The sequence below is a fragment of the Brachyhypopomus gauderio genome, chromosome 7 (genome assembly GCF_052324685.1).
Source record: "Brachyhypopomus gauderio isolate BG-103 chromosome 7, BGAUD_0.2, whole genome shotgun sequence".
NCBI classification, from domain to species: Eukaryota; Metazoa; Chordata; class Actinopteri; order Gymnotiformes; family Hypopomidae; genus Brachyhypopomus; species Brachyhypopomus gauderio.
This window is the reverse complement of record NC_135217.1, coordinates 19059810-19131898: the sequence shown is the minus strand read 5'-3', so window position 1 is coordinate 19131898 and position 72089 is coordinate 19059810. Positions and strand designations below refer to the sequence as shown.

Here is a 72089-nt window from a genome sequence, read left to right as displayed (position 1 = left end):
AGCAGAGAGCCCATGAAAGGAATGTACAAAGTGGAGAATTTGTCATCAGTAAGAAGGTCGTCTTTAGCTACATGACGAGGTCTGAGTCAGATACACGCTGAATATAATAGTGATTAGGTAAGAGGAAAGATCTATACAGACCGCGGTAACTGAGATCGTGTTAAGTGTTTACATCAAATGAGCAATGCCCCTAGGTAGAAATACAGAGAGAGGGAGGTCACCTGAGGTGGTTCAAAGTGAGGAGGTTACCTGAGGTGGTACAGGAGTGCGGAGGTTACCTGAGGTGGTCTCTCTGGGATTGGCTCGTTCCGCAGCGCCTGAAGGGCTTTCATGGCGGCGTTGTGTCGGGCAGCCTGCCGTGTGCGACCCTCGCCGATAAACTCGTTGTGCCCAACTGTCAACTGCACATAAAATACCTTAGGCACTGGGTAATGGTACCTAGTGTGGGAAAAGAGCCAAGATGGAGAGAGAAAAAAAGAGGGAATAGCGAGAGAAGGAAGAAAGGAGAGGCAGGAGGGAAAAAAAGGCCTTTGATTCATAAGAGGATTAGCTTATCGAAACCTGGCAGTTTTATCACCGTGCAAATGCCTGACTTGATGCGGTAGGCACAACAAAAGCGCCATAAGCCTGCAAGAAGCACACTAAACCCGTCTGCTGCTAATTGGGAGAGATGAGGAAAGAAAACACAACTTAAGTTATGCTAAAAACATTACAGCAAAACAAGATCGAGAGGGCGCACAGCCCTAATCTCAATGATTCACTTGTTCCCAGTGTGAGTGCTACTTAGTGTCTGAGCTCCAGTGGAGAAGGGACTAAAGACACAATGGCACAGGGGAGTGGTGGACAAAGACTTAAAACAACTTGCAAAAGGACAGATTTATATCTGAGGCAGAACCTGAACAATATTGGTGAAGTAAAAAATGGTAAAATTAGAAGGCCCTTCTTCCACAGGGTCAATGACACTATGAGGTCCTGAAATGATGGCTCCCTGCTGGCGCCCAGCAGAGGATCTCAAAACAAAAGCTGCTTCACATATATCCAGCTTTCTTTATCTCAACTTTGGCTCACCCATGCAGGGCTGTCAGACCGCTGTTCAGTGGCCAGATTTAAGGGCCTCTTTAAACTCTCAGGCCTTTATGAGTGCCACTGACTGACCCAGCATCAGAACCCCCCTCCAAGTACTCTCTCTCTCTCTCTCTCTCTCTCTCTCTCTCACACACACACGGTTGCATGCCCGCCCACACACACACACACACACACACACACACACACACACACACACACACACACACACACACACACACACACACACACACACACACACCCAGCTTTGGAGAACCCGTTCACACTCCTCTACACAGGCTAGGGAGTGAGACCTAACGAACCTTTGCTACCACTTTCCTGCTTTGAGCACCTAGTGGTGTTTATTCAAAACATCTCCCACATTGTCATGCAATAGGACCAAACCCATGTATGAAATTTTATGCATAACCTGCAGTGTTACAAAAGGCAATGCAGGTAAATAAAAGAAGTATTCAAATGGCCAGGTACAGACAAATAGCTTGACTGAGTCTCAACATTAGTTTGTTTCATAACCATCCCAGCTATTTAGTTTCGAGTTGTTAGAAAACTTCCGTTTCATTGTGTTATTGGACTAGTGATATCAGATTTGACACTGAGAGATGTAATCTGGGCAAAGTTCAGGGTCTAAGTAAAAAGAATTAGACAGAATTACACACTAGCTAGTAAATGGCAGGAAACAACTTCGGCACAGTAAAACAAAAGCACTTTTTGTTCAAAGTGTCCTCATTTTAGGCGAGTATCAGAACAAAAGAACATAACCTATATAAAGTGATATTCCTGGCTGCATATCCATTGCAGAAAATAGTTCACCTGAATGGCATCACGAATTCTACTTTTGGCTCTGAATGTTTTTGTACTTGGTAGTTTTAAACCAGCACGACAACTTGAGACTTGTCTGTGAAAGAGAAGCATGTAATCTGTACCCATCTCACAAAAAGCCAGTAAAAGACAACACACCCCCATAACATGCACTGCTCATTAGCCAAAGCTGTAGAAAGAATTACTGTAGTTTGCACCTGCTCCTGTTAAAACTAAACTAATGCTACTAACAAGTAATACTGTAAAAAGTAATGACAAAGCACCTTTCACACACTCAAGGTTCTAATATAGAGAAAACAAAGGAAAAAAAATTCAACATTTATGAAACAACTATCAGTAATCCTGAAGCAGCCAATAACCTCTATGGACATTTTGATTTACATATTTTCTCTGAAGGCCGAAAAGTCGTGAGTGCCCCAGTGAAGTGGGAGTCAGCCATTTGGAATGAGACCATGCCTAAGTTAATAAAGTTCCTTAATTGACCTTTATTTAAACCATACACACAAAAATGAAATGGGCAAACCAAGCTCAAAGCTCTGTCTTTTGCAATTTGTAGAACACACTGCAAATCTAAACAGATCATAAATCTTATGTAGAGAAATTGGCCCTATGGTTTAAATAAATAAACTAACAAAGCCACTTTAACACACTAGAGATGGCATCAATATGATATCATGTATCAGAATTGGCAGATATCTGCAAAAATGCTGGATCAGATATTGATGAATAAATGTTCAAGGACACACCTACCATCACACTGAAAATAGCACAGCAGCACTTTGTAGCAGCGCAGCTACTTAGCAGGTCACATGGTAACAGCTGGGCTAGTCTGAGCATATTTTAAACACCTGTAGAGTTTAACTACACCGTTTTCTTCAGATAACGATGTTCAAATGAAAATATCCACACCCTCACGCACAGGATTTCCAGGACTTCCTACCTTCTAGAGCCAAAACAACGTTTTAGTAGTGTTCACAGCTATATCCACTATTATTATTCTGTTTTTTAAAGAGTAACCATTATCATCCGATTACATTTCTTTTGGTTTTATCAGAGCTTGAGGGAAGAAAGACTTGTAGTACTGGTAGTCTCTTTCTGACGGATCACTTAGTGCCTGGGGTGCGTTTGGGGTGTGTATGTATGTGTGTATGTGTGTATGTATGTATGTGTGTATGTGTGTATGTATGTGTGTATGTATGTGTGTATGTATGTGTGTATGTGTGTATGTATGTGTGTATGTATGTATGTGTGTATGTATGTGTGTATGTATGTATGTATGTGTGTATGTATGTGTGTATGTGTGTATGTATGTGTGTATGTATGTGTGTATGTATGTGTGTATGTGTGTATGTATGTGTGTATGTATGTGTGTATGTGTGTATGTATGTGTGTATGTGTGTATGTATGTGTGTATGTGTAGTACAGCGATTTTCCACTGAAATTCACAACTCTTTCGACTGCTTGCATCACATGTTCGTTGGGTTCAGAACAGCAAGATTTTGGGGACAGAACAGAACTGTTCGGTATTATGACACTAGCATGGTACCATGCTGGTGGAAAAGGAAAGAGAGAGAGAGAGAGAGAGAGAGAGAGAGAGAGAGAGAGAGAGAGAGAGAGAGAGAGAGAGAGCGAGAGAGCTGAGGATTACTATAAAGCCGAGAGCCAAGCTGGTGATGATCAAGGCAGTAAAGATCATCTCAATATGAGAGACATTTAAAACAATGGAACACATTTAATTTCTTTAGTCTCATAAACAAGGTTTTATATATTTTTATAATTTTTGTAATTTCATTTATTTTTATCTCTAATCTGTTAAAGATTTAGAGGTCATGCAATTCTCCCAAAAAAGAGCTGAACAGCTTCACTGTGGCTTTTAATGCCAAAATATCGATATAAAGCAACACATTCAAATGCAAATATGATATTAGGATCGCAATGATACCAGAAAAACTTGTACCATGCCTTCTCTATTGCACACATAACAGAAACTGAAACTGGCTTAGACTATGTAACCTCTAGTTAAAACCAGTAAAGTACAGAGAATGGACCACAGAGTGTAGCCCACGGGATAAGACCCACAGGGCACAGAGTACAGCACACAGGGTGTGTGCGTGTAAATGTGAATGAATCATTTCACCATTCAGGCCCAAAATCCAGAGTAAGCCCCTAACCAGAGGCCCTTATAGGACATTATCAGCAAACTTCCTCCATGTGTACACTGTTGCAACATTAACAAACTCAATATAAACCTTTTACCCAACCAATTTAATGAAAAGTTGTAACATGAATTATATTAACAAATCATTTCTCTAATAACATGTCACTTTTTAAAACTCATTTCGGCATGATATACTAGCAATAAATCCGCAGGAGATCCTTTCTGCAAAATAAAGCATAAGTACAACAAATTGATGAGCTCATGTTCCAGGATTAAGCAGTCCACCCCAGAGCACGGTGCTCCGGCCAGAACAGTTCTGTGCACAAGAGCAGGGGGCCAGAAGGGTAGAAGCCAGATACCCATTTAAAATGCCTTCGTGGCCAACAGCCCAATCACCTCTGAAACAGTTACAGTTTAAATGACAGCACAGAACTTTTAAATACGTTTGACGAAATTAACATCCCTGTGCAAGTCTTACCCATTTGTGCTGGATTCATCCTACGGCTTTTTTATTCAGCCTTTCCCCTGCCTTTCCCACTCCCACTCCTACCCCCCCCCCCCCCCCCCCCTTAAAAAAAACCCCCCTCCCACACTCCTTCCCCATATACACCCCCCCTACACACCCTCCCACACTCCTTCCCCATATACACCCCCCTACACACCCCCCTCCCACACTCCTTCCCCATATACACCCCCCCTACACACCCTCCCACACTCCTTCCCCATATACACCCCCCCTACACACCCCCTCCCACACTCCTTCCCCATATACACCCCCCCTACACACCCCCCTCCCACACTCCTTCCCCATATACACCCCCCCTACACACCCTCCCACACTCCTTCCCCATATACACCCCCCCTACACACCCCCCTCCCACACTCCTTCCCCATATACACCCCCCTCCCACACTCCTTCCCCATATACACCCCCCCTACACACCCTCCCACACTCCTTCCCCATATACACCCCCCCTACACACCCCCCTCCCACACTCCTTCCCCATATACACCCCCCTACACACCCCCCTCCCACACTCCTTCCCCATATACACCCCCCCTACACACCCCCCTCCCACACTCCTTCCCCATATACACCCCCCCTACACACCCCCCTCCCACACTCCTTCCCCATATACACCCCCCCTACACACCCCCCTCCCACACTCCTTCCCCATATACACCCCCCCCTACACACCCTCCCACACTCCTTCCCCATATACACCCCCCTACACACCCCCCTCCCACACTCCTTCCCCATATACACCCCCCCTACACACCCCCCTCCCACACTCCTTCCCCATATACACCCCCCCTACACACCCCCCCCCCCACACTCCTTCCCCATATACACCCCCCTACACACCCCCCCTCCCACACTCCTTCCCCATATACACCCCCCCTACACACCCCCCCTCCCACACTCCTTCCCCATATACACCCCCCCTCCCACACTCCTTCCCCATATACACCCCCCCTCCCACACTCCTTCCCCATATGCACCCCCCCTACACACCCTCCCACACTCCTTCCCCATATACACCCCCCCTACACACCCTCCCACACTCCTTCCCCATATACACCCCCCCTACACACCCCCTCCCACACTCCTTCCCCATATACACCCCCCCTACACACCCCCCTCCCACACTCCTTCCCCATATACACCCCCCCTACACACCCTCCCACACTCCTTCCCCATATACACCCCCCCTACACACCCCCCTCCCACACTCCTTCCCCATATACACCCCCCTCCCACACTCCTTCCCCATATACACCCCCCCTACACACCCTCCCACACTCCTTCCCCATATACACCCCCCCTACACACCCCCCTCCCACACTCCTTCCCCATATACACCCCCCTACACACCCCCCTCCCACACTCCTTCCCCATATACACCCCCCCTACACACCCCCCTCCCACACTCCTTCCCCATATACACCCCCCTACACACCCCCCTCCCACACTCCTTCCCCATATACACCCCCCCTACACACCCCCCTCCCACACTCCTTCCCCATATACACCCCCCCTACACACCCCCCCCACACTCCTTCCCCATATACACCCCCCTACACACCCCCCCTCCCACACTCCTTCCCCATATACACCCCCCCTACACACCCCCCTCCCACACTCCTTCCCCATATACACCCCCCCTACACACCCCCCTCCCACACTCCTTCCCCATATACACCCCCCCTCCCACACTCCTTCCCCATATACACCCCCCCTCCCACACTCCTTCCCCATATGCACCCCCCCTACACACCCCCCTCCCACACTCCTTCCCCATATACACCCCCCCTCCCACACTCCTTCCCCATATACACCCCCCCTCCCACACTCCTTCCCCATATACACCCCCCTACACACCCCCCTCCCACACTCCTTCCCCATATACACCCCCCTACACACCCCCCTCCCACACTCCTTCCCCATATACACCCCCCCTACACACCCTCCCACACTCCTTCCCCATATACACCCCCCCTACACACCCCCCCTCCCACACTCCTTCCCCATATACACCCCCCTACACACCCCCCTCCCACACTCCTTCCCCATATACACCCCCCTACACACCCCCCTCCCACACTCCTTCCCCATATACACCCCCCCTACACACCCTCCCACACTCCTTCCCCATATACACCCCCCCTACACACCCTCCCACACTCCTTCCCCATATACACCCCCCCTACACACACCCCTCCCACACTCCTTCCCCATATACACCCCCCCTACACACCCCCCTCCCACACTCCTTCCCCATATACACCCCCCCTACACACCCCCCTCCCACACTCCTTCCCCATATACACCCCCCCTACACACCCCCCTCCCACACTCCTTCCCCATATACACCCCCCTACACACCCCCCTCCCACACTCCTTCCCCATATACACCCCCCCTACACACCCCCCTCCCACACTCCTTCCCCATATACACCCCAACTACACACCCTCCCACACTCCTTCCCCATATACACCCCCCTACACACCCCCCTCCCACACTCCTTCCCCATATACACCCCCCTACACACCCCCCTCCCACACTCCTTCCCCATATACACCCCCCCTACACACCCTCCCACACTCCTTCCCCATATACACCCCCCTACACACCCCCCTCCCACACTCCTTCCCCATATACACCCCCCTACACACCCCCCTCCCACACTCCTTCCCCATATACACCCCCCTTACACACCCCCCTCCCACACTCCTTCCCCATATACACCCCCCTACACACCCCCCTCCCACACTCCTTCCCCATATACACCCCCCCTACACACCCCCCTCCCACACTCCTTCCCCATATACACCCCCCTACACACCCCCCTCCCACACTCCTTCCCCATATACACCCCCCCTACACACCCCCCTCCCACACTCCTTCCCCATATACACCCCAACTACACACCCTCCCACACTCCTTCCACATATACACCCCCCTACACACCCTCCCACACTCCTTCCCCATATACACCCCCCCTACACACCCCCCTCCCACACTCCTTCCCCATATACACCCCCCCTACACACCCCCTCCCACACTCCTTCCCCATATACACCCCCCTACACACCCCCCTCCCACACTCCTTCCCCATATACACCCCCCTACACACCCCCCTCCCACACTCCTTCCCCATATACACCCCCCTACACACCCCCCTCCCACACTCCTTCCCCATATACACCCCCCTCCCACACTCCTTCCCCATATACACCCCCCCTACACACCCTCCCACACTCCTTCCCCATATACACCCCCCCTACACACCCCCCTCCCACACTCCTTCCCATATACACCCCCCTACACACCCTCCCACACTCCTTCCCCATATACACCCCCCCTACACACCCCCCTCCCACACTCCTTCCCCATATACACCCCCCCTACACACCCTCCCACACTCCTTCCCCATATACACCCCCCTACACACCCCCCTCCCACACTCCTTCCCCATATACACCCCCCCTACACACCCCCCTCCCACACTCCTTCCCCATATACACCCCCCCTACACACCCTCCCACACTCCCAAAATGACTTGATGCAACCCTCCCCAGTGCATCACTCATAATGATGTGCTACGCTCTATTTCCACAACGTTCTGCATTCATTCGGATCGAGGACGTTAAGAACATGTGATGGGAAGGCTGTGTCTAGTCCTGGAATGAGCCCTGCCCACATACACAGTCTCAGCAGGAGGGAATCCAGCCCATTGGCTGCTAACCAGTGTTAATTTTGACAGCAATTTTGGATTTAGTTTTAGTCTTAGTCTTTTGACTAAAATGTAATTTAGTTTTAGTCATAATTTAGTCATTGATTTGTTTTTAGTCTTAGTCTAGTTTTAGTCGACTAATTATCATTGGAATTTAGTCGAATAATATCAAAATAATTTAGTTGACTAAAATATAAATGGTGTAGTAGTCATTATATACACTTGCACAAAATGAAACATTTATTAACCAGTTACAGAATATTATTTTTTGTATGTGCAATATATACAAAAACAAATTTCCAAACAACTCTATTGACCTGAACTTATAGTTATTGAGCATTATTGAGTTTATGAACAATGCATATTACATTCTATATAAAACTGGGCGCCGTAAAACAATGCCATAGCCCGCAGATGTCGTTTCATTTGTCGTATTTGTCCCGACATCATCATTCCTCATGGTTTACACAGCATCTTGTTTTTCTCAAAGTCAAAGGAGAAATGTGTCCATATATCGCCGCTCATCTTTCTCCCTGCTGACATTGTCGAGTTAACTTCGAGTTTAATTTCATGAGTGACCACAGTTCACGCGCTGGTTTTGTCCTAACGGGTTCTGCGCGATGTGAAGACGTTAGTTCTGATTGGATGGTTACCCGGTTTGTCCCGCCTCTCCGTGTACGCTAAAGTAGTTACGGTTGGATCTCTTCTTAACTTATCCCTACCTTTCACAAAACTAAATCAGGTCTGATTGAATGTCGTCGCTGGACAATATTTTCGTCTCGTTTTTATTCGTTGACGAAAATGTCCTTTAATTTCGTCATCGTTTTTATCCCTTCGTATAGTTTTAATTTAGTTATCGTCTCGTTTTCGTCATGAAAAAAGGTTCGTTGACGAAAACTATGACGAAAATTATTCGTCAACGAAATTAACACTGCTGCTAACAAACTCACTTTGGCATCACAACACCGGGTGAGCCGTCCCTCTAAGCTGCACCCGTTCATTTACAGGAGCTCTGTGCACGACTGTTGTCATTAGGTGTAACTGCACACATTTACAGGAGCTCTGTGCACGACTGTTGTCATTAGGTGTAACTGCACACATTTACAGTCGTTTGCTCTTCTGTTCATCTTGCTTGCGTTGCAGGCAAGTGAAACGTAATCAACAGAGACTAAAGGCGGACCACGTCTGGGCTACTCCGGTCCTCTGCTGGTTTTAGAGGAGCATCAGAAAAGCATGACTAACTTCCAAGCACAGTGATGTCACGACTGCAAACTCATCCTATCTGAGCGTGTGCAGGAGAGCAGTGTGGCTGAACGCTCGCCAAGCCGACTTCCACCCATGTGTTTGCAACAGGCTGCTCTCCCATCCTTTCCTGGAAGCTGTTGTCTGTTACACTCTTTAATTAAACAAACAAGATAAGAAGTGGAGAGAGGCTGTGGGATCTACAGGGGGAGGGCAGCCAGCCAGCGACCTTCACTCGGAATGTGAGGAAGATGTGGGCTGACTCACAACAGCCCACGGTCAGAGAGTCGGACGCAGCAGCTGGGCCGTGCCTTAGAATGAAGAAATTAACCCGCCACTCCTCAGGCTGCTGGAAAATCTACACTATGACCTTCATCGCTTGTTATGAGAAGCATTTCATCAGAGGCAACGTGCTTCTGCTGCTGACACACGATCAACGGAAGAAGAAGGATTCAAGAGTCTCATTTCTCACAAAGACAGAACAGCTCACCGGTCTCCCACGTAACAATGGGTCACTGGGAATATATCTGACCAATGGGATTAAGTGTAGATTCACTTTACAGTATGTCGGTATGTCATCAAAGAGTCCAAGAAAAGCAAGGCCAAGCAAATCCAACCTTGTACACAGTTCGCTGGTTTGTTCAAGACTCAAGAAAAGACCCAGAGAACAACACAGTGCCCCCCCCCCCCCCCCACTTTCTTTACTGTTCACGACTAACACTACAGGTGCAGCACACAAACATATTCGTCTTGTGTCATCCTACTCAGTTAAAGAACTGTGCCATTTAAACTCGTTGTTCTTAACACTACATACTGTAGATCCTCCTTAGCCCACTGCTCAGGAATAAAATAACATAATATGCTTAATATAGTAAAGCATGAACTACTGTGTATTTTATATGAAAAGATTTTGAATATTCTGAATATTAAGATCTTAAAAACAGTCCTAAAAGCCTTTTAAACAGTGGTCTTTGGAGAAAGGCCTGCAGTCAACACAAACAGACGTGAAAAAAGTCGACCAAGTTAAAAGGTTCATTTGCCTGTATGAACAATACAAGCACCTACAGGAAATCACGTGAGGAATCACATTCCCATACACAGATAATGACATATGGACATTGAACAGCAATATAAATCCATTTCCTGCTATGTAAATCTATGTATGCAAATAATTCATACATTTCAGAGATTGCAAAAAATTCCCACTGACCCCTGGAGGCTAAGCCAATGTTCCCATGAGCTGCCTAGTGCCCACTGATGAACTGTGCAGACCTAAATGTTCTTTTTACCCATCAGGCTGCAGTAACGTTACTTTTAAGAGTGATCTATTGTGGTTTAGATTAACCCACCTGAAATAAATCAAGGGGAAACAGAGAAAGACACTTCCCCACTTTCTAAACGGCACAGGGGTTTTAGGCTCTATATCAGTGCCCTTAAAGACACAGGGTTGTATATAGATATAGCCTTATACAAACAAAATGAACTGAAATTAACTGAATGGAGCCTTCTTGGCAATTTGTGCACTTTTTTCCATTAAAACATTCTGTAGTGACTGTGTAATATCAATTTCTTTCTGGTTGATTACCTAACTTAGGTTTGGACCCACTAATTCAGGGCAAACTATAATTCAGCTAAGAGAACAGGTCATTAGTCCTCAAAGTCTCCTTAGGGATATGCCATTTAAGTGTCAAGCCACTATCTACATTAATTCTGAACATTGCAGTTGTGCACAAACAACACATTTGGTTAGTGGGGGTAAAAAAGGGGGGGGGGGTGGGAGTTAAGGTTTTCTGAACACATTTTGAATTCCTAAGAAAGCCATTTCCTCCTCAGTGTTTCAACCCTGCCTCTTACAAATGATTAATTCTAAAGACCTCTCTTACATCAGAACTTTGCATACAGGCTTAAGAAATTCAGGCCTTTCTTTTTCTCTTTTGTGAATAAGCTATGCAGACATTTTTTTTTCCCTGAACATTCTACAGCGGAAGTGATCACTCTTCAGACATGACCAGGGCGTTCTTAAGCAAATAGCCTTTTATCAGAACATGACAGTCACTACTAATGACAAAACCAACGTCACTGCGTAGAAATCTGAAAAGACAGGCGAGTTTCAGCTTCCAGACATCTGGTTCAAAGTCAGGATGGATGAGCTTCTCCTGAATCTTGAGGTGGATCAATCATATACTCAGTTCACATGAATTCAGAGACGCGGGTTTATGTTCAGAAATATTCTCACCTCAGTGTACACTAGTAAATAAACCCAGTCTGACTGGGTCTCATGTTAATGAAAACACAGTCTCATCTTTAATGAGATGAGAACAAAGAAATAGATGAACTAACTTCAGACAAACTTCAGTTTTGTTCATCAAAGCAATGCATTGTACTAACAAGGTTTTAGTGTGAGCATTACAGAATTAAATTACCACATTCTACATCGTCAAAACCTCCAGAACATACAGTGATGTTTGAGAGCTTTCTGTGCTTAGATTTTATAATCCTGTTATTTTCATTTCATGATGCATCACAGAAGAAAGATGATTAACAGCTGATTAAAAACAAACAGTTCAACACTGGAATATTGTATCTATAATATAATCTATCTATAATACTTAGGACTCATTCTTACGCTGTTTGCTGCATTGCAATTTTAATCAATGTTATTTCCATCTTCTCAGCAAACTCTCACAAGGTTACTATCACACTAGCATCAGTACCATAGGGATTAAGGGAAAAAAGTAGTTATCTGGACAGTTCTTGCATTGATTCATGAACTGAGATTTGTCTGCTAGTGTTCATGTTATCACGATCAAAATAAACCAACGCACTATACTTCCAGAATGACGCAAATTTCCAGCTTCTCCGTGTCGGCACCTTTTAGCCAACCGTGTTCCGCAGAATTTCCTGCCTTTCCAAATCCATCTCAATATCAGACCAGGAAATATCACCAAGCAACAGTCAGAGCGGTTATGATCATCATTCCTTCGGCCGAGCAGGCGGACCCTGATGTAATGTTACTGTCATACCCAAATGAGCTCTGAAGGTGAGGCCCTCCCGGAAAAAGTCCATCCAAATTCCGACTCGGACGGAATGCAGGCGCTCCCGAAGGGGATTGGGGGAGGTGAAGCAGGAGGTGATGTTAAAAATGTGTCCAGGACAAAACAGTATCTACAACTGGTGATGATGGCTGAGACTTGTACATCCACCAAACAACTGCATGAGAAACACTTGACTACTTTAGAAGATTAGCTGCAGGTTTGAAGGTACCTGAACACTGACACCCTGCCGAAGCCATTACGGGCAGCGTGCTTTTAAGCCCTCAGAGAGTCATAAACCAACCCGGCTGTCCCTGAGCTATGGGAGGGAGACGCCTGATTCAGCCCTGGTAATGAGACGCTATGATGCGCACAGATCATAATGACATTGAATCACCTTATAAATCAGAACACATTTTTACCAATCAATACCAATCATGGTTAAGGCATACACGGAAGGTTTCATTTAGGCATGCCCAAAAAGGTTTTCGATCACACAGCACACCAGACACTAGTCTTTACCATTAGACCTTTCTATGGGCACATCATCAATAATGCTTCTAATAAAGTCGCCCCCTGCACAGTGGCGATCGATCATCTGTACTAGTTAATATGGCAAAAGCAATCTGTATGTTGATAAGGGAACAAAGAAGGCTCAAAAGGGTCATGTCCCCTGCCCTCTACGTCTGCCACCAACCCCTCTGCCTATGTCTCTCTGTCTCCAAGTCTCTGTGTCTTTGTCTCCTTCGGTCTCTGTCTCTCTCCCTCCCGGGTTGCACGGAAGTCTCTGCACCAGAATGATGTCACCACTGAAAGGGATCAGATTTGCTTTGGCTCCCGAGTGTCTTAGTATTTCAAAGGCTTTATGCCAGGGATGACTTTGGACTGACAGTTGAAAAAGAAATATGCATGTTATAAAAAAAAAAAAAAAAAAGAAAGAAAAATGGGTAAAAGAAACAACAAACAACTTCATGGCGAAGGTCTGTTCTGTGTTCTGTGATTGGATGAGACCATCGCTCCTTTCCCGGGTTGTTCTCATAGCCCCCACTGCTTACAAACTGAAATAGTGAGTCCAGACATTTAAACATTTGCATATTTTATATGACTTATGTCTGTGTAGTCTTTAAAATATGTAAAACTATCTTAGTATAACAAACATTAAGTATAACAAAGTCAAAATGTACTATAAAGAAATAACACAAAACAATTACTTGTGAAAAGATATTTCTAAGCTTTTAGTATTTACTTGGGGGGTGTGGGGGTGGGCCAGTAACCAGTTTAGATAGACAGAGAGAATGTAGTACTGGGGCGAATTGGTCTCTGCACCTGACCAAGACTCACCAGGTAAAACTAAGCTAAAACTACCAAAAGACATAAAAATGGACATAAAAATAGAGATGATTGAATTAGTTTATGGAATTTTCTTTTTTTTTAAACTATCGGAGCAGCTGATTATATATGGAGCAATACTGCCTCCTAGTGGTAATTAATAGAAATTTGCTATTAAATAAAATTAATAAAACAAATGTTCAAATAATACTATGCTGAAATAAAGCAGGCTGTTTTATTCCTGCATGCTGTGGAATAAAAGCTAAAGCCTTGCCAAAACAAAATAATCTTGTGATTGTGATTCACCACTGGCACTACAATGTAGTGCGGGACTAGTCTTAATCCTTGTCCGGGAAACAGGCACTGTGTTTCTGATTTAAACCACATGCCAAAACAGAGCAGAACAATAAAGAGCAATCACGTTTTTTGGGAAACCGTGCCATAAGACAATCGCGACGAAGGGCTGCAGTAATACATCTCCATGGCGACCACAGCTCCAAACACAAGCAGCGGAGAAGTGGGTCCTACCCAACCAAGGGAAGGTGCCCATAAACACCCACCCTGGGCTCACAGCCCAACAACGGCTAGTCTGTCCACGTTTCCCCTGTCCAACGGCCTTGGTTTCAACGGCACACTCCAGGTACGAGGTGTCTTGCTGCAGATGGACTTACAGGCTGCAAACGTCTCCGGCAGGACGTCCCGAGCGGGCGTGCGGGACACGGCACGCAGCGGTGGTGAGGAGAGACAGGGCTGCTTTACTGCCCCGCTCAGACACTGCACAGCCACTGCCCGCCCTGGTCTTTAACAGCAGCTTCACACAGTGGAGCCTCAAACCACACACTCCTTCCAGACTCTCAAACCACACACACACCACTGAACTCTTGCTCTACACACCAGGAATGTGAGAAAGAAAATGTAAGTGCATTTTAGGTGCGTCTGAAAAAATATGTCTGCAAATTGTAGCAATGGAAGGCAAAAAATAAGCAAACCCTATGGATCTTGTTTCCGGCGGATGTTGTAATGTCGAACTTTGTCTCGTTTTTACAGCACAGTGAGACAGATTCACTGGCAGCCCTGCCCAAGACCCAGGTCAGCTTAACAATTAAAGTACTGAACAAACGTTTTGTTGTGCTAAGAGTGCTAATAACTGAAGTGGGGAAATTTCTGGAAGAACGTCTAACAGTTTGACTCCACTTTACAGCTAGATTTAATATTTTGAACAGGAAAACCAAGTCAAAACTTGTAGAATAGTTACACATTCTAACCAAGAATCAAGTGGTGCATGAACCTAAAAAAAACTGTATCACTTTGGTTTCTCTTCCACTGTTATAAAATCTTCAGATGTTCAGAGTTCAGTCACTGAATATTTTAGAGATACCACAAATCCATTTCAGACGGCGCGACCCCACCTGGATTACAGCGTCTGATCAGATGATTTCAGGTAAGCCACCTGAGGAAGATGCTGGGAACATCTACCTCACGATGCCTTACAACAGCTTCATCTCCACTGGGCTAAAGGTTGGCAAAAGCCAGGAAGGCCAGAGGCACGTCCAGACCCTGAACGTCTGCACCCGTGCGGGTTGGAAGACACGGCGTGTGCTCACCTCTGGTTGAACATTCCTCTGAAGTTGTAGTTGGCTCTGTAATTGGGGATGGGTTTGGGCTCCAGAGGTCTGTAGACGGCAGGCTCCCCTCTCTTCATGGCCAGGCCGTTGAGCTCCACCGTAGGGGTGATGCTGCCTGTAAAACAGCCCCCCTTTAGCTCAACCTCCTCACTTTCATTTCAACGTCAGCATTATTGTTCTCTGTTCCAGGAACATCAGCATATACCGCACGGAGGTCGTTGGCTGCACTCCGGACCTCAATCGCACCAGCAAAGCTTTTAGAAACACATGCACACCATTGAAATTCTTACAAGCCTCAAATGAGTTCACAATGTCAATATAACCAGTGCATAGCATACCAACATAATACCATACCCACAGAACAATACCACACTAATATGCCATTACATTTCATCCAACTTCCAGTGAACTATAATGCCCTAAATATGAAGACACAATTGTTCACATTAATTAGCTGACTGTCCATTGCATCTGATGCAAATCTTGCTTTACTCCTTTCATGAAGGACCCACTGATAACAACAGAGGAGGTGTCTTGTGTTTGCCTAAGTATTCATACCGTTAATCCGCTAATTTATGATTTTTTTTTGCATGCAATCAACATAGAACTTTGAAATACATATAAGTAATGAAGGTGAATTAAACTAGTGTGAGGCAGAATCTATGCTGCATAATTAAATAATGAACGTTCATGAAAAGTTGCAGCCTGTTTTCGACAGTTTTCGACAGCGCCCTCTGGTGGTGCTGTCACAGACCAACCAATGCATACTTGCACTTACAGGAAGTCCTGCTTTTACCTTTTTATATTAGGACAATGGGTACAACTGGACCTGTGCAATGTCTGGTGGTATAATTAAAGGTGCACACATATGCACCTGGAATCCCCGGTCACTGCTTAGACTTTTGACTTTAGATATTGGTCTGTTCTGCAGCATAAACAAGCAATGAAGTTCTAAATAGTGGTCGAATTCTTCAGCAATGGTACGAACGTCCTCACAGAGGTGTGGGATCACACAATGCTGGACTGTTTATGCAGGTATACATGGTCATCGTGACCATCCTTGTGGAGAAGGAGTATAAACAGAAGGGGAGGGGTGGGAAGGCAGAAAGATCAAAGGGGAGATTTTCTTTCCTCAGAACATGAATGGATCAATTTCATCAGCCTTCCTCATGGTCAATGTGATATGGCAATGATGAGCGCTGTCAGCAACAGCTTCACAGGTCTACTTGCATCTACTTGTCCACATAACTTGTGTCTGTATCTGTTTACAGATTGTGTTTCTATTACTGCTGCTGGAGATAATATGCAGTCTTTGCAGGCTTTGAATAATTAAAATAATAATAATAAACACAATTGTGGCATGAAGATGCAACCCAATAAACTGCAGAACAACCGTAGCCATCTGCCTATGCACCTGATTAAGGCTTCCCTGCTCAGCTACTATGGCACTGTTTTCAGTAGTTTGACTTTCTAGCACAAGAGTCTCTGCTCATCTTTTTGGTCAAGATGTTGGGAGCGGCACTGAAAGCTTTTTGTCTGTGCGTGCTTGTGTGAGCTGCATCAAGGCTGAGCTCATACTGTCCTGTGGAATGGAGTACGGTTCAATGTCAAATAAGATTAGGGGTTTCTGCTTCCCCCATGATGTTAGTTTTACAAACCTTTCAAGTAGCTCTAATCAACTCCGAGTCTGATACTGTTAAAACTCTTATACTAGCCAGGTTTCCTTTCTTAAAGTAAAAGTAAAATTTTGCTCACATATTATGCACCATTAATCAGCTTTCAGGATTAACTAAATATGTTGACAGATTGCAAGTATAGTTTATTACTGGACTGCCTAATTTGATTCAGAAACACAAATGACTAATCTCCACAGTGTAAGCAGGTGAACCCATCCTCTTCATCAGTATCTATATTAGACCTCTATGACCCATGAGTAGCCATACTAAATCACTATGACCTATGAGTAGCCATACTAAATAACTATGACCTACGAGTAGCCATACTAAATCACTATGACCTACGAGTAGCCATAAATCACTACGACCCAGGAGTAGCCACACTAAATTACTATGATCTATGAGTAGCCACACTAAATTACTATGACCTACGAGTAGCCACACTAAATTACTATGACCTACGAGTAGCCATACTAAATAACTATGACCTACGAGTAGCCATAAATCACTACGACCCAGGAGTAGCCACACTAAATTACTATGATCTATGAGTAGCCACACTTAATCACTATGACTAAAGAGTAGCCACACTAAATTACTATGACCTACGAGGAGCCATACTAAATAACTATGACCTTTGACTAGCCATACTAAATCACTATGACACAGGAGTAGCCATAATAAATAACAATGATCTTTGAGTATCCATACTAAATCACTATGACACAGGAGTAGCCACACTAAATTACTATGATCTTTGAGTAGCCATACTAAATCACTATGACACAGGAGTAGCCACACTAAATTACTATGATCTTTGAGTAGCCATACTAAATCACTATGACACAGGAGTAGCCACACTAAATTACTATGATCTTTGAGTAGCCATACTAAATCACTATGACACAGGAGTAGCTACACTAAATTACTATGATCTTTGAGTAGCCATACTAAATCACTATGACACAGGAGTAGCCACACTAAATTACTATGATCTTTGAGTAGCCACACACTATATCACTATATCACTATTTTTTTGTAGAATCTCGACTAGCTGGCAGCTCCACATGCACAGTGACTTCAGGTCAGATCTACAAGAGCTCTTCTTCTGTACAATTACATCATGATCTTCCATCACGTCCTTTCCTAAAAATCCAGATCTCACCTTCTTGTCAGACGTGCCGGCCCTTACCTGGGTTGCTGTTGGTGTCTGCCTTCGGGGAGCGGGGCGGGGGTCTGGGCAGCGTGCTCTCTGCCAGCGCCTTGGTGGCTGTGGAGTGCTGAGCTTTCTTGATGCTGGTGCCTTCTGCCTCCCAAAGCTGATCTCCCAGACACAGCTGCACGGTGAAGATCTGAACACAGACAAGCCATATGGCCAGAAAGAGAGAAGGTCGGCGGGCAGACTCAAACTGGTATCACTGGTCAGTTCAGCATTAAAATAACATGGAAATAGTTTACAAGGGACATCCAGAGATTCCCTGTTTTAGTTCGTAGCTAGTTTCACCATACTATTCTAAAGTTAAGGTACAATATGAATTATGCATGCACATTCTTGAGCAATTATTCTAATTCTGCCTCAAATGCCAAAGCTCTAAATCACTGCCATACATATTTCACAAATCTTTCTTACAAAGAGTTATCCTTAAATTATGCACACTCAAGCAGACAGACGGGTAAGTCCAAATTAGGAATAAACTACATAAACACTCTCTGGAATTGGTGTATTGTAACAGTACGGATTGTTGAACACTCCATAGTGTGTTGAGTTCAATGATCCCTGAGAGTTCTAGAGCCAAGTGTTTTTTGTATGATGTAATGCACCTTAGCATGGGCAGGCCCCCTCTCTGTCACCAACTTGTACTGTGGTTGAATTCTGTTGAAACGGGCTAACTCATTCAGCAGACACATGGGAGTTTTCTCTTTAGGGTTTGCCATGTTATCCTGGGGAGGTCCTGAAAAAAAAAGTTTATAATGAAAAAAAGTTTAGAATGCCAATACATCAACAAAAAAGGAAAACACATGATTCAATCCATCAAATCAGTCAATTTAAGAACATTTATCAATTTACCCATTCACACCCAGACATGTAGAAAGCTACATAGACAAAATAAACATTTATCTGCTTCCAAAATGTAGGTGGACAGAGGAAGAATAAGTGCGTTTCCAAGACTCAAACCTGAGGGTGCACTCTGAACGGCCAAAGGCCTATAAATCATACATACCACTCACTAGAAATGACTTATAGATCAGCAATGCCCAACTTAATTAGTGCTATGAGCATGCAGCAGTAAAATGCTCCCCGGCATGATGTAAGTGTACATGCATTCTGGTCTTGATCAGTTACACCAAGGTACACATAATTGCACAAATATCAGGTCGATATTTTGACAGCATATTAAAACTATGCAAAATATTATTCCCTGTGGAAGCCTATGCAAGAGGTCCCCCCCCCCCCAATCTTACTGCTGGAACACAGATATCTTTTAAACAAACTAACAAAGAAAGTAGGCCTATTATTCAGTTCCTGGTTGGTCTGTACGAGATTTCTGCTACCACTCTTTTAAAGTAATAAAGAACTGTGTCATAATCATGAATAAAATAACACCCCCAAATGACATATGCAGCTTATTCTGAAGCTTTTGAATTATTCATGACTCAGCTTGGGTAAGCCTCCTGTGGCATATTCACACACAGAGCAGACACGCACCTGGAGGGGTGGCAGGTACAGTGGAGTCCACAAAGCCAGCGGCAGGACCGGGGCAGGCGGGCGTCGTGGCTGGCACTGTACCATTGATGGTGGGCTGCAGACCCAGAGCTCCTGGGCTGGGCAGGGCCACAGGGGGCACCACGGGAGACAGGCCGGGCCCAGGCAGGGGGGCTGAAGTCTGTGCTTTCACTTGAGCCATGCTCTCTAGCTGAGCAAAGGTAGGAGGCAGCATGAATAGTAAAAGGGCACTTTAAATATTGCACGTGGACTAACTGAGTGCAGACGCCTCCTTCTCACCAAAAAATAAAAAGGCAGACAATATTTAACAAACACTTTCTGCAAACAATGCATATTTGCAATGCAGTCTAAAGTACTATGGTGGAATTACAGTCAAAGTCACCGAAGGCAGACTATAACCCAAGGTGTAGGAATGTTTCCTAGACCAGATTTTCAAGCAACGATATCAGTTAGACCAGAAAGACGGCTTTGCAGTGCAATCTTTCAATTGTAGAAGGCAGAGTATATTTCAAATAAAAACCTCTGGTAAATGACCACAAAGACATGTCTAAGATAGATATGTTTTTCGAACTAGTAGTAACAATTGAAACTACTGTCATTTTAAAGAACACACCAAAATAACCCTATATCCTGCATCTTACACTATTTGATGTTGCATGCACTGCACGATTGTACATCAGTGTCCAGACAGTGTCAGTTGCCTCCTCTTCCGTACACCTGGCCATACCTACTGCACACTCAGTTTTCCCCCCTCACAAATTCACCAGTCCAGATTTCATACTCATAGCTGAATGCAAGTCAAATGACTGGGGTAGTGTTCATAATCAGTATGCTCCTGACCCACTTGTGAGGAGCAAACGACCGTCCACAGGTAAGCACCTTAAACAATAGCTCGTCTTGCTTGGAAACACCTTTTTACTAAAAAACTTGGATTGCACGCACATGAAAAGAGATTAATTTTACTGATCATATAAATCAGTGTCCTTTAAATAAATGTGTTCATTAGGCTGCAGACCCCACACCCGTCGAAAATCATGCATGCAGCTAGAGGTAAAAAAAAAAAAAAAGACAGAAAATGTAATTATGTTCTATTTAAAACAAGTGATGTCATTTGCAGGTCTGCCGGCTGGTTGGTCATCTCGCGCGCTCTCACTCATCTTTCTTGTGATTCTGTTGACAGCGCAAACCGTTTGGTTTAAATGAACTCCGCTTTCGGCTGTCTATTACCGAGCAAACGAACAGCTTTAAGAGATATACATGTCACTGTCAGAACACGACAGATTTTTTTTTACTTCAAGCTATCAAGTTAGCTGTACTGTTAGCTCACCCGGTTTTGAACTCGACTGGGGTTATGTGCAGACATCATGGCTGAACGAATAAACACCCCCTTCGCATCAGAACGAAGGACTCCTCCACACAACTACGGGAGCTTAGTGCCGCCACGTAGCTGTCAACGCAGTTGTGACTTTGTTTGCAAAACAAAACCTAACTCCACCATTAAATAATTTATAGTTTAACTCTAATTATTTACCTTAGTCCAGGGCCCGACCCCAGTTACACCTCCAACATTGGCAAACACTAAAGAGAACTGATGATATTAGGACGAAACCATTACGTGAATACCCTGCTTTTGCGTATTACACATCGGTAGATTACAAAGTCGATAGATTAATATGTAACAAGTTCAATGTTCAATGTATGCAAATTTACTACGAATGCGAAGACATTACGCTTCAGGTAAGGTGTCATATATGTACAGTATAATACACATGCACCCCTTCTGTTTGACATCCGATGGAACAGTCCATCTTCCTGCTACGGACCTACGGACCGCTGCTTAGAGCTTAAGAGCTTTTCCTTGACTGTAGTGACATCTAAAGAATCTCCAGCGCTTGATATGACTTCACTATAAACCTTGTGTACTTCACTGAAATTTATATATATATATACAGATATACAGTATACTGCAGAACTTCGCTGGGGAAAAGTGCGTGAATATACACTGAAGGGCCAGTTTATGATAAAGTTTATCAGATACCTGCCCTTCCACGATTATAGCTTCCCATTATAGAAAGTAGCCACGTGATCCCGAAGTGTAGCATAAAATGAGGTGAGCAAGTGCAAGTTTTCCGTGGATCGGTTTCAGTGCGATCATTGCTGAAGTATTTAAAAAACCGCCAACCTTGTGGGGTTATCTCGCACAGCGGTGTTGAGAAGATATAAATAAGGGTGTGATGGTGGGCAGAAACCGGGGATCCTGTGCACGTAATGCCCGCGTTGATGAAAGGGGCAGAGAAGAGTTCTCAGGTCGATGATTGTTAAAACAGGCGGTGCACAGACACACTGCAGCTGAATACAACACGGATGCTGCCACTAATGTATCCGAACGCACAACTTCGTTCGTTTGGCTACAGAAGACGACCGGTTCAAGTGCCTTTACTGTCTTTGTATGCATTTTACACATTTGGCCTTCAGCTCTGCAGCAATTCGTCGTGGCAGAAATTTCTCTAGGTGTTGAAGTCATGCAGACAAGATTGCTTCTCACTGTTGTTGCAAATTAGACGGAGGCACCGACATGTTCTGAATAGCCTGTTATACCTTGTGTTGGAGATGTAGGAAACTACTAGATGAGTGTGTCAAAATCTTGCTGTTCATCAGTGCTTTGTAATTATCTCGATCTGACTGGCCCCTGAATTGTGACCTGATTGTCTCACGTAGGATATTTAAATGTATATTTATTTAATAAACATGACATTTTATACTCCAATGTGCTGTGCTATACTGCTGAGCTGTCCTTTACAGTGCTTTGGTTTGTTTAAGTTCTAGTATATTCATGTATATTATTTTTCAGATAATCTGAGGTCAGGGCCCTTTATCTCACAATAGCTACTGTGTTGTTAATTTACTACTGTTTTGGTCTTGATCATAATGCATCCTGCAAACATCTTGAATTTTAGATCACAGACATAAAGACATTTGGCTCGGGAATTTCCTTGACCAGTTTGGAATTCATTGGTCCCTCAATGACTGCAGGTCATTCAGGACCTGAAGTATCAACAGAGTCACATTGCACCCCCTCCACCATGTGTCACAGCTTGAGTGTGCTCTACTGCTCTGGTAACCTTCCAGTGCATCACAGTAATGTTTCCCTTATCAACTACTGACTACACAGATAAGACTCATCTTTAAAAAGGTTTGGTCCGCATGGCTAGAGAATGGTATAGTCTTCAGACGATCTAACAAAGCTCTTTATGGCCACACAGTTACAGACCACATCTGCACCATCAACAAAAAAGAAGAAGAAAATGGTTTAATATCATATTCAATGGTATATAACAGAGCAACAAAAAGCCTATTACCTGTAAATAAAACGGAATGCCATATTTTCAATGAAATAAATGTCTTAGATATCTAAGATAGATATCTATGTTTCTTAGATATCTAGAAAAAAACTTAGAAGCACTTGAATTGGCTACTAAAATGAAGCAAATGTTTAGGGTTTTCATCATTATTGCATAATACATACAGACATTCAAATGTCAGCATAGACTTTAAAATATATTAACACAAAGGCCCAGTCCAAAAAAAAAGAGACAAAACTGTGACGATGGGGTCGTGGTGAAGGATGAGACACAGAATCCCTCTTGAACGACGTCACTTTTAGTTTATTGGACAACGATTGCGCAATAGCGCACGACACGGATATCCACAGACGCAGACAAAGTACGTGGACTACGTATACACACGCCCAAAAGGGAGGGGCCGGGGTCCTCAACGTGACAGACGCCCCCTCCAAGGGCACTACCCGTCCCGGGGTGCCAACAGGACCGAGTGCCCCGAAACCACGACGATGGGCGGATCCGACGCGCTCAGTCCTGCGTCTGGGAGGTGATTGCCCTTGGCGAAGCGTCCGTCCCGAATCGCCTAGCACACCTCCCCCTGGGAAGACCGGGGAAAAAACATTTGACACATTAAACGGAACGGACACGAATACACACACGGGCACATTAACACACAGAGGAACGAGAGGGAAAAAGGGGTTTGGTAAACATACGGGTAGACTTACAAACACTGGAACAAATAAACACGTAACAGGCGCCAGACTACGCGCCAGGAGGAGAGCTAGGAGTGGAGAGAGACCGGGAGCTGCAGGCGCTGCAGGGGACGTTCCTCCTCCAGCCTTCGCTGCGGACCCTCCGCTGGGTGCAGCGCGGCTGGCGGACCTGCCCGGTGCAGCGCGGCTGGCGGACGTGCCCGGTGCAGCGTGGCTGTTGTACGCGCCAGGCGCAGCGCGAGGGAGCTCCTCTGCCGTGTCCATCAGCTCCTCCTCACCCTCCAGGACCCCCTCCATGGACTCAGCCGGGGTCTCACCCCGGGAATAGTCCATGGGGCTGGCCCCGGAAGGTCCGGAGGACGCGGTCTCTCCAGGAGTCCTCCTCCCTTTCACCGTTCCCACGGAGGAGGGAAGGCTCTCCTCCTCGTCCTCCGTGTAGGGGTAGCTTTCAGATACTCCCGAGCCCACGGATGGGGAGTATTCTTCCGCGCCATAGTCCACGGTGGACGCATCGTCCTCCAAAGCTTACTGGGGCGCTGACTCTTTTTTGGCCGAGTCGTGTAGCCTGTCATCTTCCTGGTGTCTCTTGTCGGCTCGTCGTTATATGACGATGGGGTCGTGGTGAAGGATGAGACACAGGATCCCTCTTGAACGACGTCACTTTTAGTTTATTGGACAACGATTGCGCAATAGCGCACGACAAACATCCAAACACGCACACAGAAACGTGTAGACTTAGACAACGACGAGCACAGGACACTGCGCGAGCGCACATTAAATAGACAAACCACATTAGCCCCACGTGATTACGAGACAAGTCACAGGTGAGATTTATTAATCACACGACATAACCCTCACCACGAATATCCACAGACGCAGACAAAGCACGTGGACTACGTAAACACACGCCCAAAAGGGAGGGGCCGGGGTCCTCAACGTGACAAAAAAAAGACTAAGGAAAAACAAACAAAATGTCATAAATTGCATTACTAAAATTCTGCAGGACAGGGCAGATCACAATGACTTAATCAAATCAACCCAGCATGACGAACAACAATGAATGCAAGTAGAATGATTCAATGTAAAGGAAACTACTGGACCATAAAAGTCTAGCACTGTTTATATGATTATGAGAAACTCATTAGGAAAGGCAACAGTCAAAGCTCAGAGCACTGGTTATGTGCCCGACAACCCTTGGGGACACTTAAACGCAGCCTAACTCAGAGGTGCTGTGACTAAAAGCAGGAGTGGCTGAGTCTGTATGACCCTCACCTTTCCTTTGCAGCCTGACAGCATGCTGAGATTACAAAGAGCGACACACTGCACCCAGAGTGTCCGGACCAGGCCGCTGTTAACACAGACATTCACAGCACGGTGACAGGTATGTTGTCTCCCGTGAGCCTGGTGAAGCACAGACAGACGGGAGCACAGCAGAGTTGTTTACATTTCTTCTGCGACAATCGTGAAATTTGCAGTGGATGATAAAGCAAGCGGAGAAAGCGGACATCTTTAGCAGCTTGAACATCGCACATTAACAGAAGGAGAAACACGAGACCTGAAGTGTTCAGCATGTCCACATGTCCGGTTCCCTCTAATTCTCAGGACATCTGGCACTGTCTCAAACACTACAATAAAAAAAATGACAAAAGAACACTTGTGTTGAATAATTTTTCACAAAAATGTATATTCTTTAAACCATTACAATAGCAAAACAGTTTATTTACTAAGATCCTAATGTTATTGATTGATAATAATAGCGACCAGCTTCAGCCGTTGTAAGACCATGACTTACATGTAAAACACAACTGTTGACCTACGAGGACGTAGGTCAACTACCCTTATTTCACCTGGGACAAACCTCTTCTTCTGTTTTGTCCCCTCAGCCTTACATCAGTCTTACCCCTCTACACCACACAGTCTTACGCCTCTTCTTGGCTGTTCACCCTGTACATGGCCTTGTCTTTCCATTATGAGACTTTGTGATACTGTAGTGTTTAGCGTCAATAAATGTTTGCCAATTATAGTAAAGGTTCATGATATGCACCTCTGACCTATGGTTGAGACCACTGGTTGATTCCCTTTTATACTATATCTATGGGCAGTCATGGTCCTGTGGTAGGGAACTGGTCTTGTGTCCGGAGGGTCGTGGGTTCGATTCCCAGGCCTGAGGCCATGACTGAGGTGCCCTTGAGCAAGGCACCTAACCCCAACTGCTCCCCGGGTGCTGGGCTAGGGTTGCCCACCGCTCTGGGCACGTGTGATCCACAGCCCCCTAGTAATCACTAGTGTGTGTGTGTGTTCTAACTGCACAGATAGGTAAAAGCGGAGGAGAAATTTAGATTGCGGTGAAAAAAATCACAATTGACAAATATGGCACATTTATTTAATTTTTTTTATAACTGAATGTTCACCTGTGAACAGTTTTATCAAGTTCGGATAAATTACCAAAATGTAATAAAAATGTAAAAAGAAATGTAAAATGATGCCTGAGAGATTCAGCACGTTCTGCATGTAATAACCTAGACAATAACCTAAAGCCTTAATGTTTTGGAGGGTAAGAAAATTCAACAGACAAACCATAGAACACATTTTGATGAACATGACATAAGAAATTGATAATGCAAAAATCAACAGACCAACAGACGATTGTCCATGCCCATTTGCAAAATGTCAAACACAATGAGAAATGCAATTATGATGTGCACAAGTGACAAGGAGATGTAGAGATTGAATGAACCAGTTTGGAGAATTTCAATTCTGATCTGAGAAATGTACCAAATCGACTGAGAAAAACTGTAACATATATGACTTTTTTAACATACCTACATAAGTCTGTCCTTACTGATTTATGATTTCTGCTTTTAATTTAAATTTGTGGAACGTTCAAGTTGAATGCATGCTTTGTGGTGTATTTTTTCCACCATCTTTTCCTTCTACTTTGAATACTTCCATCTCAAACTGAAGGTTACAAGAACATCACACTAAGAGCTCCATCCATCCATTATCTGAACCGCTTAATCCCACTAGTCGGGGTCACGGGGGGGCTGGAGCCAATCCCAGCATCTCCGGGCGAAGGCAGGGTACACCATGGGCAGGTCGCCAGTCCACCGCATGGCCAACACACACGCACGCACTCACACCTACGGGCAATTTAGAGGGATCAACCTAACACGCATGTCTTTGGACTGCGGGAGGAAACCGGAGCAAACCCACGCAGGCACAGGGAGAACATGCAAACTCCACACAGAGCAGCCCAGACCGAGAATCGAACCCAGACCGCCTTGCTGTGAGGCGACAGTGCTAACCACCACACCACCGTGCCGCCCACACTAAGAGCTGATGAACAATATTATGGTTCATTTTCTGGCATGGCAAAAATAGCTGAAAGTGACCATCTGTCTTAGTCAGATGATTTTTACTAGTAAACTAGTAAGAACAAATATAAACACAACAGACATGAAGTGCAACACTTCATTTTTGACATTCCTTCTACATATACAAAAATAATTTTCAGCTCGTTTTGTGTATGGGTGTACATGAGTTTATTAATTTGTTTACACAAACCCAGATTTCTTCTGATTTTATTCAAAGTCTGTTCCAACCAGTGACTGGATCTTCTCGTCACATGAGGCCTAAAACACATTTTGACCATGGCACACTTAACTAATCATCTAGTCTTTCCAGTGCAGGAGAGCACCATGACAGCAGGGATAGAGGAGGAACTAAGGCTGAAAACGCTCATGAACTCTGGGGCTTGGATGCCCACTGCATTTTTGGTCCCTGTAATAAGACACAACCTTCTTTGTGTTCCTGTTTGCTCTCTGTGATATCAATACAATGTCGCAAAGCAAAACAGAAGCCTAATGATTCACATCCAGCATCCATCCAGGATTGTTAGTGTTCAACGGTTATTACTCAATACTTTTAGGGTGTAAATGGTAAAGGTATAAAAATCAGCAAAACAAATTATTACCTTGCTATGCTACTAGCGTAAAAAAGGAGCACTCTGTTGCTCTTCAGTTTAGGAACATTTTTGAATAGGTGTGACGGGCGGGGGTGAGCAACAAAAAGGAAGCGATCACGCCAAGTCTCAGGGAAAAAGGATGGTTTAATAGAAAGTGTGCAAACCTAAAACCCGTGCAATATCTCCAAATTAAGGATATAATGACCAGCGGTCAACTGGTACAAAGACAAGACATATATAGGCAAACAAACGACCCTCAGGTGAGACGGATCACGGGCTTCGCTCACCTGAGGGACGCACATGATGTCACCAAACAACAACAACAACAACAACAGCCGCTGTGGACAGAGGCGGCCGGTAGGGGGCCGCCTCACCGTGACAATAGGTATTTTAAAAGACCTTTTAATATTACCTGACTATTTAATTATTTAAAATTATGATATCAATAATCCCTTAATAAGAAATAAATATTAGTGTTTTCATATTTTTCTCAAGGCCTACAATTTATTCAAAACACTTGTGAATACATAACCTCAATACAACCAATAACACTTACTGTTAGTGTTCTGCACACTTTGCTCATTCAATGTCATTCCTGTCATTCCAGATTAGGCCAGATAGGCCTGGGCAACAAAATGTAAATTTTCATAATGGATCAACACATTTAACATGTCTCCCAAAAAAAATTACCTTACACAAATGTTTACTTTGTGATAGGCTCAAAACAGAATCATACACACCTACTGAGCATGTTCATAAGGTAGAAGGTGGCATGCAACATGTTACGGCTGACTGCACACAGAGTTGAACTCTGCACATACTAAACCAACAGAAACACAAACCTGAGCCAACCTGTAGCGTAAAAGAAAACGTGACTGCAAAAACACACCAAACACAAACAGCACGTCAAATAAAATTAACAACCTCACCTATAAAACACCAGACAGAAGAGTTAGCAAGATGGACATGTATTTTCTGGGAGTCATATTTACATGCCTGTGGCCCTTCAATAAAGGTTACAATTATATGTAATAGCTTTAAAATATATTAGCTGGAATATACAGTCGCTCCTATATTTAACGTAATGAACAATGGGCATGCATACCAATTCAAATATGGTAATAGACTATTCCCAGTAAAAAAAAGAAGATGCAGAACATTCAAGACCTTTAAAAATGATGTCTACCTTGTTCAAAGGCTTTCATTAAAAACAACTATTCAATGACAGCAAAAGGCATTGAGTTGAGTGCTGTGCTACACAAAATGAAGAGCGCCAAGCCTGATATCTTCACTGAACCTACAGTTCAAGTTCAGCGGGTTTCTTGCCTGGAGATATGTAATGAAATGCTTGTACAACACGGCAACTCCCAAGCCGCAGGATTTCTATTGTCAAGAAAATTTACAAAATCTAAGGCATATAAAAAAAAAACAAAAAACGGTTGTCAGCGTAACAAATTGATGACATACATTGAAAAACAATAGCTAAAGTGTACTAATGAAAAATAATGTATGATTTGTATTCCTACATTTCTGGGTCATCAGAGAGCATAGCACGTTAACATCTCAAGACAAGACAACTTACTTAACTGACAATTTCCTAAAATTTGGGCCATAGCCCGAATGCAGTAATTAACAGAGGTGTCAATTCCAGGTTCAGAAAGTAAAAGTCCTCACCAGGATTTTGCTCAAGCTTGCTAGATTTTCTAATTAGTGCAATCCAGGTAAAATTAGTGGAATCAACACAATCCAGGAAGCCTGAGCAAAATCCTGGTGAGGACTTTTACTTTCTGAACCTGGAATTGACACGTCTGTTAATTACTGCATTCGGGCTATGACACCTCGGTTAATTAAGTATCTATCCATCTTATCTATCCACATCAAACATTTATTTGTCATTGACAAGTATATGTTAAAAATAAGGCTGAGTGATTTGCTGATGGTAAACAATACTTTAAGTTTTTGTTTAATGTGTTAAGTGTGTGGATAAATTTCATACTACTGAAAACGCATTTAAAAGATGTGATGCATCATCTTAGCTGACACAGTTCAGACATCGATGTTTTTTCTGTGGTTACAATTCTAAACTCGAAAATTACATTTCCTTAGAGTTGAGAAAAACCGGCAGTCTAAATTGCGAAGTTATGCTATGCTAAGTTAAATAACACTTGTGAATAGCTGAAGAAATACCCTGTATTATCCTATACTTGGAGCTCCAAAGCTGATACTACATATTGTATATAATATTCTTTTATTGTTTTTATTTTAGTATGACGTAGTGTTAGTCCTGTCCGATCTGACCCACATGCCTTTTCACTTGTACTTTTACATTAAAGCTCCGTAAATATCCCAGAACTCAAAAACGTGGCTTCTCAAAACTCAAAGTCAAAGTCAAACTCAAACTGGAACTCAAACGTGCTCTCGCGGTGACAGGTCACGTGACATGTAGCTAGCGAGCAGCGACTCAACATCGTAAACAACATGGCGCGTCACGGACGCGCATATAGTTGGTCTTGAAAACATTTTTGTTAAAAGTACAGAGCGTACAGCGTCAACAATAATATATATTTTTTAAATAGCCGGTGACATCGCAGTAGTTTGAACGTTCACCTTGGAGTGCGGAAAAAAAGCAGATTACCAAGACAGCTGTCAAAAAGCCTACAGCATATACAACATATCGGTAGGTAGCCATCGGAACACTGACTTGTTAGCGTTAGCATACAGCGCAGTGGGGAGCTAGCTAGCTAGCTATGCGGGCTAACAAAGTGGAAAATAATGGTAACCGTTAGCTAGCAAGAAAGCAGGGGCCAATGGCTCTGATTTGATCTGTTAAAAATAATATTTTATGCGTAAGTTTATTATATCATTTGCATTTCGTTAATGTCTAGTTCACATCAGTCTTTCGGTCCTTCATTACATCACAGTTTCGGTATAATTTTTTCATTTCAGACGATTTAAATACACTGAATGTCTCAGAGCGACCTCGGTATGTTCATAAATGTTCATGTTCATAAACTACCTTTGCCTCATGAGTGCTTGAGTATACACAAAAGCAGTTTTGTCGTTGTGTTTATCTGTTTATTTTGAGGTTGAGGTCGTCTCCTGCTTCATCCTGTCCACACCGACGCTGGGATCCAGTGACGGACAGAACTGACTGAATGTTTTCATAAATCCTGCTGGAAGAATATATCCATTATAGACCTATTTCTCTGCTAGGTGCTCAGTCTATGGGCTCTCAGTCCAGTTCTGGGATGTCCGGTCGGGGCTCCAGCGGCAACCCAGACCAGTCAGAACCAGAATCAAACCAGAACTCAAACCACAGGGGCCGCAGGCAGAGTGACGGAGCATCCACATCTGAAGAGGACGTTGACCTAGCACAAGTACTGGCGTACCTACTGAGAGGGTACACTACAACTGTCACTGCTGTCATTTCAGCAATGTTCAGATATATATATATATATATATATATTATACATTGCCCATATATTTATATATATCAAGCAGTTGCCTTGCATGGGGTTTAGTGTATGTTTGTGATGGTTCTTGGTGGTAGGGGCCAGGTGAGACTGGTCCATGGGAGCGGAGCAACAGGGCTGCAGCTTGTCCAGTCGGTTTCAGACTCGGACGAGGACAGTGATGGTGCCTGGGAGGGCCGTTTAGGACATCGCTATGATCCACCTGGTAATCACACACATATGGTCCTGGTTCTGACAGCTTCAGGTTTTATGTTCCGTAACAGCTGAACAGCGCATTTGTTGTGTTCGAAAAGAATGTTGCACTGGCATTTTTCTCTTATTTGGTGAGTTTTTTTTTTGCTGATATTCCTGATCTTTTATAGTGGACTCCCACCCAGACACCCAGGAAGTGGATCGCAGTGAGATCCATACTCAGATCCTGTTGGCCACTGCCTCCTCAGGCCTGAAGGGCAGACACAGCTTCACACACATGCTGGCAGAGGTGAGGGACCTCAACTCATCATGCTTGCGTGTTCCAAACACTCTGTGCCTCGAGCCCCTGTTTGCCTCGTCTTTCAAGATTCAGTTTTGTGCAGGGTTGGACAGGTCATATGCAGGATTTAGTTATCGGATTTGATTCATTTGTTTAATTTACAAAATGACAAGATCTACAATATTGCGTGGCTTGATAAACACTTGGTAAAGTGTGACTGTGTTTATAACTGTTATGTGTTGTCTGGACCAGCGGGAACAGGGCCGCTGTCGAGGATCCAGTTTCTCTCATGGGGAGTGCAGTCGTATTCGCTCACAGTGAGTTTATTTGCAGTTGCACTCACACATATTCATATACACACAGAGTATAACCAGCCACTAATTATAGGCATTTGACCGATAGGTCATTAAAGTCTTCACTGCTGGTGGCGAAAGATCAGATTGAAGCTAATCTTGCCCTGAGAACAGAGTGGTTGGAAATTCAGTATTATAGGTTCTTGCAGGTCCTTTCAAGGCATCACAGGTATACTGTTACTACACATTGCTTATTCACACAATTTTGGGTCTGTTCATCAGCTTCCTGCCCAACCAGGTGGTACACAAAGACACATACCAGCAGAAAGCCTTCTGTGGAGTCTTCAGTGACGATGGAAATTTGTTCCTCTCTGCATGCCAAGGTAATTAAAAAGAGCTAAGCTGTAATAATGCTGTTTTATAAAGACCTTCCATTTAGTGTGCATTTTCACTACAGTTGTCCAAGTGCTACAAATAGTATATACCATGGTACACACCTTTATTCCTGTTATTATACTATATAACGTTACTTTCTGACAACTAAAGGTTAACAGTAAAGGACCCGTCACACAGTAGTCTATTGAATCTGCTTCCTAACTGATTGCCGTATTTATTTATTTTATTTATCCAGATCAGAACATTCGTCTGTATGACACCAGGAGAGGGGGCTTTGCTCTTAAGCGGGTGGTAAAGGCCAGGGATGTGGGCTGGAGCGTGCTGGATGTGTGCTTCACCCCAGACTCCCGCTCTCTCCTCTACTCCAGCTGGTCTGATTACAGTAAGATCACACACACACACACACACACACACGCTCGCATGCACACGGTTAATGCATCCGTTTGGCTTTAGAAGTGAGACGGGGACAATACAATGCGTTACTTGCAGAAGGCGTTTACAGCACGGAGCGTCCAAGACATGCAGGACTTCCTGTATTAAGGGAGGTTGTACAATCCAGCGTAGTTCTTATGGGACGTATTACCACCAGTAGCGTCATAAGTTTTGGAGGTTGTGACGGCAGTAGTGACAGGCCATCGTTAGTGTGTCAGGTGGTCTGATCTTGTGTTAGCTCCTCCCATTATGGCACATGCACATAGGCATGCGCACTTGCAGACGTAAGGACACACAGACACTTACGCACAAGCATCCATGTACATGCACCGTGTAGAGCTACACTCCTTCCCCATCACCGTGCTGGTGGGAAACAGAAGCGTTAGAGCCTGGTGTGCCCATCCTCACTGCCAGGGGGACATGCTGTTGGGGACGTAGGTATGACTGCTTTTGTCTTTCTCCATTTTGTATTTTGTCCTTGTAGTCCATGTCTGCAGTATAGATGGAGAAGGTGAATCGCACAGCGCTCTGGACCTCAAGTTAGTGTTTCCCTCATAGTACATTATAGCATTAAGATCCAGGTAATCACCTGCACAGAACCCCTTTCCTGTGGATGAGTGACAGTAGCACACATGACCATGAGAAACATGCACCATTACATTCATCACATGACTGTGAGCGAGCGCATCTAAACACCTGCTGGCAAAGTGGTATGTCTGATGATAAAGGTTGATATTTCAGTGAGTGCCAGTGAACGATATTAATGCAGATCTGGTCAAATTCACCAGAAAATAGACAGGTAGAAAAGAACCCTCCTTTGTCATCGATATTTCATACACCGGTACATGTATAAAGCATTTTTATAGTTTTTCTGATTATTATTCTGGTTAATGTGTAAGTACAGGGTTTATATGCAGTATGTCCCAATATTGTGCAATAAAAAGTATATTATATTATAATTATATTCAGTATATTGGATAAAGTTAGCCTCTGATATTCCATCTAAAAACTTCCATTAGTAAACTTGAATAGATTCTCTCAAATGGCTTTACACTATTAAACCTGAATTTTAAACAGTGTGGTTAGGGTTAGCGTTTGTGTGTAAATATCAGTTAATCTAAATTTCTAGCCCTTGGCAACCATGAGCAAGAAGCATCACTGTTTAATGTTTTTGTCATCTCTATGAGTGTAGCCTAAAATCAAGGGTAAATTGTCAAAGTAAAAATCATCATATCATTATGAAGACACTGTTGTTTTTGTCAAGAAACAGTGGGAACAGTCCCCGTCTTGAAATGAGCAATAAGAACAATGTTTCGTTACTTATTGTATAGCGTGTCTTTCTGATACAGTGTGAGTACATATATGTCTAGGAAACTTGCAGTGAACTTTGCCAGCATGTTGTTGCCTGTCAGACCCCGTCAAATGCTATATAACCAATGAACATCCTTTATCACTCCATCTGGTATTAAGATGAAGCTTCATCCTTGTCTCATCTTCATCAAGTTGGGGGATCAGCAGTGCTTTACCTTTGTAAAACTGGGTTGAGATGATGATGATGATGATGATGATTATTGACTATGTTCACAGTTTATGGAACTGGTTGATGATATGATGTGGTGTTGATGATTTCATCATTGACAGGACTAGATGGGGTTGGTAGTCATTAAGGGCACTAGATGGGGTTGGTGGTCATTAAGGGGACTAGATAGAGTTGGTAGTCATTAAGGGGACTAGATGGGGTTGGTAGTCATTAAGGGGACTAGATGGGGTTGGTAGTTATTAAGGGGACTAGATAGTGTTGGTAGTCATTAAGGGGACTAGATAGTGTTGGTAGTCATTAAGGGGACTAGATGGGGTTGGTGGTTATTAAGGGGACTAGATGGGGTTGGTGGTCATTAAGGGGACTAGATGGGGTTGGTGGTCATTAAGGGGACTAGATGTGGTTGGTGGTCATTAAGGGGACTAGATGTGGTTGATGGTCATTAAGGGGACTAGATGGGGTTGGTGGTCATTAAGGGGACTAGATGGGGTTGGTGGTCATTAAGGGGACTAGATGTGGTTGGTGGTCATTAAGGGGACTAGATGTGGTTGATGGTCATTAAGGGGACTAGATGGGGTTGGTGGTCATTAAGGGGACTAGATGGGGTTGGTGGTCATTAAGGGGACTAGATGGGGTTGGTAGTCATTAAGGGGACTAGATGGGGTTGATGGTCATTAAGGGGACTAGATGGGGTTGATGGTCATTAAGGGGACTAGATGGGGTTGGTAGTCATTAAGGGGACTAGATAGTGTTGGTAGTCATTAAGGGGACTAGATGGGGTTGGTGGTCATTAAGGGGACTAGATGGGGTTGATGGTCATTAAGGGGACTAGATGGGGTTGGTAGTCATTAAGGGGACTAGATGTAGTTGGTGGTCATTAAGGGGACTAGATAGTGTTGGTAGTCATTAAGGGGACTAGATGTGGTTGGTGGTCATTAAGGGGACTAGATGGGGTTGGTAGTCATTAAGGGGACTAGATGGGGTTGGTGGTCATTAAGGGGACTAGATGAGGTTGGTGGTCATTAAGGGGACTAGATGGGGTTGGTAGTTATTAAGGGGACTAGATGGGGTTGGTGGTCATTAAGGGGACTAGATGGGGTTGGTGGTCATTAAGGGGACTAGATGGGGTTGGTAGTTATTAAGGGGACTAGATGGGGTTGATGGTCATTAAGGGGACTAGATGGGGTTGATGGTCATTAAGGGGACTAGATGGGGTTGGTGGTCATTAAGGGGACTAGATGGGGTTGATGGTCATTAAGGGGACTAGATGGGGTTGATGGTCATTAAGGGGACTAGATGGGGTTGGTAGTTATTAAGGGGACTAGATGATATTGTCTTGCTTGTGATACCTGATGATGCTAATGATACGTAGACCTGAAGACAATGATAATACTTCAGACCAAGACATCAGAATCAGAATGAAATAATGCTATGTAAATGTAACTGAACAGAAAAGTTCATTTTGAATGTCTCAGTGCTTGTTTCACTGATTTGTCTCGTTGACTTTCAGTCTATCTGCTTTATGTACTGATGCCTCTCTTCACAAATGTAACTGCTGTGTGTTGTCATCTCTCAGCCCAGATGAAAGAAGGTTCTGTGTTTTCTCACTGGCTGCCTCTACAGATGGGAAGGAAATTCTGGGCGGGTTGGTATTTTCCTCTAAGTTATAATAAAAATAAACATTTTATTATAATGAAAATTAAGATGACACTCTAAAATGATTAAAAATGTCATGCGTGGCTGCTGTGTGAATTGTTAATAGTTTGTGTTTTTTGTAAAGATATTTCAATAAAACAGTGTATTCAGTTATGTCTTATCCTCTCTAACAGAGCAAATGATGGCTGTCTGTATGTATTTGACCGTGAACAAAACAGGAGAACTCTAAAGGTAAGTGCATATTTCAGCATCTATCATGCAGAGACCGGGGCTCTATTTTCATGGAGACAGCACTAATGTAGAAAGGAGCCACATGAGCGCGGTGCAGACACGTGTGGGTGTGGCAGAAATGTTGTTTACTATATTCATGACTCGGAGGCAATGGTCTGGATCACAGCAGCTCAATTACTAAAAGTGCTCAAGTTAGACTGAATATGTGGTCATCAGGTGTGGTTAGACTGAATTCATGATCAGTAGGTGTGGTTAGACTTTCTGGATATTCTAGTGAAGTTTGGAAATTGTTGTTTAAATGCCACCATCTATTCTAAAACTATGGAATCTCATTAGAACTGCAATATAACCCTGTGCATTCTGAGGTCTATGAAAACATAATCAAATCTCTTAATCCGATCTACTAAGACATATTACTAAGAGACATTAAAAAGAGAAAGAGTGAGAAAGAGTGTGTGCACCTGTGCACTACCTTTGTGTGCGTGCGGTATTAACTCTCTGTCCACCCCTTAGATTGATGCCCATGAGGACGATGTTAACGCGGTGGCGTTTGCGGACAGTTCGTCTCAGCTGCTGTTCTCTGGCAGTGATGACGCTCTGTGTAAAGTGTGGGACAGACGGACCCTGCGGGAGGACAGACCGCAGCCTGTGGGCCAGTTGGCAGGGCACAGAGACGGCATCACATTCATACACAGCAAGGTGAAGAGTTCAGGACCTCAGTGCACCATCACTGCAAACCTACACCAAGTATTCTCAAACGGACAGACACACTGACAAATACCTTCAGTCGTCCAGGTTTAAATCAGACCTGCGACAAACATCTCTAGAATGTCAAGTGAAATTGTACTGAATCCTAATATTATTGTGGAATTCATGATCGCTAAGTTATGTTGTTAATTATTTTGTGTGTGTGTGTGTGTGTGTGTGTGTGTGTGTGTGTGTGTGTGTGTGACTCCTCCAGTACGATGCCCGGTATCTAATCAGCAACTCGAAGGATCAGACCATTAAGCTGTGGGATGTTAGGAAGTTCTCTCCTAAAGAGGGCCTGGCTGCTTCACGCCTTGCTGTGACCCAGCAGAACTGGGACTACCGCTGGCAACAGGTCCCCCAGCGAGGTGGGATGTCATGTGACACTGTACTGAATCCTGAGGTCATTGTGGAATTCCTGATAGCTATTATGCGTGCGTCTGTATCTGTATGTCTATTTGTCTTTGTGTGTGTGTGTGTGTGTGTGTGTCTGCATGTCATGCGTGCATGTGTACATGTCCCTGTGAGAAGTGAGTTTTGTTTTGATCCTCATGTGAAAAAGACCTATTGAACCTATTGAAGTTTTTAAAATACCAGCCACTCACGCAGTTAATCAGTAACCTTGAAACAAGTGTAGCCTGTGTGCATCACTGTTTATCCACCTGGGTCATGTACATAGACTGCTCACCAGAGCTCTTTGAATCCTTGGCTTCTCAGAAATAAAAGCAAAACAATTCAATAACTGGAAGTCACTATATATGGAGGTGATTTTTCATTGACTTAACACTGCTGGTAACTACTCCTGACATATGACTGGACATCCATTCAAGTTACAAAATTTGTCCTTTTATCATTTATTTATTTTTGTTTAAATGTGCTTAATAAGAGCTGCATAATAAAGTGAGTTTGATGAACCTGTGTATAATCAAAGGCTGTAACACAATCTTAACTCAGGTGATGATCTCATTGTTAATGTTCCTTCCTTGGGTAGCTCTGAAGAGGCATAAACTGACCGGCGACACCTCGGTGATGACCTACAGGGGTCACGGCGTCCTGCACACGCTGATTCGCTGCCGCTTCTCCCCCGAGTTCAGCACGGGACAGAGGTTCATCTACACAGGCTGTTCGACGGGCAAGGTCGTTAGTAAGTGTGCCGGGTCAGGGCGGCGGGGTGGAAGAACGCGTTTGCGTGGCTGCCGTCCGTTCCTCGCCTGACCTCATTTCTCTTCTCTGCGTCTAGTCTACGACGTCCTTACGGGCCGGGTGGTGTCCAGACTGACCGGCCACGACGCCTGTGTGAGGGACGTGAGCTGGCACCCGTACCAGGACAGCCTGGTCAGCAGCTCTGTGAGTGGACTCTGTTCAGCACCGAGCTTCTTCCGCCCTGTTTACATCTCATAAACCTTGTCTAACACTTTCCTCGTCTGTCCTTTGGGCTGCAGTGGGACGGGTCCGTCTGCCTCTGGGAGCACAGACAGAACCACCCGCTGGACGAGAAAAGGGAGCGGGTGGGCGTGACCGGCATGACCGGCCAGCACCAACCCAGAGAGGAGGGAAAGGACGAGTGATGATAGAGGACAAACACCAAACTGTGTTACTGCAAACTGTGCAGTAACAGAGCCACATACAGTGGCTCTGTTATATATATATATATATATATATATATATATATATATATATATATATATATATATATATATATATTTGTTTCTTTGTTTTGAGTCATTGGCCAAAAGTCACTACAAGTCTAAAACCGATGTAAGAGCCCAGTAACCTTTAATAACTGTGCTCAGGAGACAGAGGGTGATGATGTTTCTGTTGTTAGGAGAATCAAAGGTACTATAAACATAAGAGTTTGCAGATATAGTAGTTTAAGATTGCAGCACGTTTGGCTGACTGCTTTGCTTACATCACACCCAAATAGATACATGTAACCTTTCTCTCCATGCCACATTCAAATAATCAGATGTTGATTTAAAATGACATCGTCAAATTTAGAAAGGTGCATTACACAATGACACAATGTAATATATTTTATTGGTGTTAATATTCATTGGTGTTAATGTTCATGGTGTTAATGTTCAAAGAGAGATACCTTATTTTGTAGGCTGATATAAAAAGATGTTTCTGTTCTATGAGTGAGGGTTAGTTTGTGTATTTGTCTGTCTGTCTGTCTGTGTCTTTGCACACTTTGTTGCTTCAGTCCACAAAGTTGTTTATCCAGGTTTTGTGCATTTGTATATTAATGTCATATGTCATTGAGCCTATGAAACTAAATTGTTTTACAATATTAATTAAAATCTTTTGTAATCTTATCTATTTTATATATCATGTACACACATATATATATATATATATATATATATATATATATATATATATATATATATATATATATATATATATATATATATATATATATATGTATGTGTGTTAATATAATTTGTTTTTTTCTGAGCTGCATTATGCTTTTTGTAGTTCCATTTGGCTGATAGCTATTGAATCACTATTGAGTCTTTGTTTTCAATACTGATCTCTTCTGATAAGGTTGAATATCCACATATCTGAGTCGGCTCTTGTGCTTAAAGAATTCGTCTCGCCCGTCTGCCCTGCCCTTTGTCTTTGGAGGTGCAGTGCGGCGGTTTGTGTGGTAGAAATCTCTCCTGGTGGTTCATATATATCGGTGCTTGCCTTTTTCAGAATGACTGCTGGTATTTTAGACCTCTGACATCCAGGAATGTTGAGATGACATCATAGTAATGTTTATCCAATAGCTGCACTTCTAAGGCCAGGGAAGGTGGCAGTGGGCAAATTCTCCCCGGAAACATTCAGCTCTGGGGCACAACTAGGGCACAATTCTGGAGCACAACTTGTGCAAAGCTGCTGGGTAGCAACATGGCTGCCAGGCCGGAGCTATGTGTGACTCTTGTGTCCCTGTTGAGGCCTCAAACCTCAGCTGCTGCTCAGGGTGTGTGTGTGGCATGCTGTCCTGTTGTCCTGCTGTCCTCATGGGCTGATGCTGCGGTGCTTTAACTACTCCAGTGCCTGTCCACCTGACAGCCCAGTGTGTCTTCCCCCTGCACCTCGGCCCTGCTTAAACAACACAACACACACCTGCATCTGTTGGCTCCAGACTCTCTTTTGGCTCTCTCTTTTCTTTTCACAAAGAAATATTAAATCACTAAATAATTATGCGACTTAAAAAATTTAAATTGAATGACGGATGCTGAAATACTATTGAGAAGGCTATAATACATCCTGAATATGTGTGTGCTCTAGTTGGCTGTGTTCTGTGGCTGTAGCGGGTGCACACGCCTCCAGCAGACTTCCCACAGTGGATCATGCCTTTCTGGATTGATTCTTATTTTCATGCAATGTTTACCACTCATTTCAGAAGGTCCTGTCTCTGTCAGCAGTTTGGTATGTCCGTATTATACAATCTCAGCAAATACAGCACCTTCTGGAGATTGCAGTATGGTAATGATCATACTGATCCTAAGGAATAAACAGAGTTTGCAAAATCTCAATAAAATAGAACAATATTTGAAACTCCACTTGGATTTTCTTTGTTCTCCCTTTGATAAGAGCGCAAAAATGTAGATCTTCAGAATTTAAAAAATGATTCACAGAAGTGAAAGATATTTGTGATGTGTCAATTTTCATTTTTTGAAAGGTACTGAATGGTAGGGGACCCTCTGAAAGGTTCTGGGTGGTTGGGCCCCTCTGAAAGGTTCTGGGTGGTAGGGGAGCCTCTAAGGTTCTGGGTGGTAGGGGACCCTCCAATGTTCTGAGTGGTAGGGGACCCTCCAATGTTCTGAGTGGTAGGGGAGCCTCTAAGGTTCTGGGTGGTAGGGGGCCCTCTGTAAGGTTCTAATAATAATAATAATAATAATACATTTTATTTGATGGTGCCTTTCTGACACTCAAGGTCACCTTACATAATAACAATAATAAATAAAAATTAAGACAGAGAAAAGGTACAAATAAATTAAAATGTAAGGAAGGGCAGAGGAAGATTGGAAGTAGGCTTACTTGAGAGATAGAGCTGTGTGTCATCCGCGTAACAGTGAAAGTTTATATGATATTTACGGAAGATGTTACCAAGGGGGAGAAGATAGATTATGAAAAGAAGGGGGCCTAGAACAGAACCCTGAGGCACACCAGAAATTACAGGAGAAGGTTGAGAAGTTAAAGTTTTGAGCTGAATAAACTGCGGTTTGACAGATATGATTTGAACCATTGTAACGGTGTGTCAGTTATGCCGATGGAAGACAGTCTATGAAGAAGAGTGGAGTGACAGACAGTATCGAAAGCAGCGCTCAGATCTAAAAGAATAAGAATAGAAATTTTACCGGAATCAGCTGTGCAGAGGAGATCATTGGTGACTTTAACAAGTGCTGTTTCTGTGCTGTGAGAAGAACGGAAACCAGACTGAAATTTTTCATAAAGATCATTGTGTGACAGATATGAGTGAAGCTGAGCTGTTACAACTTTCTCAAGTATTTTTGAAATGAATGGGAGATTGGAGATAGGGCGTAGGTTATTAAAATCGGTAGGATCAGCACCAGGCTTTTGAAAAATTGGGTTAATAGCTGCAGTTTTCAAAACAGTCCCAGTTGTGAGAGAAGAGTGAATGATTGCAGTAATAAGAGGAAGCAGGGAAGGAATACAGGATTTTACCAGTTTAGTGGGAAGAGGGTCCAGTGAGCAGGTAGATGGCTTAGCCTTACTAATGAGATCATAGAGTTCTGAGGTAGGAGGAAGAGAGAAAGATGAAAAAGAAGTAGAAGAAAGAAAGGAAAAATTAAAATAATTAGGGATAGTCAATGTAGTAGACGGAGATTCGAAAGACTTGTAAATCTTCTTAATTTTCTCATTGAAAAATGACATAAGAGAATTGCAGAAAGAAGTAGAACAGAGATACGATGGAAGAGAGTCCGGAGCTTGCACAGTTTTTTTAATAAAATGCATACAATGAACTTGTGTCGCCATTCATAGAAATAATTAATCCAGTATAGAAGTCCGATTTAGCCTGTGATAGTGAGTCCTTATAGTGAAGCATATGGTCCTTATACTAGGGATGTCCCGAGCCAGCTTTTTGAACTCCCGATCCGATACCGATATTTATTTGCACTTCCGATCCGATACCGATATCGGCTGATACCGATATTGGCCTATCCGAGCATGTATTAAAGTTTAAAGTTATTTAGCCAACTTACTTTGTTGTCAAACTCAAATGTTGAAAAGCGTTTTATTCTTGATAACAAGTAGCCAGCTGAATTGGGTGTGTTTAAATAATACACAGTGGTTGGTAAGGAGAAACTGACCTGTTTATTTAGCAATTAATAAACTCAAAATAGACAAAATATTAAATAACAAACAGAAATAGCATCAGTAAACCAAGGATTAAAAAGCCACAAGTGCAAATAATATTGTAAATTATATTAAAAAAGCAAAACACACAACCTGAGTGGAAAATAGTCTATTAACAAATAGTCTATTAACATTAACATCCATCAGTGCTCTTGAACAAGTGTAAACCAAAGCTTAAAAAAATTCCGTGCACATATCGTAAACGAATTAAAAGCAAAATGCCTTCTACTCCACACTTTGCTGCTCCATCCCCATCTATACACTCCCTTCAATTCAAACGTTTCTGCCAGTGTTAGTTGTGTAGGACCTTTCTTTTTGTCTTCGGTTTTTTTTAGAAACTCGTCATGTTGTTTATGGTGGTATTTCGCTAAATGCTTGATTAGATTGGTTGTATTAAAAGTTCTTACAGCTTTACCACCACGCTTGACTTTACTGTGGCATATGTTGCACTCTACCTCTTCATCTTTGTCATCCTTTAAGGTAAAATAATCCCACACAACTGACATTTTTACCGATAACTTCAAATTTACACGGCGGTCCTAATGGTTAGGAGATGCCACGGAGCTAAATTGGGGAGACGCTATGCTCATGTGCTGAAGGTGTGCTGGAAAATGCGGACCGGATTTTACTCTCACTGGCAAAACCACAGCAAAAACTGGATCGGGAGTCTGGATCGGCATTTTCTCGTACCTGCCTATCCGATACCGATACGCATTTTTTGCTAATATCGGCGGCCGATCCGATCCAAATACCCTACCTTATACATGTCCTTATGAACGGATAAACCAGTTTTGCTAAACAATCGCTCATATTGTCGTCCCTTGGTTTTCAAGAGACGAAGCTCAGGTGTAAACCATGGGGCTGAGCATGAGAAGTGAACCATACGCGTTTTCAACGGGGCGAGAGATTCCAGAATGGCCTGAAGACCAGTGTTATATGATGACATTAGTTCATCAGGGACCATTTGATGTTGGAAATCCAAGTGGGAGATTATACTGGAGGACAGAGAGACAGAATAAATATCCTTAATATTACGGAAGGTGATGAGACGGGGAAGCTTCGTGATGAAGTGAGGCAAACTGACATTAATTACACTTTTGCACCGTGTAATGATTCTCAGTGCACTAGTTCCAGACATACAGATTATATGGACGCACAATAAGATCATGATGGAGATTACTGAAGAGGCTACACTGGTGGATGGGAAATTTAAATAGAAGAAACTTCCAGATGGAAGTACAAACACAAATAGTGTTATTTGCACTTTATGTAGGAAGGAGTTCGCTTATCACAGGAGCACTTCCACCCTTCGTTACCACCTCAACGCAAAACATGTTGGGGCTAACGCGCAGGTCAGTAATGATAACTTAGCTGCTAAATGTATTCCTAGTATGATAGGTTCACCAAACGTCCGTATTTCCCAGGACATGTCCGTATTTCACATCCTGTCCCGGGCGTCCCGGGTTTTTTAAAGTGAGGAAATGTCCTGTGTTGTGTATGGAGTAATTTATAAACTTCACTTCCCATAATGCCATGTTTTTAGGCGGGAGAAAGAACGCGCGTTAAAACCCTCCCCCCCAGTCAACTCTCTTCTGTAAGCGGCCATTAGGCACGGACATTCTACCTGTATGCTATTGATCGTAGTTAATAAACTTCAGTAGAATTGTTCAGAACTTCTATCTCCGCTTTCCATCAATGTGTACGCGTGATTTCATTCGGACACAACATCCTGGTTTTAAAATTACCTTCATTGGACCATTGAGACTGGATTAAACTTTCGCGAGTGGCCGTAACTCCGCATGCGTTTATACATGACGCGTCATATTATTTACAGTGTTGTTCGCTCTCTGTGGTCGAAGATAAAGGCTTACAAGAAGCGCTGCAAATTGCGTTAACTGATGCAAGTTACGAACTGCGGTCCAGAAAGACAATGTCGAAGAAAATCCAGCAGCTGTATGATGATGAAAGGGAAGTAAAACAGGTTATTGTGAAGAGCGCCACAAATGTGGCTCTGACTCGGGATCACTGGACCTCTGTTAGCAACAAGAATTATCTTGGTGTGACAGCTCATATACGGGGCTAGTATAAATGCCTCCTCCGTTCGCAGAGGTTTGCGCGAGGTGTGTGGAGTCGCATGCTACGGTCACTCGCGAAAGTATAACTAGCTCTATATGGGAGACGCGGAAATGCATTGCTAAAAGGGAGAGCTCTTATGTGATTTAGGAAGCCTGAATGTGGATCTTGTGTTTAAAAAATGTCTTTTATAGAATTCAATTTTTTCTTTGTTCAATTAATTGGTTCAACGCAGACAGATTTCTTCATAACTTATAATTAGTAGGCTTGAAAGTTACTGGATCGAGGCAGACAGTTCCCGGAACGCACCCTACAAAATGAAATAGTTCCCGAATCCTGTTCCGGCAGGATCCAGCTCAAATTAAGCCCTGGCTCTACAGTACAAAAGTAATTTTGTGAATCATAGCTTTTTCATTTTTTAAAACAACCATTTAACTCCTCATTGAAAAGTCACATTACATATACCAAACAACAAAAAGACTATAGATCCTTGTTCCTTGTGCATGTGATAAATTACATTCTGCACAGTTACCTCAGTATATGTCAACAGAAAATAACAATCATAGAACAATATATATCTATAGTCACCATGATAACAGTTTTCATGATAAGTGTTAGTATTTCAAAGTGCAAAAAGAGCAGAGCTCCTAGGCATGTTAAACCTGATGTGATTCGCTAAAATCTGTGCTCGTTATTTAAAAGGACTTCTGAGTTTAAGGATTTAGCTTTCTGCTAATTCAAAATGTTAAAAACGTTTGACTTTCTTCCTCTCTCTTTCATTTAAAGTGCAGGCACAGTAAGAAATGCACAAACATCTCCATCTTCAAGTAGAATCCATGTTGGGTTTTATTTTGGTCTGGAGGTCTGGCTGGCAGCTCTCAGTTGATCGGGAGGTTCTTCACAAACTCGCTTAGGCTCTTGCGGGTATTGGAAGGTTAAGAACCAGCGCAGTCCAGCAGCGCCGGACCCATGTGGGCATGAAGGGCTTGGCATAGGTGGACAGTGGCCCCCCTCACGCTTCCACCCCTGCCGTGGACCGTACCACTGTTGCTGGAGGTCCCCAGGAGGTACCAGAGCAGAGGGAGCACCTTCTGCTCAACCAGTTGTGGCTTGCAGGAGTAGAGTTCCCTAACCAGCTCTATAAAAAGAACATTTAAAAGGAACATTTATGTGAAATCTTCACATACATTGTAAAACAAGCTCACACTAACAATGGACATGACTGCCCTCCACTGTAATAGTTAAAACTGATTGTTGTAATATTTTCTACTCTGGAGCATCTGAGCTTTTGATATTTCTTCATGTGCCAGCATTTAATGTTCTCCAACGTATGACCCCCCATACAGACCACTTCTGAAAGCTGCTGAAAACATAAAAAGTCTATTCAGTTCAAATGAGTTACCGGGAACATGTTGCCCATGACCATATATGGGTTGTCCTCGCAGTCGGCCACCAGCTGATCAATGCGCTCCCTGAAGTCTTTTGAACCCAGCAGGCCTTGAGCTGCTTGACGTACTCTGTCTTGTCTGCAATGCTGTGGATGTGTGCTCTGCTGCTGTCTTTGCTGAACACACACAAGACAGAAAACACAAGGATTGGGTTATAGTGTCCAAACAGAAAATGAACAAGGCTGCAATCAAATTAAACCAACATCAACACCATCAAAAATTGCAAACATCAAAGCAGTTCCAATCAGGATGCACTTTTTTTTGTTGTTGTTTTGATTAACTGTTTAAATATTCACCTGCTGGCAAACTGATGAGGAGGTACGCATGACTCCACAGCTGGGATGGAGCGCCTGCCTCGAGCTGAAGGAGTATCCTGAGGCATCTCACCCAGACCCTAAAGCCACATCAACATCATGGAGTGATGATATTAAAGTCCACATGTTGCTTCATACTTTGATTTTATCCCAAAGGTTTCAAGCCGGTTCATTTTGAACCATTCTCGTTCTGATCCCAGTACTAACCTGGTTTCTTGGGAAAAGTCCTGTGCCAACTTGGAGACTGCAGGAATAATTCGCGTTGTGACGTCTTTCACCCCAGACAATAAGCGGCCAGCACCAATCTTCTCTACCACAGTAGCCAAGTGCCGAGCAGTACAATTTCTTACTGCAGCATTCAGATGACTTTTGAGGAAAACAGAAGGAAAAAAATTAGGGCATTCAAAAAAGAAATTAATAACTATTAATCCATCCAATCAATGTATACAGTACAACTTTTAGCTTCTATAAGAAACTTAATACCCTTATGTATGATCTAAGTGCACAATCAAATGAACATATTCTATTCGATGGCTTAGTTTGCACCAGTTAGTTTACATCTGTATTTTTTAAACAGAAAATGTTTGTATGTCCTTGGTAAGCTAGCTAACTAGCTTATTCTTTAACAGGTGTGAAGGGCAGTATGGATCAGCAGAGCGGAGATGGAACGCAATAAAAACAATATTTAAGTATTTAATTTAAGTATTTATTTAAGTATATTTAATTTAATTTAAGTATTTATTTAAGTATATTTAAGATAAATAACTAAAAATATTGATATGGGCCAGGGCAATATTTTGAAAGAACAATGGAGAAATAAAAACAGCAGAAAAAGCCAAAATCAGTGCTGTGTTAGATTCTTGTGACTGTTGTTGCTATCTGAAAGCCACAGTTTAAAGCTCACTGTAGGCTAACTGACCAGAGTCCTCCAGAAAGAAGGGGGTTCATGCTCCGAATGGGGGTGCAGTTCTGCACCATGCTGTCCAGAGCTGTGTCCACGTCCTGCCTGATGAAGCCATTGGACTCTGCTGCTTTGTGGAGGAGGACCTTAGATGTAGCCTCCACTTCCTGGTCCATCCCTTTCTGCAGGCTGGAGTACAACTCCCTCAAGGACACCACTGCCATGCGGGACACGGCAGAGCGCAGATTCCGCACCTGCAGGAAAGACGACGTTCCAGCTCGTTTCAGCCACATCCAACACTGCCACCGCCATCGTAATAAGTATAATCCACCACTGCAATGTTATGTAGGCCTAAATACCTTAATCACTAATTACAGTTAGATATGCCATCTGAATTTCAATTAGATGAGAAATGTTTTTATAAAAAAGGAATTTCAAAGTACTATGCTAACTCTGACTTGACTTTGTCAGCAACATCACCTGTAATGTGTACATGCTGATGGTGTCTGCCAATTTTAGAATTCAGACAGATACACAGTCAGCAAATGTAGTGGCTTACCTCTTGAATAAGAATAATGCAGACATCATGACGCCTGCTGCCAAGCACATGAGAGTGATGCTGAGCCAATCTACGGATGGAAATCAACCCTTCAATTTTCTTCTCCCTGTATGAAGATATTGGACATAGACACACACTGTAACCATCGGCTACTGAAAGAAAAAAATGCTACAAGAAAAGGGACAGAGAGGAAAAAACTTCACTAAATACATGCATACTTACCATATATGCAGAACACCATAAATGACTTGCTGTTTAACCTGCCCTAGCCAAATGCTTCAGAATTTTGCAGGTGTGACTTACCAGTCATCAGTGCTTAGCAGACTGAAGCTCTGAGTGAGAGCGAGGTCTGGATTGGAGAAGGGACGATCCTTCCTGGGAGCTCCTGGTTTGAGTTCATCTAGAGAGGAATACCAGAACCCAAACAAACTGACTAGGACTTTTAGGGCTACCAGCTCAACTTTGGTTCAAATCAGCTTGATGACTGACTGCAAAACATTATTCAATGTGGTGAACTAGATTTAAAACATTGTTGTGTAATGCAGTGTTAACAGCAAAGCAATTTACATGCAAGTGCAGTGATCACACATGAAGCGCTGAAGAGCAGGCAACACTCACTAGAACAGTTTGAGAGGGACGGACGTGCTCTGATAAGTCTGATAGCTCGTCTGCGTCGTGGCAGCATGTTTGTAGTAGGGACAGCCGTGGGGGGGCTGGGACGAAGCGGAGGACTCAAACTTTTGACGGGACTTCTGGGGGTGCGTGCGTTGCTGGGGCTCGAGGGCAAATCATCCAGGAGGACACCAGTCTTAGTCTGGGCTGGAACATTACTGTTCAGCTGCAGGTCTGATGGGAAGGAGGTTCACGGGTAAGCGGTAAGGTTAGGTTCTCAGGAAACAGCAGGGGAGCGTTTGCTGAGGTCAGCCGTTACCTTTCAGAGGTGCCGCGTCGTCTGGGCTCACGTCCCTCACCGTGTGCCTAAGGCTGCGCTTCATTCGCAGCGTGTTGTGACGCTCCGCCTGTGCGGCTGGCGCTTCTTGCTGCTCCAGACGAGGCTGACGCATCTTATATCTTGGAATCCTAGACACCTTTGTCCTCTCCTGGGAATACACACGTACGAATCACCACAAAACATGGAGGGATGATATTGAAGTCCACATGTTGCTTCATACTTTGATTCTATCCCAAAGGTTTCAAGCCGGTTCATTTTGAACCATGCTCTGTCCTTTAACTACTGGGTCTGGGACTACACTGTGCATGCCTTACTGTAAATACAATGTGTGGTGCCACGCACTGCCCTGTACTTTAGTATTTGTTTACAATATATGTCTACCATGACAGTTTAGGTGGTTTTTTAATTGCAGTCTGTTTCACCTAAAAGTTTTGTGAATAAGCTTTTTTTAGTGAGTAAACATGGGGCATAGTGGCTGAATGGGATAAAAAATCCTCATCATGTATCCAAACATGAATCGCTACCTCGGATTTCAGAGTGAGGACAGTGTCCCTGATGGTTGCCAGGTCTTTGGCAGGGATGTACTTTTCCACCATCTTATCAAAGTCGTGGTGGGAGGACAGGAACAGCAGCATACGCCGGCCCAAGCGCCTGAGACGAGGAACAGACCCCAAAACAGGAGAGAACCGTGAGTGAGGGATCCATGACTCACAGCACACCGATCATTTATCTTACCAGGGCACAATTTTACAAGGCCGTCTGTGTCTAGAAAACACGATAGTGCTTCTATTACTCTACAATTTAGCAGCATTTGCTGACTTCAGAGTATCAGACTAGGAGAGTAAAAGAATTAGCAAAAGATTACTATCTGGGAAACTGAATAAGCTTTGTAGAATTCTCGTTCTGATCACAGTACTAACCTGGTTTCTTGGGAAGAGTCCTGTGCCAACTTGGAGACTGCAGGAATAATTCGCTCTGCACCAATCTTCTCTGCCAAAGTAGCCAAGTGCCGAGCAGTACACTTTCTTACTGCAGCATTCAGATGACTTTTGAGGAAAACAGAAGGAAAAAAATTAGGGCATTCAAAAAAGAAGGTAATAACTATTAATCCATCCAATCAATGTATACAGTACAACTTTTAGCTTCTATAAAGAAACTTAATACCCTTATGTAAGATCTACAAGCACAATCAAATGATCATATTCTATTCGATGGCTTAGTTTCCACCAGTTAGTGTACATATGTATTTTTTAAACAGAAAATGTTTGTATGTCCTCTGTGAGCTAGCTAACTAGCCTATTATTTAAGCGGTGTGAAGGGCAGTTTGAATCAGCAGAGCGGAGATGGAACGCAATAAAAATAATATTTAAGAGGATAAATAACTAAAAATATTGATATAGGCCAGGGCAATATTTTGAAAGAACAATGGAGAAGTAAAAACAGCAGCCAAAATCAGTGCTGTGTTAGCTTCTTGTGACTGTTGTTGCTATCTGAAAGCCACAGTTTAAAGCTCACTGCAGGCTAACTGACCAGAGTCCTCCAGCGAGAAGGGCGTTCATGCTCCAAATGGGGGTGCAGTTCTGCACCATGCTGTCCAGAGCTGTGTCCACGTCCTGCCTGGTGAAGGCATTGGACTCCGCTGCTTTGTGGAGGAGGACCTTAGCTGTAGCCTCCACTTCCTGGTCCACTTTCTGCAGGCTGGAGTACAATTCAAGGACACCACCGCCATGCGGGACACGGCAGAGCGCAGGTGCAGCACCTGCAGGAAAGACGGCGTTCCAGCTCGTTTCAGCCACATCCAACACTGCCACCGCCATCATAATAAGTATAATCCACCACTGCAGTGTGTTATGTAGGTGGAAATACCTTAATCACTAATTACAGTAGATATGCCATCTGAATTTCAATTAGATGAGAAATGTGTTTATAAAAAAGGAATTTCAAAGTACTATGCTAACTCTGACTTGACTTTGTCAGCAACATCACCTGTAATGTGTACATGCTGATGGTGTCTGCCAATTTTAGAATTCAGACAGATACACAATCAGCAAATGTAGTGGCTTACCTCTTGAATAAGAATAATGCAGACATCATGAAGCCTGCTGCCAAGCACATCAGCGTGATACTGGGCCAATCTACGGATGGACATCAACCCTTCAATTTTCTTCTCCCTGTATGAAGATATTGGACATAGACACACTGTAACCATCGGCTACTGAAAGAAAAAAATGCTACAAGAAAAGGGACAAAGAGGAAAAAACTTCACTAAATACATACATACTTACCATATATGCAGAACACCATAAATGACTTGCTGTTTAACCTGCCCTAGCCAAATGCTTCAGAATTTTGCAGGTGTGACTTACCAGTCATCAGAACTAAGCAGACTGAAGCTCTGAGTGAGAGCGACAGGCCCGTAGCCAGCATTGTGATGGGGGGGATCTTTTCCCCCCAAAAGTGGACTTCTTTTGGCTCTCTACTCCAATGCCCCCTAAATATGCGAGCGCACTTCAAACCTTTTAATTTACACATATTTTATTAATTATAAGCAAGGTTGCTAACTTTTCAAAATCACTAGAACTGAGATTTGATTTGGGGGCGGGGGGGGAAGGGGGTGGTGTGTGTGTCAAACGTTGACGGGGAGGGGGGGGGTTATGTCTTATATGTTTCCTCGTTCGATCGCCGGTGGTTGGCGCCAGAGCGAACTAGTAACTCATTGAATCATAGATGTAGATCGGAGATAAATAAACATGATTTTTTTTTTTCAGCGTGAGAAATCGGATGTATGGCGTTTGAGCATGTGAAAACGGTCAAATGCGTGTGTCTTACGCTCATTGCGTGAGAGTTGGCAACACTGTTATAAGTTTGTTGTGAGTCTGTTGTTGCTGTCCTTATTTGTTTGTCTGTATATTCACCGGAGATTAACAATTCATTTATTGAATAGCCTACCTATCTTGAGGGGCATGTGTGTATGGAGGGAGGGTGCGGGGGCGGGGGGGGGGGGGGGAGAAATCGAACGAACCCTTCGATCCCCCCTGGCTACGGGCCTGGAGCGAGGTCTGGTTTGGAGAAGGACCGTAAAATCTGCTGCTCGTAGGGATCCTTCCTGGGAGTTCCTGGCTTGAGGTTATCTAGAGAGGAATACCAGAACCCAAACAAACTGACTAGGACTTTATTCAGCTTGAAGACTGCAAAACATTATTCAACATGGAGAACTAGATTTAAAACATTGATGTGTAATGCAGTGTTAACAGCAAAGCAATTCCAACCTCTGCCAACTACTCCTTCACACATGGCCAGAGAGTGGCTTAGGAGATAAATACTCGAATAAGTAAAAGAACAAGAGAGAGAAGAGGAGAGAACAAGAGAGAGGGAGAGAGAAAGAATAAGGTGGCAAGACACCTTTAACTTGAGAATGCAACAAGAGACCGAGAGACAAGAGAAAGGGCTGAGAACGTACCGGCATAACCAAAACGAATCAGCAATGATCCGTCTCCAAAAGCTTTCTTAAGAAGCCATGGCAACAGGTGAATCATTGCTGATTGCGTGGATGTAGTCTAGGGCTGACTCGGGTGCCCCTAGTGGAGGTAGATGGTGTGGCATCCGAGCCAGCCCTGACAATTAAATCCTTTAGAATCCCAAATCTTTGTAAAAAAAAAAAAAAGCTAAAGTAAACAGTTACACTATATAAAATGCATTTACATCTATCAAATTAAATTAAATTCTCTCAACCTGAGACAACTGGTTTGTTCACAACAGAAGTAAACTTAACAATAAAACCTCTATTCTTAATTAAATAAATCAAATACCCAGTCTGGTAGACATTCAGGAACTTCAAGTATTTTCTTAAATTCCATACTGGTATGCAGAGCAGCTTATGCAGTCTCTAACATCTGACATGTAAGTGCAGTTTACGTCAACCTCAGGCTGCCTGAAGGACATACTTACCTTTACCTGTTAGAGAGCAAACGTGATACTCAGACACGTGGCTAATAAATCTTACAAGCTCAGACTGCTTTTTAGTGTTGTCTACTCTGGACAGAGTGGATTAGAAGTATCAGAGAAGAACGAAGCTTGTACAGAAGTGGAAGAGGATCAAAGATCAGTCAAATTAGCGTTACCATGTAGATATTATGGTTTTCAAATTAGATGTCAGTAAAGAACCGCCCTGACAACCTCCTGATTGACATCAGTGTTGCCGACATTCTGACTTTATATTTTTCTCATTCCCATTGATTCTCTTTATCTCTATTTGTTCCCTCAGAGAGAGAGAGATAGAGGGAGAGAAAGAATGAGAGAGAGAGAGAGAGAGAGAGAGAGAGAGAGAGAGACCACTGGGTGGTGCTAGCGAATCTCCCAAGAGTCTGTAAGAATAAAAACCATATAAACAGTTGTGCGTACATGTATTTTTAATGTGAGAACATGTAAAGTAAAATTTACACTTATATGTTCACTTTTTGAAAATGTACACACAACTGTATTTTTTAACTTAAAGTCCCATTGAAAATTTCACAGATATTTGGATAAATACGTATGTACATTAATTCATTTTAACTGTACAGCTACAAATTTACAGAGCTCACTACCTGTTAAACAACTTCAAAATCTGCCCACCTTGATTTTTGCAACACTTACCTCAGTATACTTGTTGCAGAACTTATTTGTGCACTTGTACAGGTTAACACCAGGGCAGCATAATGACGTGTCATTAGTTATTTCTGCTTAGAATCTGTGTTTTATTTATATATGAGAGTGATCAGTAATGAGATGTTACACTGGTATAATTCAGCTACTTGTGTTCGGTTGTTGAAGAGGCAAACCATGAAAGGTTGAGTTGCAGAATGACCCTCTCTGAGTATATTCAGAATTACTCTCTCTAAGTATGTTCAGAATGACCCTCTTTGAGTATATTCAGAATGACCCTCTCTCAGAATGACTCTCTTTGAGTATGTTCAGAATGACTCTCTCTGAGTATATTCAGAATGACTCCCTCTCTGAGTATATTCATGACCCTCTTTGAGTATAGTCACGTAGTCCCCGTACTAGTTGCTGTCGTTTCTGGTATTTGGAAAACATACATTTCAGCTGCACAGAGCATCCACCCAGTCAGAGCAGAAGAATCTGTTGCTTTGAGAGAGAGCAGGAAGAGAGATCGCACGCACGCACACGCACGCACACGCACGCGCACGCACGCACGCACGCACGCACGCACGCACGCACGCACATTGATTTGCCCCATGTCCCTGATACAGTAAACATGTATCGTACAGGTTAAGACCAGGGCAGCAGAGTTTGGGGTGTTGTTGGGGTTAATGGAATTTATGTTGTTCAGATAATACGATGTGTCATTAGTTATTTTTGTTTAGAATCTGTAATTTATTTATATATGAGAGTGATTAGTAATGAGAAGTTACACTCTGGTATAATCCAGCTACTTGTGTTCGGTTGTTGAAGAGGCAAACTATGAAAGCTTTAGTTGCAGAATAACACTTTCTGAGTATATTCAGAATAACCCTGCCTGAGTATATTCAGAATGACTCTCTGAGTATTTTCAGAATGACCTTGTTGTCGTGGAAATTTCCTGAAAATAGATAAGGACTCAGACGTGGTTAAAAGAGAGTTTTATTACAAAAGTAAAAAAGCATGAGAGTCTCGTCTAGAACAAAAACTCTGAGGAGAGAGGGCAATCCAATCTCCTTTATTCCATAGTTATCACATGTTTACAGTTCATTTGGGCACACTGAGAACCTGAGGGGGGGGGGAATGCACAGCAGACAGCTTTCATCTTACATGTGTATTCCTCCTAATATGGATCGTTCCTGTTTTTAACAGAACACAGAAAGAGCTGATGGTCAACACAGGGATGACAGATATAACATAGTACTTTCTGTCTCTACACATTCTCATGACGCCGGTTACACACAAACAAGGACATGATTACAAATGAATCACTGAACCGAATCACTGACCAACCTTATTCACAGTTTTTCTGCTAATGTACTAAATCATAATGTTCTTATGTGATCTTAAATGACATTAGCAAATTTCCCTCACATTGTCTAAGTATATTCAGAATGATCCTCTAAGTATATTCAGAATGGCACATGTGATCAGGTAATCATGTGATTCCTTTACTAGTTGCAGTCGTTTCTGGCACTTGGACAACATACAATTCAGCTGCACAGAGCATCCACCCAGTCAGAGCAGAAGAATCTGTTGCTTTGAGAAAGAGAAGGAAGATAAACCACACACACACACACACACACACACACACACACACACACACACACACACACACACACACACACACACACACACACACACACACACACACACACACACATCTCCTCCTTTAGGGAACATGCAGGTGATTGAATAACTCATATGTAGCCTTAAAGTGGTAAATACTGGTATGCAGAACAGCTTATGCAGTCTGTAACATCTGACATGTGCGTGCAATTTAAGTCAACCTCAGGTTGCCTGAGGGACATACTCACCTTTACCTGTTAGAGAGCAAACGTGATACTCAGACACGTGGCTAATAAATCTTACAAGCTCAGACTGCTTTTTAGTGTTGTCTAGTCTGGACAGAGTGGATTAGAAGTATCACAGAAGAAAGAAGTTTGTACAAAAGTGGAAGAGGATCAAAGATCAGTCAAATTTGCGTTACCATGTAGATATTATGGTTTTCAAATTAGATGTCAGTAAAGAACCGCCCTGACAACCTCCTGATTGACATCAGTGTTGCCGACATTCTGACTTTATATTTTTCACATTCCCATTCATTCTCTTTATCTCTATTTGTTCCCTCAGAGAGAGAGATAGAGGGAGAGAAAGAATGAGAGAGAGAGAGAGAGAGAGAGAGAGAGAGAGAGAGAGAGAGAGAGACCACTGGGTGGTGTTAGTGAACCTCCCAAGAGTCTGTAACAATAGAAACCATATAAACAGTTGTGTGTACATGTATTTTTAATGTGATGTAAACTGAAATTTACACTTGTATTTTTGAAGTGAGAACAAAAATCTGAACATAAATGTTCACTTCATGAAAATGTACACACAAATGTATTTTTAAACTTGAAATACAGATATTTAAACTTCACAGATATTTAAATAAATGCATGTATAATTATTTGTACATTAATTCATTTTCACTGTACAACTACAAATTTACAGAGTTCACCACGTGTTAAATATGTTAGAAAAACTTCAAATATGCCCTCCTTGATTTTTGCAACACTTATCTCAGTATACTTGTTGCAGAACTGATTTGTGCACTTGTACAGGTTAACACCAGGGCAGCCCAGTGGGGGTGTTCGGAATAATGGAATTTATGTTGTTAAGATAATACGACGTGCCATTATTTATTTCTGTTTAGAATCTGTGTTTTATTTATATATGAGTGTGATTAGAATGAGAATTTACAATCTTGTATAATCCAGCTACTTGTGTTTGGTTGTTGAAGAGGCAAACTATGAAAGCTGAGTTGCAGAATAACACTTTCTGAGTATATTCAGAATAACCCTGTCTGAGTATATTCAGAATGACTCTCTCTGAGTATGTTCAGAATAACCCACTCTGATTGTATTCTGAATGACCCTCTCTGAGTATATTCAGAACGACCCTCTCTGAGTATGTTCAGAATTACCCACTCTGACTGTATTCTGAATGACCCTCTCTGAGTATATTCAGAATGACCCTCTCTGAGTATGTATGAATCTGTTGCTTTGAGAAAGAGAAGGAAGAGAAACTACACACACACACACACACACACACACACACACACACACACACACACACACACAGTGATGTCGGTAACGCGTTACTTAGTAACGCGTTACTCTAATCTTACCACTTTTTTCGGTAACGAGTAATATAACGCGCTACTATTTCCAGTCCAGTAATCAGATTAAAGTTACTTATCCAAATAACTGTGCGTTACTATTTTTATTTTCCCTAGTAAAAATATATATTTTTGCTTTCTTCTTGGCTCAGTTCTACTTTTGCCTCTGACCGTAGCGCTCGACTCCGCACGCTGCGCGCGACCCTGTGAGAGCACGAGCACGTTTTACAAGTCATTTTTTACAGTGTCCTCCTGTAACGATATGTGGTAGTATAAAGAAATGCCCCTCAAAAACAGGGGAAGGAACATTTACCTGACCAATTTTAATGTTGCTTTCTGTTTCAGGTTTGAAAAGTGCTCGAATTTTGACTAATGTAGCCTACTTTAAAATGCTTGAAATTTTAATGGTATTTCGTTTCACAAGCTGTCTGACTGAACAATTCGCTTGTATTATGTTTACAAATAAATTTACAAATAATACCGCGCAGCTACACAAACGTAATGTCAGGAGATACTGTAGCGACTACTGCTCCTCACGGCGAGTCTTGCCCTTTAAGTGACGCTGGGGGGGCGGGGTCTGCGCGCGCCAGGGTTGCGTTATCAATAAAGTTTCCCTCCTCTGGATTTTTGGATTAAGCAGTTTCTGCATTGGTTACCGAACCTGCTTCAATTGTTACTGTTAAAAATGCACTTCCAATAAAGTGAGTATTGGAAAAATTTATTTTGCTGCTGAATGTAACTACTAAAGTAACTTGTAATCTAACTTAGTTACTTTTAAAATCAAGTAATCAGTAACGTAACTAAGTTACTTTTTAAAGGAGTAATCAGTAATCAGTAATCGGATTACTTTTTCAAGGTAACTTAGCCATCACTGCACACACACACACACACACACACACACACACACACACACACACACACACACACACACACACACACACACACACACACACACACACACACACACCTCCTTTAGGGAACATGTAGGTGATTGATTAGCTCATATGTAGCATTAAGTGGTAAGGAGTCAAAAACTGAATAAATAATTCTACAATAATTTAATTTACATTTTTTCTTTGGCTTGAATTCCATACTGGTATGCAGAACAGTAGCAGCTGATGGTTTAGATACTGTTAGTGTGTATTGATTCGCCCCATGTCCCTGATACAGTAATCATGATAAGACAAGGCATGGAGTCAACCTGCAACTGTTTAAAAATGTAAGGAAAGTGAAATAAATAGAAAATGTCTAAAAGGCTGTAATTAAAATAATTTCTCTCTCTTGAATTCCATACTGGTATGCAGAACAGCTTATGCAGTCTCTTAACATCTGACATGTAAGTTAAATTTATGTCAACCTCAGGCTGCCTGAGGGACATACTCACCTTTACCTGTTAGAGAGCAAACGTGATACTCAGACACGTGGCTAATAAATCTTACAAGCTCAGACTGCTTTATAATGTTGTCTAGTCTGGACAGAGTGGATTAGAAGTATCAGAGAAGAATGAAGCTTGTACAGAAGTGGAAGAGGATCAAAGATCAGTCAAATTAGCGTTACCACGTAGATAATATAGTTTTCCTAAAGAACTGCCTTGACAACCTCCTGATTGACATAACTGTTGCCGACCTTCTGACTTTATATTTTTCACCTTCCCATTCATTCTCTTTATCTCTATTCTATTAAATCATTTTTTTATATCAGTCTGTGTGTAATGAATGAGTATAATATACAAGTTTCACTTTTTGACTGGAATTAGTGAAATAAATCAACTTTTTCATGAAATTCAAATTTTATGACCAGCACCTGCACTGCCCATAAATAAATAAATATATATATATATATATATATAATTATTCCTCATATTTATTACAATCTCAATTGAATCCATACACATTCCATGCACATTCATGAGGATTAATGTGTCTCTCTTTGGGGTCCATTCACCATATTGATCTTGCTCTTCTTGTTTGGGGACATGGTTGAGGATAGTGGGCTAGGGGTGGCCTTGGGTTATAAGTGAGAGGCACAGCTATGTTGATGGATCAATGTGTTATGTTAAGTGGCTTTTAGACAATGCTAGTGATGGGCTGCAATTTAAAATGAGCCGTTTTGTCCACTGAGTGGTGCTAGTGAACCTCCCAAGAGTCTGTAAGAATAAAAACCATATGAACAGTTGAGTGTACTTGTATTTTTAAGGTGAGAACATGTAAACAAAAAAATTACACTTGTATTTTTGAGGTGAGAACAAAATTTTGAACATAAGTGTTCACTTCATGAACATGTACACACAACTGTATTTTTAAACTTGAAAAACAGATATTTAAACTTCACAGATATCTAGACAAATGCATGTATAATTATTTGTACATTAATTCATTTTTAATGTACTACAAATTTACAGAGCTCACCACCTGTTAAATATGTTAGAAAAACTTCAAATATGCCCTCCTTGATTTTTGCAACACTTATCTCAGTATACTTGTTGCAGAACTGATTTGTGCACTTGTACAGGTTAAGACCAGGGCAGCAGAGTTTGGGGTGTTGTTGGGGTTAATGGAATTTATGTTGTTCAGATAATACGATGTGTCATTAGTTATTTTGGTTTAGAATCTGTAATTTATTTATATATGAGAGTGATTAGTAATGAGAAGTTACACTCTGGTATAATCCAGCTACTTGTGTTTGGTTGTTGAAGAGGCAAGCTATGAAAGCTTGAGTTGCAGAATTACACTTTGTGAGTATATTCAGAATTACTCTCTCTGAGTATATTCAGAATGACTCCCTCTCTGAGTATATTCAGAATTACTCTCTCTGAGTATATTCAGAATGGCACATGTGATCCCTTTACTAGTTGCTGTCATTTTTGGCATTTGGACAACATACAATTCAGCTGCACAGAGCATCCACCCAGTCAGAGCAGAAGAATCTGTTGCTTTGAGAAAGAGAAGGAAGAGAAACCACACACACACACACACACACACACACACACACACACACACACACACACACACACACACTCACCTCCTCCTTTAAGGAACATGCAGGTGATATTTTTTACTCATATGTAGCATTAACGTGGTAAGAAGCCAAAGTGAATCAATAATTCTAAAATAATTTAATTTACATTTTTTTCTTTGGCTTGAATTCCATACTGGTATGCAGAACAGGAGCAGCTGATGGTTTAGATACTGTTAGTGTGTATTGATTCGCCCCATGTCCCTGATACAGTAAACATGATAAGTCAAGGCATGGAGTCAACCTGCAACTGTTTAAAATTAGAAAGAAAGTGAAATGAATTTTTAAAAATGTCTAAAATGCTTTAATTAAAATATTTCTGTTTCTTTAATTCCATCCTGGTATGCGGAACAGCTTATGCAGTCTCTAACTGCTATCTGACATGTAAGTGCAATTTATGTTAACCTCAGTCTGCCTGATGGACAACCTCACGTTTACCTGTTAGAGAGCAAACGTGATACTCAGACATGTGGCTAATAAATCTTACAAGCTCAGACTGCTTTATAATGTTGTCTACTCTGGACAGAGTGGATTAGAAGTATCAGAGAAGAACGAAGCTTGTACAGAAGTGGAAGAGGATCAAAGATCAGTCAAATTAGCGTTAACATGTAGATAATATAGTTTTCCTAAAGAACTGCCTTGACAACCTCCTGATTGATATCAGTGTTGCCGACCTTCTGACTTTATATTTTTCACATTCCCATTCATTCTCTTTATCTCTATTTGTTCCCTCAGAGAGAGAGAGAGAGAGAGAGAGAGAGAGAGAGAGAGAGAGAGAGAGAGAGAGAGAGAGAGAGAGAGAGAGAGAGAGAGAGAGAGAGAGAGAGAGAGAGAGAGAGAGAGAGAGATTTCAGCATGTCACATTAGGACTGGTTAGTTTTGCATACATACTTTGTTACATTACCAAAACATATTCACTCACAAGCCAGTTTATGAGGTACACCTGTTTAACTGCTTGTTAATGTAAATATCTAATGAGCCAATCATATAGCATCAACTAACACCAGTTATCTGTGTTTCATTTATTCTTATTTTAAGCTATGAAAATACCAGGGAGAAAACAAAGAAAAAGTCAAAATTTTACTAATTGTGGGAACCACGATGCCACAAAGCGGATGAACATGACTGTAAAAATGATACATCAGTGATAAGTTACGCTGGTAAGTTTTGTTAGGTAACATGAGGAAATGGGGATTTTCAGCATGTAAATTTGGTTTCATCTGACATCTCCAGCATATCAACCTCAGGTACTTCCTCTTAGAGTGCGAACCTGACTCACCTCATCATCAGATCTCTGGCCAATAAATCTTACATGCTGGTATGAACTAGAAGTAATGTGGTTTACTGGAGCTGAAGTGCAGCTGTTACCACTGAGAGTGGTTGTGACGTTGGGGGCGTGGATAAGGACGAGTCACGGAGTCCTATCTCCTTAGCACGAACGCAACTTTTAATGAATACAAAAAAACGCAGACAGCGCACGTGGAACACATACAACATTCGAACGTGACCGACTCTGACAAAGATGAGCACGGGACACTCAGACACAACCACACCCACGAAGATCCACAGACGCAGACGACTAGACGTAGACAACATAAACACACGCCCAAAGGGGAGGGGTCAGGGGCTGTAGCGTGACAGTGGTAAGAAGAGTTAGTGGGCACCTGGTGGGACATTGTAATGTGGTATCAGGGATCAGATTTGGATCCACTCTTATCCGTAAGCAGAAAACAAAATGTCTTATCATTGATATGATAAATCCAGATGTTAATTTAAAACATTTTTGTCACACGTGTAACTTGGACACAGAGGGTCAGACATTTTATCATACGGGTGATTTATCATACGGGTTGCACAGGATTTCTGTAGCGTGTCTGCAGACAGAGATGGTGACCAAATCACATGGGGCGCAGGCACAGGGGTAAACTGAGGCGCAATCTGAAGAGTCCAGAGTCAAGTGTCAATCCTCCTAAACGGCCTGTTCAGAAAGAGCAGAATCGTGAGTCAGGCAACCGAACAGAACGGTAACCGGGAGAGCCAGACAATAGAATGCTGATAGGCTGATAGAAGGCTGATAGGCTGATGAATGCTTCCTGCTAAAATAGATATAATCTCTCCAGTGTGTCCTGAGTCTTCCCGGGGGTCTCCTCCCAGCTGGACACACCTGGAGTGCCTCCCTAGGGAGGCACCCAGGTGGCAACCGGACCAGATGCCTGAACCAGCTCAAGTGGCTCCTCTCTACATGGAGGAGCAGCAACTCAACTCCGAGCCTCTCCCGGTTGGTCGTGCTCTATACCTTATCTCTAAGGGAGAGCCTGGACACCCTGCAGAGAAAACTCATTTCGGTCACTTGTATTTGCAATCTCATTCTTTCAGTCACTACCCAGAGCTCGCGATCATAGTTGAGAGTCAGAATGTAGATTGACCAGTAAATCGAGAGCTTTGCCTTATGGCTCAGCTCTCTCTTCACCACAGCGGTCCGGTACAGCGTCCGCAACACTGCAGCCGCAGCACCGATCCGCCTGTCAATCTCTTGTTCCATCCTTCCCTCACTCGAGAACAAGAACCGAGATACTTGAACTCCTCCACTTGAGGCAAGGACTCACTCCCGACCCAGAGCGGGAGCTCCACCCGAAGACGACTTCAACAAATAAATGTTCAACTAAATGACATTCTCATCTCAGAGCCAGTCACACTAAATCATTTAGACTAAACTAACAAACCAAACTTAGTGTGTGTGTGCCCTTCAGTATGAGCAGGGGAAGCAACATGCTGAGCTGAATCAAAACAAACAAACACACACTTCTCAGATCTTGAGCAACCGCACAGTTAATAACACAGTAACAATACAGTAGTAGACGTTGCAGAGATTAGAATGCGTAATTCATTCATTTCAGGGTGTGTCAACTGACAGCATTGAATTCCATATAATCAAATGATGAGACAAAAAATATAGTAATAAAAACATTATGCAAATGCCTTTCTCTAACCCCCAAGGACCCTGCTGGTAATGTGGTGGCAAAGCCTGGTTTTGTAGAAACTGATACACACTCACTGTACTCAGATAACCAGAGTGAACACAGCGAGGAGACACACTGCCTATGGTTTGGTGTCTGCCTGCTAGAAGGTACTGTAGTCTACAGATTCTAGTGTGATATGATTACCCTAGCGTGGTAACCCTGGATACTGGTTTCTAAGATGGCTAAACAGTCAAACATCTTTCTAATCTCAGTTTCTACGCCCTGACCTTTTAATCCCTTTAATGAATCTGCACTATAATCCTTTACTATTATGATTCATACCCAGAGTCCTGCAAACCTACATTTATATGTCACACGCAAGTGCAGCTGAACTGCCCTGACAACTTACCTGATAATAGTGTTGGTGACCTGATGACTGTTCCCTAATACAGAGAGAGAGAGAGAGAGAGAGAGAGAGAGAGGGAGAGACAGAGAGGGAGAGTGAAATAGAGAGAGAGAGTGAGAGAGAGAGAAGCTTATTGGGGTCACGGGGGTGCTGGAGCCAATTCCAGCATCTCCGGGCATAGGCAGGTACACCACGGGCAGGTCGCTAGTCCACCACGACCTATCATGTTTCTTTAGGATTAATTTCTTATGCATACATAATTAGAACATATATTATATCTCTGCATGTTTTATTGTCTGAATTCATAAGCCAATTATTTAAGGTTGGATTCAGTTAATTGGTGCCATTAAAAATTGAAACCTGATTGATTTAACTGATATTATATTACATTAATTATAATGCCTCCAACGTAATATTAGATTATTATTATAATTATTATAATATAAATTATTATTTTCAACGCACGTGTGCGTTGGCCTGCCCATGGTGTACCTGCCTTCGCCAGATGATGTTGGGATTGGCTCCCCATGACCTCGACTAGTGGGATTAAGCAGTAAAGATAATGAATGGATGGATATTATTTTTAAAGTAATAATTTTTAGGTTCCCACAATTACTCTTTTTGTTTGTTTTCTCGCTGGTCTCATTTCTTCCTTTTGGGTTTGTTCTGTTCTGCCTCCTTGTTTTCATCACCCCTTGTTCTTTTTACCTTATTTTTATTATTATTATTGTACAGTTGCAACTTTGCCATGGTATGGGTCATGCATACGTCAGTGAACCTCAGGACTATGTCACTGGAACTTTAATTACTTCCAATCTTTGTTGAACACATTTGAGGGAGGAAGTGATGTGGGTTCACCATGTGGGAGTGGAAGTGCAGGTCGGAGCAATGCCTTTCAGGAAACAACAATGTCTTTCAGGAAACAACAATGCCTTTCAGGTGACAGGTGTGAATTAGATGGTCTCAGATGATCTATGGAAACAGACACTCTGGGAGTGTGGAATGTTACTTATTTGGTATGGATAGAGCTTGAATTGCTATGTGATAAAGGTATAGACTAAATATATTAAATATTACATCCATACATCCAATACAAACTCTCTTGATGGTATCTCTGGGATGATGTGACATTACTGGTAGCAGTGTGATATCACCAGTAGCAGTATGACATCACCAGTAGCAGTGTGACATCACTGATAGCAGTGTGACATTATGGGTAGCAGTATGACATCACCGGTAGCAGTGTGACATCACCGGTAGCAGTGTGACATCACTGGTAGCAGTGTGATATCACCGGTAGCAGTATGACATCACCAGTAGCAGTGTGACATCACTGATAGCAGTGTGAGATTATGGGTAGCAGTATGACATCACCGGTAGCAGTGTGACATCACCGATAGCAGTGTGACATTATGGGTAGCAGTATGACATCACCAGTAGCAGTGTCACATCACTGATAGCAGTGTGACATTATGGGTAGCAGTGTGACATCACTGGTAGCAGTGTGATATCACTGGTAGCAGTGTGATATCACTGGTAGCAGTATGACATCACCGGTAGCAGTGTGACATCACTGATAGCAGTGTGACATTATGGGTAGCAGTGTGACATCACTGGTAGCAGTGTCACATCACTGATAGCAGTGTGACATTATTGGTAGCAGTGTGACATCACTGGTAGCAGTGTCACATCACTGGTAGCAGTGTGACATTATGGGTAGCAGTATGACATCACTGGTAGCAGTGCCACATCACTGATAGCAGTGTGACATTATGGGTAGCAGTATGACATCACTGGTAGCAGTGTTACATCACTGATAGCAGTGTGACATTATGGGTAGCAGTGTGACATCACTGGTAGCAGTGTGACATCACTGATAGCAACATGACATCACCAGTAGCAGTCTCCCCACCATCCAGGATATCTACCATAACCATAATAATGCACTCAGTATCATTAAGGTCCATCTGCTACCCTCTGGCAGAGGTTATAGGAGTTTACCACCACACACAAAGAGAATCATTATTATCCACAGACTGTCAGACTACTGAACTCTTGGCAATAGCACTACAAACATTATAATAATACTGCACTAAGCCACTTTGTGACATATATGTCCACTGATGCTGCAGTCCCACGTGCATCATTATATTCTTTATATTTTCTTGCTGTCACGTTATGGTCCCCGACCCCTCCTTTTGGGCGTGTGTTTACGTCATCTGAGTCTACTCGTCTGCGTCTGTGGATCTTCGTGGGTGCGGGTGCGTCTTGTGATCATCCGTCTCACCTGTGGCTCGTCTCGTCATCACATGGGGTTTACGTGATTTGTCTATTTAATGTGCGTTCGTGCAGTGTCCTGTGCTCGTCATTGTTTGAAGTCTACGTGCCGATACATGTTGATTGTTTTACGTGCGCTGTCTGCACTATTTATATGTTTAAAATAAACGTAACGTCTGGAGAAACCAAGGAGTCACACTTGCCATATCTTCCTTGTATTCAAAATTCTATTGCATGTTGTTAGCAAGTTGAATTGATCTCTTCATCCAAAGCTTTTTGTTGCATGAACTTAATCTCTATTATTTTTCTTAAATAATTGTGTCATTTTCATTCAGTCTATCTGATTACTGGGAAAATATACAAGTCCACCTTAACATTGTCATGGGGTTGTGGTCTTGTGCGGGTTTCATTCATTTTGCTACTGTGACGTTGTGTGCAGGGCAACGGACGAGGCACAGAGTCCAACGTTATGCACAAACGACACTTTTATTTATTACAAAGTAGTGCAGACAGCGCACAAATAACGATTAAACATATAACGTGGACTGACTCAAACAAAGACGAGACCTTTCCTCCCCCTCACAGTCTCGGCAGAGTACTCCGAGGGGGGCGGGCTCCCCTCCTCCTCCTCCATACACGGCTCACGATCTGAGTACTCGGATGGAGGCTGGCTGTCTTCCTCGTCCTCACACTCCGTGAGGTCCAAGTACTTGGACGGAGGGACACTCACCTCATCCCTGTAACGCTCGGTAGGAGCTGAGCACAGGGATGGGGGAGGGCTGATGTATTCTTCCTCGCCCTCACCGTAATACTCGGTGGGAGCCGAGTATACGGACGGAGGGGAGCTCTCATCCTCTTCTGACCCCTCCTCCTCCTCAAACTCACTCTCCGGAGTTTTGTCGTCCTCGCCACTACAATAAAGCTCCACTGAGCCAACTCTCAGCAGCGAGGGGTTTCTGGAGGAAGGCAGGTGTCTCTCTCGCCACCCCCGCCATGCAGCTTGGCGCAGATCTTTTGCCATGACCTCCTCTGTGGTAGCTACCTCAGTGAGAAAGCTTGCTAGCTACCTATGGACATAAGAACATGGGTGTGAACATATTCTATTTTATGACCGTGGTGAATTTGATATATGAAAACATGTTGTCCTTATTTTAAGCTAATGTAAAGTTACTGTCCTGAGGCCAAGTTAAGTTTATGTCAGGTAAAATAAACAACAAACGTTAGGTCCCCAGGTTTGGGCTAAGCCCCAAATGTTTGCAAAATATGGCTCCTCACCAGTTGTGACACTTACCAGAATTCAAGATACCCTTAGTCCAGAATACTGCTAATCTACAGGTATCAATGCCAATACCTAGAAGTGAAAAATACACATAGTCTGAATGTGACGGGTAGGGTGAGCGAAAATAAATGGAAGCGATCACGCCAAGTCTCAGGGAAATAGGATGGTTTAATATGTAAAGTGTGCAAACCAAAACCCGTGAACTGATCCGAATTAAGGATATAATAACCAGTGGTCAACTGGTACAAAGACAAGACATATATAGACGAACAAACGACCCTCAGGTGAGATGGATCGCGGGCTCCGCCCACCCGAGGGACGAACACAACGCCACATCCACAGGGCAAGCTGCTGCTGTAGACGGGGGCGACCAGTAGGGGACCGCCGTACCGTGACAGATCCCCCCTCCAAGCTGCACTCCCCTCCACCGGCTGTGCGGCCTACAGCAGCAGCACACAAAACAAAGGGGCAGGCAGGCAGGGACAAGGGACACACCCCCTGTAGTCCCGGAGCTGAAACACAAAACACAAACACAGGTTAGCTCGCCTACCTGGGCGGGACCCTGGACCGACTGGGCCGTCAACAAGACAAAACCACGCCCCGGTCGGTCACAGGGCCCTCTCGCCCTAACCGGCCTTAAGCCGCATAGCCCCACAGGTGCGAGGACGACGGGCCACGGCTCCTTGTCCGTTCGGGGGTATGTGTGTGCAGGTTACCTCCCTGGGGCGTGGCTACGTCACCCCCAGGACCCCGTGGAAGGGTCTCCGTCCTGTGCAGGAGCTCTTCAGACCGGAGCCCCATGGTCCCCAAACATCCGGGGGCCCCAACCCTCTAGGGAGGGGCTCTTTAAGACCGGGCTCCGGTCACCCCACAACATAAGGGGGCTCCTGCCAGGTGGAGACCCCCACAAGGCCCAGGAACGCCACGATCCACCGCCAGGGAGAAGCACCTGCACATAAAACACAAATGCACACACACACCCACACACACCAACACAGAACACAAACGCGCACTACCCTGATCCCCCCTCCAGGGGGGAGGGGTCTCCATCCTAACTCAGGAGAACCCCCCACTTACCTGGTCAGGGCCTCCCTCGGGAGCGACGCCCTCCGTGCCACTCCCCGTGGCACGGGACCACAGCTGGTCCTCCCCCAAACACACACTTAAGGGGAGGAGCATACATGGAATTACAAGCAACAAAACCACAAACACGCGAGAACAACACACACACGCAAAGACTAGACAAACAAAAAACAGTGTACAAACAATGAACGAACGGGACTCTTACATGCGCGCTCGGTAATTTTGTAACGTGCCGCTCAGGTTCGCAGTCGCTCCCCCACACAAAACACAAGGCGACAGGGGAGCGAGGCGACAGTGACGAGCGGCACATGCGTCACACACGAAACACTAAACATATAACACCACGAGCACGCACACTGGTCCACACGCCCATTCACACGTACACTTCACCCACACAAAACATGAAGAGTATAACAGGGAAGACGCCCTGGTCTTCGCCGTGCAACACACAAAACAAACGCACGGCGAAACGGACATGAAGAGCTGTCTCAGGGCAGACTGCCCTGGTCCTCGTCGTGCTACACACACACACACACGCAACACAAAAGCACGGCGGAGCTCTTCAAACAAAACACCACGCAAACACTTACCACGAGACATGACCACGAACGAAGGAAAAAGTAAAGGAGACTGGCGGCTTCCGAAAGTGGCTGGTTATTCTGTGACGGGTAGGGTGAGCGAAAATAAATGGAAGCGATCACGCCAAGTCTCAGGGAAATAGGATGGTTTAATATGTAAAGTGCGCAAACCAAAACCCGTGAACTGATCCGAATTAAGGATATAATAACCAGCGGTCAACTGGTACAAAGACAAGACATATATAGACGAACAAACGACCCTCAGGTGAGACGGATCGCGGGCTCCGCCCACCCGAGGGACGAACACAACGCCACACCCACAGGACAAGCTGCTGCTGTAGACGGGGGCGACCAGTAGGGGACCGCCGTACCGTGACACTGAATAACCAACCATAAAGAAACCGCAAATCTACAGGAATTAAAACAGATACAAACAAAAAACACAGGTAAATAAACACCTTTATAAAAACAAATTTAAATGCAAAATCTAAAAAATAAATAGATTGAGAAAGAAAATACCTTTACAATAATATGAGGAAAATAGAAGAAAAAGAAACATTACCTATTACATCACCAGGGTACACAACACCTGAGGTATGTTGATTTGGCTGAGCTCTCTGCTATAGTTCTAATAATAAGTCATGCCAGTAAACGACTCTGTTCCTGTTTAATCAGTTAAAGAAAGGAACAGGGAATTTTCCTTTCATACAACTTTGTTTGAATGGTTAGCTTGATATGTCATCTGTAGCCTGTCAACCACAGGCTGCCTGAGGGACTTCCTTTTAAAGTGCAAACCTTATTCACCTCTGATGTCTTACAAGCTCGTACAATCTAAATGTAATGAGATTTGCTGAATAATGGTTGGCAAGAGGCAGTATTGCAGCTATCCACAGTGAAAGTGGTAAGAGTGTTTGTTACTGAGCAACTGGTGGGAAGGTTGTAACATGGAATCCTCAGCGATCGGTTTTTGGTCCACTTTTGAATGTGTAAATTATAACAGACAACAAATGTATTTTTATCATACGCAGGTAACATGGAAATATACATTTAGCCCAATAAACTTAAATAAGTCTAAAGTTTTAAAATATTTATCATACATTTTACATGTACACAAAGGTTTAGTTCTGCAGTGACATTGCAAAATTTTCTACTTTAATCTAATTTAAAGTATTTTTCTTGATTCTGTTGAATCTGAATTAAGTTTAATTTTGAAATTGTTTAAATTAACCGTTTAAATCAACTGTAATAGCAACTGAATGCCCTTTGTGTGAAATGTGTGAGATCAACAAAATCAAAATAGTTCTGCCTAAACTATATATTATATAATATACAATGCTATGCCATACTATAGTTTTTTGCCAACATACAAGTATTCATCTCTCTTAGGCACGTGCTCTGAAACAACACATGTCAGAAGTGAACTGAATCAAACTCTTATTGAAGATCTGCACACAGGGAATGGCTACTGCAGAAACAGATCTGTATTCTGCCTGCAGTACATGGCCTAAGGTGACAGCGAGATAGACTTCATGACCTTCTCCTGCTTGCAGTTCAGCCTGCAGAAGGCACAACAGGGCCTAACTGCATATTCCTCCACCCCCCCACCCACTCCCCATTACCCTCAAGATGTTGAATACCCCCACGTCTTCGTCGTGCAGGCGTGGCTGGAAGCTAACATACAGGTCACACTGCACCACGAGTTTGTCGCAGGCTTCAAAATCCCCGTCACACTTCGGGCATCGCTATGTAGCATCGCACCATCTGAGAATTGAGGGGACTCGTGGTGCTGCTGTGCGTAGCCTGAATGTGGGTGGAGTTCAGAAGCGTAGGAGCAGCGCGGTGACAGGATGGAATGCATGGACCTGTGGACCTGTAGACTTAAATAGTTTCCACTCACAGTGAAAACAGGTGTAAGGAATGAACAAAAAATATGGTGATTGACATCTGGGCAGGGCAGGTGTCACGTTTAGTTCCATCCCCACCTGTCAAGACTGTTGGTTTATGTAGCCATGTGCTTTGTCTGTCATAGTTAGTGTGTTTAGGTGTTTATTGTTTAGTTCTGTGTATTTACTACCTGTGTTTGGTCTTATGTGTTGTCGGTTATTGTAAGTGTCTCTGTGATGGTCACCTTATGGTATGTTTATGGTCTTAGTGTGTTCATGTTTTTTTGGTCTTGGTTGGTTTGTCCATGTCATGTCTAGTTAGCCTTTCTTTGTCCAGCTTTGTCATGTTTTTGGTTTGTGAAATATTAAAACCCTCTTCCTTAATAATTTAACTGGCGCTAGGTCAAAGCGTTACAGAATAACCTTGTAAATATGCAGCGGAGGGATTTAGCTGATCTAATTAGGGTAGGTGTTGACTAAGCCAAGGTCCTAAGAAAAGGGATCAATGAGAGTGTGGACCGCTCACCTCTTCTAGGTCCAGTTACTTGTTGGATCCATTAGGTGTCTTATGGATCAAGCCCTATCAGTTCCTGCTCTCTGCCCTAAATCCTGGCCTCCAAGGAGGAGGTATCCAAAGATTTTTCTTTAGGGGAGGATCAATGATTACAGTTGTATAGTTGAAGTAAGATCTTTGTTCATTATGTTGAATGCTTTGGGATCATTGTTATGATTCTGGTTCATGCATGGATGGATGATTATTGTTCATGGTTATTGTTATTGCTACTGCTATGGTTCGTGGTTTGTTTTATCTGTTTTGTTCATTCTCAGTCAACCTATAATTAATTTTATTTGCTTTGCCCTATCCGTGTCTTGCCCTAAGGGCATGTTATTCTGAACTTTCTTGAACCGTACACACCTGCACAGAGTCAGAGCAGAAGAAGCTGCTGCTTTGATAAAAAACAAGAAGAGAAACCACACACACCCACCCACACACACACACACACACACACACACACACACACACACACCCTCCTTAAGGGAACATGTGGGTGATTGGGTCAACTCATATGTGGCATTTAAGTGGTAAGAAAATGTGCCATTATTAAAAGTAGCATGAGAATTTTGTTTTTCTCTTGAATGACACAATGTTATGCAAAACAATTTTATTGTCACAGTTCAGTGGCTGTTGGCTCTGAATCAGTTATTTTTAATTATTATATTATTCTGTTTATAACTCTTGAGCAAATTAGTTACTTAGTGCAGTGCTATGTGTGTCTCCATTAGCCAAGCTGTGATTGTAGCCACAGAACTGTGTCTGCACCTGTAGTGCATGTCTGTATCCACAGAGGTGATGTGGTGGATGGTGCTGCAGGTGGATGGTCTTTTAGTGGGTGGTACTGTGGTGGACGGTGATGTGTTGGGTGGTGCTGTGGTGGATGGTGCTGCAGGAGAGCCTCCATCTCCCCTAAGAAGCATGACAAAAATGTTCTCTCTGCGGCACTGATATCGGCCTGTTTTGCTCTGCTGACCATGGTAGAGATAATCAAGCACTTGATCAATCCTTTGAGCTTTCCTGCATGTGATATGTCGATACTGAAGAGCATAGCGTGTAAGTACAAGTCATAATGCAGAGGTCATGATTGTGAAACAAAAACAAAAAGCAAGGGAGAAAGTGTTCACTCTATTCACTTCACTATGATGCCAGTGAGAAACCATTACAATTTAAAATGATCTATTTGAATCTCACCATGGACGTAGTTTTGATTTCATAAGTTGGGGGGACACAACCTGGGGTGGCGAACTGTTGAGCGGGGGGGGGGGGGGGGGGGGGGGGGTGCTGCATGATCCTAGTGCTAGATTTGTTGCTATTTGGATATTGGTTTTTTAACCGTTAAAAAGTGGGGGGGACATGACTTCGTCGCTACTTAAATATTTGGTTTTAACTGTAAAAACTGGGGGGGA

The 72089-nt window shown here is 43.2% G+C and overlaps 4 protein-coding genes across 15 annotated transcripts in view; 1 reads left to right on the top strand and 3 right to left on the bottom strand.

Annotated features, from left to right (window-relative positions):
- Positions 1–21593, bottom strand: part of stau2 (staufen double-stranded RNA binding protein 2) — a 69719-nt gene extending 48126 nt beyond the window's left edge. For 3 of the 9 annotated variants that reach the window (XM_077012310.1, XM_077012304.1, XM_077012307.1), the window contains exons 1-6: positions 21256–21393; positions 19911–20118; positions 19025–19155; positions 18396–18555; positions 15507–15642; positions 279–438 (exon numbers count right to left, since the gene is read on the bottom strand). In XM_077012310.1, coding sequence (XP_076868425.1) covers positions 279–438; positions 15507–15642; positions 18396–18555; positions 19025–19155; positions 19911–20118; positions 21256–21294 — 834 coding nt within the window. In that variant the 5' untranslated portion in view covers positions 21295–21393. Of the gene's footprint in view, positions 1–278; positions 439–15506; positions 15643–18395; positions 18556–19024; positions 19156–19910; positions 20119–21255; positions 21397–21459 lie in introns of those variants that run through there. The other 6 variants (XM_077012306.1, XM_077012305.1, XM_077012303.1 and 3 more) reach the window with 6 other exon arrangements.
- An 8811-nt stretch (positions 21594–30404) lies between these two features.
- On the top strand, positions 30405–39501 carry dcaf11 (ddb1 and cul4 associated factor 11). 2 transcript variants are annotated; one of them, XM_077012300.1, is made up of 16 exons: positions 30405–30623; positions 30893–30929; positions 31160–31346; positions 31497–31624; positions 31782–31900; positions 32144–32208; positions 32467–32567; positions 32816–32962; positions 33497–33551; positions 36129–36197; positions 36382–36439; positions 36953–37138; positions 37401–37554; positions 38178–38330; positions 38427–38533; positions 38629–39501. In XM_077012300.1, the coding sequence occupies exons 2-16, from the start codon at positions 30911–30913 to the stop codon at positions 38752–38754; spliced, it is 1674 nt and encodes a 557-aa protein (XP_076868415.1). In that variant the 5' UTR covers positions 30405–30623; positions 30893–30910; the 3' UTR covers positions 38755–39501. The 2 variants fall into 2 exon arrangements, with proteins under 2 accessions (XP_076868415.1, XP_076868416.1); XM_077012301.1 differs by lacking the exon at positions 30893–30929.
- A 6591-nt stretch (positions 39502–46092) lies between these two features.
- On the bottom strand, positions 46093–63556 carry LOC143519752 (uncharacterized). The gene is made up of 13 exons (XM_077013502.1): positions 63520–63556; positions 51850–51994; positions 50337–50504; positions 49727–49852; positions 49331–49457; positions 48786–48954; positions 48473–48700; positions 48158–48254; positions 47855–47960; positions 47314–47549; positions 46602–46760; positions 46377–46474; positions 46093–46196 (listed from the first exon to the last, which is right to left on the bottom strand). The coding sequence occupies exons 1-13, from the start codon at positions 63554–63556 to the stop codon at positions 46093–46095; spliced, it is 1800 nt and encodes a 599-aa protein (XP_076869617.1).
- A 2282-nt stretch (positions 63557–65838) lies between these two features.
- On the bottom strand, positions 65839–68750 carry LOC143518234 (uncharacterized). Of its 3 annotated transcripts, none has more exons than XM_077010697.1 (3): positions 66974–68750; positions 66596–66655; positions 65839–66371 (listed from the first exon to the last, which is right to left on the bottom strand). In XM_077010697.1, exon 3 carries the CDS (start codon positions 66323–66325, stop codon positions 65855–65857), a length of 471 nt encoding a protein of 156 aa, XP_076866812.1. In that variant the 5' UTR covers positions 66326–66371; positions 66596–66655; positions 66974–68750; the 3' UTR covers positions 65839–65854. The 3 variants fall into 3 exon arrangements, with proteins under 3 accessions (XP_076866812.1, XP_076866813.1, XP_076866814.1); XM_077010698.1 differs by having other exon boundaries at positions 66596–67095; positions 67300–68750; XM_077010699.1 differs by having other exon boundaries at positions 66596–67095; positions 68257–68750.
- Positions 68751–72089: the final 3339 nt, after the last annotated feature.

Excerpts from the sequence above, each read along its gene's own strand:
- dcaf11 (XM_077012300.1), top strand. Across the intron at positions 31,625-31,781 it reads ACATCGCTATGATCCACCTG|TGGACTCCCACCCAGACACC; the intron begins GTAATCACACAC and ends GATCTTTTATAG. Across the intron at positions 37,555-38,177 it reads GCAACAGGTCCCCCAGCGAG|CTCTGAAGAGGCATAAACTG; the intron begins GTGGGATGTCAT and ends TTCCTTGGGTAG.
- LOC143519752 (XM_077013502.1), bottom strand. The coding sequence starts at position 63,556 with ATGGGGAGCCAATCCCAACATCATCTGGCGAAGGCAG. Across the intron at positions 50,505-51,849 it reads CCAGACCTCGCTCCAGGCCC|CCTGCAGAAAGTGGACCAGG; the intron begins GTAGCCAGGGGG and ends ATTGTACTCCAG. Across the intron at positions 46,761-47,313 it reads CTTCTTTCTGGAGGACTCTG|TCATCTGAATGCTGCAGTAA; the intron begins GTCAGTTAGCCT and ends TTTCCTCAAAAG.
- LOC143518234 (XM_077010697.1), bottom strand. The coding sequence starts at position 66,325 with ATGGCAAAAGATCTGCGCCAAGCTGCATGGCGGGGGTGGCGAGAGAGA.